Source organism: Peromyscus californicus, unplaced genomic scaffold (assembly GCF_007827085.1).
Source record: "Peromyscus californicus insignis strain IS unplaced genomic scaffold, ASM782708v3 Scaffold_7__1_contigs__length_154581171, whole genome shotgun sequence".
Classification (NCBI taxonomy): domain Eukaryota; kingdom Metazoa; phylum Chordata; class Mammalia; order Rodentia; family Cricetidae; genus Peromyscus; species Peromyscus californicus.
In genome coordinates, this window is record NW_026294595.1 from 30,603,167 (window position 1) to 30,675,255 (window position 72,089).

At 41.2% G+C, this 72,089-nt stretch overlaps 1 protein-coding gene and 1 pseudogene across 1 annotated transcript; both read right to left on the reverse strand.

Annotated features, from left to right (window-relative positions):
* Positions 1–2,502: 2,502 nt before the first annotated feature.
* Stam2 (signal transducing adaptor molecule 2) lies at positions 2,503–52,883 on the reverse strand. The gene is made up of 14 exons (XM_052723980.1): positions 52,043–52,883; positions 30,135–30,219; positions 29,237–29,312; positions 29,031–29,129; positions 27,598–27,744; positions 25,890–25,959; positions 25,020–25,206; positions 18,710–18,804; positions 17,878–17,960; positions 17,658–17,745; positions 16,324–16,378; positions 11,888–12,038; positions 8,424–8,593; positions 2,503–5,351 (listed from the first exon to the last, which is right to left on the reverse strand). Exons 1-14 carry the CDS (start codon positions 52,080–52,082, stop codon positions 5,123–5,125), a joined length of 1,575 nt encoding a protein of 524 aa, XP_052579940.1. The 5' UTR covers positions 52,083–52,883; the 3' UTR covers positions 2,503–5,122.
* LOC128101140 (60S ribosomal protein L26-like) lies at positions 49,071–50,810 on the reverse strand (annotated as a pseudogene).
* Positions 52,884–72,089: the final 19,206 nt, after the last annotated feature.

Genomic DNA, 72,089 nt, shown 5'->3' on the forward strand with positions numbered 1-72,089 from the left:
AGAGGCAGGCGGATCTTCATGAGTTCAAGGCCAACCTGGTCTACAGAGCAGACTCCAAGGATACACAGAAAAATCCTGTCTTGAGGGAAACAAACAAAAAACAAACAAACAAGAAAAGAAAGAAAAGAAAAGCAACAAACAGCAAAACCACCACACTTAGCTCAGTGGTACAGCATTTGCACGACAAGCTCAAGGCTCTAGGCGTGGTCACCAGGAACACAAACAAGAAAACATTAAGTCAAAGAGTCAAACACAAAAACACAACTGTCTAGTTTTCAAACTCATGGTGACTTGTGAATGTATACACTTAAATGCCATTATAATTATTTCTTGCTTTAGAAATATTTTTATTTTTAAAACCCTTTTTAAAATCATGAATCTCCATTGTTCAGGAGCCTTTGTCTCTACCCAGTTCTGCCCCTTGTGTGCCTTTCAATCTTTATTCATCAGTAACTTTCCACTACTCACGATGGGCAGAGGCGTGGATGGGAAATGCAGAATCAACAGTGATCTTGTTACCTGTGAACATCTCTGGTATAAAGGGAACAAATACTTAAATACAGATGTGGGGAAACAAATCATTAAAATGGGATTATGGTTAGTAGGGGTTTAGATTCATCTATCAACGTGGATTTTCATTGTGGTTTAGCAAGGATTAAAAAAAAAAAAAAAAAAAACTACCCACTGGACTACATGCATCTTGACAACTCCCGTGTCAACGTTTATTCCGTTGGAACCTCCAGCTTACCCCTGCAAGATGTGGAAAGCCCCATTCCTGTCTCTCTCCAAACCCCACCCACTCAGGGTCTCCAAACAAAGGAAAGGCACCAGAAAGTCCAGTTCTGAATTCCTGGTAGCTACTGCAGCTCTCTCCCCTAAAGTTGCCAGCTGCCCCAGCCCCTTCTCTCCACTCCCCGCAACCCCCGCCAAGTGCTCAGCTTTTGACCTTGCTAGGGTACAAACCCAGCTTGTGGTGGACACATCATCACTCCTAGCCTACAACCTATGAAGTCTCCCTGCTTTTGCTCGTGGGCGTGGCTTCTCCAGCCTCCATCTAGGGATCTAGAGAACCCTCTCGGGAGTTGCTTTGCCCAGATAACCTGTTCTTATACTTTTCAATTCGTCTTAATCTGGCTTACTACATCAGCAGAGAAATCTATTATGGGGTGGGGTGGAGGAAGGGATCAGAAAACCTAAAATCGTTAACGCAAGGTACCCAGAACTGGCTATGTGCGTCTGCGTGCTAATTTTCCAGGACTCTGTAACCAAGTGCTATAATGTTGGAGGCTTAATTACAACAGCTACATATTTTCTCCCGGTTCTGGAGGTTAGAAGTCTGCAACTGCAGTGCTCACAGAGCATGATCCCTCAGAGGCTCAGGGAGAAGTCCTGTCCCTGTTCCAGCTTCTGTGGTGCCAGGCAGTCCTTAGTTTCCTCATGGCAGGAGAGCCTCTGTCTCCTCCTGCTTGTGGCCTCATTCACTGGGTCCTGCCTTTACATCTTCTTATGAAGATGCCATCAGAGATTTAGTGCCCCTCCTGTGTTGGAATGGTTTCTGCTCAACAATCTTTAACTAACTTTACCTTCAGACTATTTACAAGTAAGGTGACAAATGACATTCTAAGTAGACATGAGTTTGAGATAAATGGGATACTTCATCTCACTGTAGCATGTAAGCCACATAATTTCTTTACTCAGTTAATAATAAAAACTGTCAAATTCAAACTTAGCTTCACAAATTTATAGTAATTTTTCCTCAGAGGTGTGGGGGGGGATGGGAGCAGAAACTTTATTTAAAAAATGAAATCAAACAACAAAATCAAACTGAGTTCTCCCCTTTTATCTATGAGCTAAAATTGAAGTAAATAAAGGAGAAAACTACCTTTTGATAGAATCATTAAGTCAGTGATATATTATTTATAATTTATTAATATTAAAAACATTGGTAGCCAGGCGTTGGTAGGACATACCTTTAATCCCAGCACTTGGGGGGCAGAGGCAGGTGGATCTCTGTGAGTTCGAGGGCAGGCTGATCTACATACAGAGTGAGCTCCAGGACAACCAGGACTACACAGAGAAACCTTGTCTCAAAACCACAAAACAATATAAAAAAACAAAACCCCAGAAAACACTGGTGTCACACTATGACAACAATTCAACAATCCCGGTCCTAGAACTCAGGACCCTGCACTTCGTTTTTTCACTAAGACAAACTTGAAAAGAGATTCCAGGCGTGGAGAGATGGCTCAGCTCTCGAGGACCAGGTTCAACTGCCAATTACATGGGCTCACAACCTTCACTAACTCTAGTCCCAGGGGATTTGATGCCCTCTTCTGGCCTCTGAGGGAACCAGGCATGCATGTGGTACACAGACAGTAATTTTTAAAAGAGAGAAGGATCCCTAAGGCCATCTTTGCCCATTTTGCAACGTTGGGGGTAAAACTTAAAGCCTTCCACATGTGAAGAACAAACTCTACCAATGAGTTACATCCCTAGACCAGATTATTTTTCAAAATGTGGATGAAACTTTATTACCATCTTCAGTGTACAGTACAATCATCAGTCAGATATCAAGTACTTGAAATAGCATGATGGAAAAACATCTTTAAATGCTAAGTAAAAAGATAATGTGTAGGTAATTTTGTAAACAAATTACCAAATAAAAAGAGCGTTGGCTGACTGTTCATTTTTCAAATATATTCCACTTTAACACTCACGGGATGTCTTATAAATTCTATTTTTAAGGATCTTTCTAATATATCAAGATTTATATGAAAAATGAAATGTAAATTTTTGTTAGAAAACATTAAATATGAACCCAATGTAGAAATGTGAAGGTAGATTATTCCTTTGGCAGAAAATAAATAACTACAAACATCTTAAAATAAGTACAGTTCATAGGATCGTGGGAAGAAAAAAATATACCTTTACATTTCATATTAATACTGAAACCAGATCAATACAGATTTAATTTCATTTTATGCTATCAATAATTCTGCTACACAAATTTATGAATGGAAAAAATAAAATTATTTTGAGGAAGAAACTTCTGCATATATTAAACTTCACAGACACCAATATATACTATTTATATACAGATCATGTTGCAAGTCTTATTATTCCAAAACATCTGAGCTCTACTGGCTGGTCCCCATTCAGTGAGTACACAGTATTTACACTGATTGAAAAGCTTCCACTGAATAAAGCTTTTATGATTTAGACAAGAACTAAACATGAAATGCACAAATATTAAGATGAGCTTATTACACAGTTCAGAAGAGAAAGGTAAGATGTGTCCATGTGTGCAAACACTTTCAAGGGCAGCTCTGGAGTCTTTTACAGTTATTTCCTTAATTTTTTTTTTTTTTTTTTTTGGTTTTTCGAGACAGGGTTTCTCTGTGTAGCTTTGCGCCTTTCCTGGAACTCACTTGGTAGTCCAGGCTGGCCTCGAACTCACAGAGATCCGCCTGGCTCTGCCTCCCGAGTGCTGGGATTAAAGGCGTGCGCCACCACCGCCCGGCTATTTCCTTAATTTTTAAAGAACAGATTTTTCCAGAAAAGTCAGGTGCCGTGTTGCAGTACATTCTTGTACGTACATAAGTAAATTCACCTGAAAGGAAATGCTACAGAGAAAAGCTGAAACTCTTTCCAGTCTCTTGTACTGAACCAGACCCTACCAGAACACAGGCTTGCAGGGACCGACTGTTCTCTTCAGTGTTGGCCATTTTATGCAGTAGCATATTCTAGAATAAAGTTTCTTTGAAAAAAGAACATAATTGTTATCAAATATTTATAAATAGATGAATGACAAAATTTCCAAATTGTCTTCCAATGGAGTTTTAATAGAAAGATTAAGTGCTTAAAAAATATATAGAAGTTCATTCATGCAAGATTTAACTTTTAAAAAAGATTAAGCTTGGAACATTTTCGAGTCTAAATATCATGTATCTGAAGTATGTGCATCTATGTTTTCTAGTTTGTTGTTATGTAAAAATTTGGTACAATAGGTAGTTTGCAAAGTTTTATCAGGTTATCACCAGCTCCCTCCCACAGTATGTGGGATCTTGCACTATTAACCAATTTCAAACCGGACTTCAGAAAGACAGCGTGGAGCTCTCCTGTTCCTTTCTACTAAACCACTGCCTGCCGTTCCTGCAAAGGCTCACAGTTACTGCTGAGGAAATGCACACTTCTTTCAAGAGCTTGGCATGATGACAGCTTACCATGGAATGTCAATCACTTCTGTAAGAAGATAACACGCCCACCTCACACTTCACAGCCATGACACTTTCTATCCCATCAGATTATGAAGAAAGTCTCCTGGCTCAAGTTCACTGATAATCCCTAAGAAGGAAGTGCAGGACTTGGCAGGAAGGAAAGCCAAAGGACAGCACCTTCAGGAGACATCCAAGTCACCTGAAAAGGTCAGCAGTGGCAACGCTAAACACCAGGGACAGAATGCCTTCCTCAGGGAAGGCTACCATTGTTTGGGGCACTCCTGGGCCCACCACCGCCACAGGACACATGGCTTTCACTGTTACTAACAGAAAACACTGTGTTCCTTCCACATGCTCTTGCTTCTGTGGACAATCATATGCTAATTACTCACCACAACACTGCGAGCAAACCGACAGGACTGCACACACAGCTGTGATTAAGGAGCCCAAAGGAAATGCATGGCAAGCTAAAGGCCTACACTAAAAGACGTTTGTCTTTTAAAATAGTAGAGTGGGGGAAAGTCGGGGGGAAAAAATGCAGACAAAAATGTTTAAAAGTCCTTAGTGCTCCTCAAATCACATCTTGGAGGAAACTGCTTTCCTTACAGAAAATGTCTCACACTCCTATCTTATACATTGTAGTGTTATAAGGCTACTCACTGAGAGCCCAGAAAGTTCAACAAAACTAACCCGAAACATCTTTAAGCTGCCTCTGATCAAAAGATGAGCTTCGAGCGAACTGGACTGAAAAAAAAAACCCTTTTATGGCCTTCAGGGTAAGGTAGGGGTTTGTGCTTTATTATTCATGGTTCTTTTTGACTGAGAGGGGAAAGTGAGCATTTCAGATCAGAATCCCCTGGGTCGAGTGACACACCTAGAAGACTTCCAACAGCCCTGGTGTGTCTCTAAAGGAGAGGCTGCTGGTGGTAACTTGTGGGCGGCAGTGCGGCTGGAGGTGCAGGAACTGCCCCTGGAAAGCCAGGCAGCTGTGGCAAACCGGAGGCTGTGCTCTGGTAAGAGGACACGTCTGCAGACATCCCCACAGGCTGTGTGTAAGCAGCTGGACCAGCAGCTGACGGAAGATGAGGGCTCTGGTTCATGTAAGAAGGGCTGGAAACAGTGTCCTGTCCAGTGCTGCAAAAGACAGTTTACAAAGAAAATCACATTTATGTTAAGTTACGGCAACATATCATGACAAACACGCTTTTCCATCTTCTTTTCAAGTTCATGTAGTTATCAGATACTGTTAACGTAAATTTGTTTGGTTGGTTGGTTCTATTTTGAGACAGGGTTTCTCTGTGTAGCAGTCCTGGCTGTCCTAGAACTTGCTCTGTAGACCAGACTGGTCTTGGACTCACAGAAATCCACCTGCCTCTGCCTCTCCAGTGCTGGGATTAAAAGGCCTATGACACCACCACCTGGCGTGATTTTTTTAATGTTTATTCAGAAGAGCAGGACTGGAGAGCTGCCTCAGGGTGTAGAGACAATGTTCCTTGTGAAAGCATGAGGATCTGAATCTGGAGCCTCAGCTAACCCTGGCACAGGGAGACTGAGACAAGCTTCCTTGCTTGATCAGGCTAGCCAAAACAGAGTGTTCCAGATTCAGTAAGACTGCATTAAGAAAAGAAAAACAAACAAACAAACAAACAAAAAAAAACACCTAGGTGGATGTGCTAGAGAGATGGCTCATCAGTTAAGAGCGCTGGTTGCTCTTCCAGAAGACCCAGTTTAATTCCCAGCACCCACATGGCAGTTTACAACCATCTGTAACTCAAGTCCCTGGATATCTGATGTCCTGCTTTGGCCTTGGAAAGCCTCAGGCACACAAATGGTGCACAGACACACATGCAGACAAAACAACCACACACACACAATCTTAAACACACAAACACAAATGGTGGAGATGACATTGAAGAAGACATCCTGACTTCTGGCCTCTACACATTGCCCACTTGGGCAGCACACCAGCAAGGTAAATGTACCCACATACACACACCTACACCACACACAAAAAGAAACAAAAGAAAGGAGAGGGAAGTGGTGGCAGGCCCTCGATCAGGTGACAAAAGTGACAAGAGAAATTCCTGAGACAGCCCAAGTAGACGGGTGAGGAGGGTTAGGCGTTCAAACAGACACAGTGGAGAAACTCAGTGAAGACAAAGGCGGCCCAGCTACGAGTGAAGTAAGGAACTGGACAAAGAGCAGCTTTCCCTCACCCGAAAAGACAGTGAGCACTGATGTATTCATTATTTGTATTTTTGAAGGGCAGGGTCTCACGATGAAGCCTTGCCTAGCCTGGACCTCACTATGTAGACCAGGCAGGCCTTGCACTCACAGAGATCTCCTTGCCTCTACATTTGAAGTACTGAGACTTAAATTTTTTATTTAAACCTCAAGGTTCCATGCAACAATTACAATGAAGTCTTGTTATCTTGGAGTCTCCTGTACATTACAGTAAAATTTAAAAAATAAAGAAAAACAGAAAAAAAAAAAAGAGTGCTCAAAAAGAAACAAAATGTAAGATTCTAAGGCTAACTTCACCCCCTTCAACCTCTCACTCAAAGTATTGAAAGTACTGAAGATGCAAGCGTGGCTAGCATCAGAGAGCAGAGGCCTGCTCAAGGCGACCCTGGGCCCCAAACCCTAAGCTTTGCTTTGACAAGAACGCAGCACTTTCAGAGAGACAACAGTATACCTTGCACAACAGTGTATCATGCACAAAAGGGCACTTGCACAACAGTGTACCATACAAAATGGTGTACCCTGCACAACCACGTACCCTGCACAACCGTGTACCCTGCATAAAGTATACCCCCCCCCCCCCCCCCCCCCGCACAATGGTGCATCATGCACAAAAGAGCACTTCCCCAACAGTATACCCTGCATAACAGTACAGCCTGCACAACAATGTATCATACACAAAAGCTCACTTGCACAACAGTGTACCTTGCACAACAGTGTACCCTGCACAACAGAGGACTTTACAGATCAATCACATAGACAGACAGACTGACTGACTCACACTGTAAGTGGGAAACAAACCATACCAAATTGCAAGACTTTGCTTTTCTCCTATTACTACTATGGCACAGATTTAAAACATATTTAATTTTAAATCACACCAAATATGTTGCTTATAGCAGAGGATTAATGTTGCTATTTTACCAGCTTTTTCTCATAATCCTACTGTCCTTCAGAAACAAAACTTCAACTGCCCCACATATACAGTTCACTTACTTTTCAGGTAGTGCTGGAACCTCCTGCTCACGGACTTGAAGTTGAAAAGGGAGCTTAGAGAGCAACTACATATAAAACTGACACATTTTCTCTTTGATAAAGTAAATTGGAAGATTTAAAACATGATTCTCAGAGAAATGTTTGTACAAAAATATTAAACAAAGTCCATCATTCAAACTTACTTCCTCTTATGGGTAAAAGCAGTAACTTTTTTTTTTAATATTTAGGAATATATACAGGTAAGTGTCTCTGACATTACTTCAATAGGCTAACTAACCACAGCACAGTGGTAATAATACCATGGCATCAATCCCTATGAAGGACCACTATAAAATAAAGACTTTGTCTAGGAGCTGGGTGGTGGCACTTAATCCCAGCACTCGGGAAGTAAAGGGGGGGAAGATCTCTGTGAGTTCTAGGCTAGCCTGGTCTACAGAGCGAGTTCCAGGACAGCCAAGGCGACACAGAGAAACCTATCTTGAAAAACCAAAGACAAACAAACAAACAAAAAAAGAGAGAGAGAGAGAGAGAGAGAGAGAGAGAGAGAGAGAGAGAGAGAGAGAGAGAGAGAGATTTTTGTCAAGGGTCTTAAACAGTAGGTTTAAATCTTAGCAACTATCAAGGTATTAGCTGAAGTAAAGGCAGCGTTATTCAACCTAGTGAGAGTAGTAACGGGCACTTCAGGAACTCCACCTTAAGAGTAAATATTGAGAGATGTACGTGGTAGCACGCACCTTGATTTCTGTACCCAGGAGGCAGACAGATGGATCTCTAAAAGTTCAAGGCCAGTTTGGTCTATACAGTGAATGAATTCCAGGACAGACAGGGCTACATAGAGAAAGCTTGTCTCAAAAACACAAACAAGCAACAATAACAAAAGTAAAATTCAGGAATATTACTTTAAGTAGGACAGTCTGTAGGTTCTCATTCTAAAACTAAGAAAAATTAACACAGCTCTCCAAAACTTACCTTAAATATGGAGTTTGGACAGTGTGTGTTGTTACTGAGGAGTTCATATTTGGAGGCAGAGATCTCAGTGAGCCCATAGGATCGGGTCCTAGGCCATAGCTCTGGGCAACAGATACTTGGTGAATGCTATGACCCAGGTAGTTTCCACCATGCGACTGAACTGGATATGTCTATTAATCAAAGAGAAAAAAAATGATACCTTGCTTTCTCAATCATTTACTAAACATATCTAAAACTTTAAGACTTAAAGGAAATAAAGTTTTTAATTATTTGTGGAACAATCTGATTCTACCAACCTTTCCACACTGCAACAAAAAGTGGAGAGCTTCCAACTCATGGTGTCTAATCAATGAACATTTACAATGTGTTTAATTGTTCTTTGATTTTGTAGGAGTTTGGAAGAAAAAAGTGGGGACTATTTTAAAGCAGAAAGTTGGAATCTATCAAGAGTGCCTAAAACAACATACATCTTGCCACAGAACCGTCCCTTGAAGGGACACCCATGATTACTCCAGGTAAGCATGAGAATGACAACTCTTCACTCTCATTCCAGGATGACTCCTCCAAGTCCTCCGTGGTGAATAGAAGGTTGAAAGAGAAAGCCAGGGGGCCAGGTCCTCTCTGCCTTGTGTACCATATCTCCTGCTATAGTGGATTAAATATAAATGTTCCCCATATGCTCACAGGGAGTGGCACTATTAGGAGGCATGGCCTTATTGGAGGAATTGTGTCACTGGGGTGGGCTCTGAGGTTTTAGATGCTCAAGCCAGGCCCAGCATCACTCTCTCTTCCTGCTGCCTGCCAATCTAGATGTAGAACTCTTAGCTCCTTCTGCAGCACCATGTCTGCCTGTGTGCTGCCATGTTTTCTACCATGATGATAATGCACTTAATCTCTGAACCTGTAAGCCAGCCCCAATGAAATATGCTTTCCTTTATAAGAGTTGCCCTGGTCATGGTGTCTCTTCACAGCAGTAAAACCCTAAGACATCTGTCTTCAGAAGATAAGAGAGAAAAGAGTTGTGAGGATAAGACAAAATGCATCCTCAGGAAACCACCAGATTCTTATGTATTCCTATGTAATTTTCACAGTAACAGCTCCATTAAGGACAGCGTTCAAAACAATCCACATGTTTAATAAATACCGTACAGTAGTAATCACTGGTCCAGCTTTGTTTAAAGCAAAGATCACATTACAATTTAGAATGGTAGGCATGCCAAATAAATTATATTAAGTGCAACGACATTATCTCTTTAGCACTGATGGCAACCCACTGCCAACAGGCTGAGACTGTAGGAGCAGACATGAGCAGCTCACGGTTTCTAAGTGTCCTTTTCAGACCAACTAATGGTGCTGACACCCATCCACTCTTACTAGATACATCTTTCAAATAGAACGGGAATTTCTGAATATTTCAAATAAACTCACATGCCAATTAATATATTAAGAGGCTGTGTGAAAAAAGTAACCCCCTTGAAAGCCTTAAGAAGGAAAACAAAGAACAGCTGTACACGGACTGCAGCACAGAAACCAGGCACAGGAATGAGCACCCCTTACAGACACACAGTCCTACTGCACAGGGGACACACATCTGCTTTGTTCCACTTTCACAGAAACAACAAACAGATTTTTGAAAACAGAAGTAATAGTGGATAAACTTTAGGAGTCTTTTTGTACCCAGAAATCCCTTCTAAGCTCATACATAATTTTCATAAAGTTCACATCATGGCATATTTGATAAATGCTTCTTGTCTTGTGTGACAGTTACCACAGTAACCATTTAAAAAAAAAACTTAGCAATTATATTGTGTTACATCATCTAATTATGCACTCACATTCTACTTTTTCTCCTTGGTGTCTCCTTGACAAATACTGGTTTTCATAAACTAACATGAATTTTGTTAAATTTAATTGGCTAAAATTTAAAAAATGTTTCAGAATTGGGGATACTGAAAAAATTAAGTATTCTAATATCAGATGGCAAGCACAAAAACATGGAAAGTACTAGAAAGGTACTGTTAATGGGTGGCTTATGGCAATTATACCTCAAAGGGCCTGTAGCAAAGCTTCATTACACACTTTTCTTTTTTTTTTTACATTTTGAAGTCACGAACCTAAGAAAATATAAAGCATGCTCTGAGACTAGAAGAAGATATTAGATGCTGAGACCCACAACCAAACATTAGGCAGAGCACAGGGAATCCTGCAGGAAAAGAGGAGGAAGGATTATAGGAGCCTTCAGAAGGGTCAAGGCCACCTGAAGAAAATGGCCCATATTAACCAGGGCTCTAGGGCTCACAGAGACTGAAGCGACATTCAGGGAGCCTGTATGGGTCTGATCTAGGTCCTGTGCACGTATGTTACGGTTGTTAGCTTGGTGTTATCTCGTCCAGCCTTACTAAGGGATGTGCCTAGTCTTATTGTAACTTGACATGCCATGTTTGGTTGATGTCCCTGGGAAGCCTGCTCTTTTCTGAAGGGAAAGAAAGAGTGGATTTGGGGGAGAGGAGAAGTTGTAAGGAGGGACTGGGACCAATGGAGGGAGAAACTGCAATTGGAGTGTAATATATGAGAGAATAAATAAAAAGAAGCTCATTAACTACTCTTTAAATAATTACCTAAGACAAATCCTGAAAGAAGTTTTTAAAGAAATATTTAGTCTCCTTGTTGAGCAGTCCCCAGAAGATTTACACAGCAGATCCTACATAAAAGGACCCACACTTTATAATATCTACAGATAGCTTATATCTACAGAATAGATACATATTATTATGTATTATTAGAAAGGCATACAAAGAAGCATAACCCACCTTTAATACACTTAGTGGTCTTTTCATTGTGTTAAAAATGAACTGGAATGTGTTTGTGGAATCACGTAGCTCATCTTTACAGTGAATAGTATCTAGACAACACTTCCTGAGACCATAAAAGTGCAGTGTCGAGGTCTGAGTATGAAGACCCCCACCCCTGAACATCAAAGGCTGTGTGTTGGGAGGACAGGCTTTCAGCTGTTCGGATCAATCCGGTAGTGAGTCCATAGTTGATCAGGCTATAAGGTGAGCACTTGCTGGACAAAACAGCTCACTAGGGCTTCTGAAGGTTTATCTCGGCCCGGATCTTCACTGCTCTGCTTCCCACCTGCCATGAGGATGAGGTGGCTGTGCTCCACACACACGCTTTCAGGCCTGAAGAAATGGAGCCAGCTGGCCATGAATAGAGACATTTGAAATCAGGAGGCCAAATAAACCTCTCCTCTTTTGAGCTGATTTTTCTCAGGTATTTTGTCACAGTGAAGGAAGCTGACACAGTTAATCTTTTTTTTTTTGGTTGTGAGTCTAGCCTGTAATGGCTGAACCATCTCTTCAACCCTAGTTTTATAATTTCATTCATGGGCAATAGATCTTTAATATGCTCTTAAACATTTAACTTAAAAAGATGAATATTTTCTCAAAAGCAATGCTCACCTGCACTGGAACCCCAGAGGATGTAGATGAGTAATGTGCTGGATGAAGCTTTGCATAGACTGAATAGACAGGTACCTCATTCACCAATTTGTTATATAGGTCCAGAGCTTCCAAGACCTTTACATTCAACTCAGACAGTTCTGAATGCCGCCTGATAGAGAAGAAAAGTATTTTCATGGCAATGTAAAGGAAGGATTGTTTAAGTTTAGTACATTTTTATTCATACCTCAAAAGGCTTTTTTCATATGCAATAATAGGATAGTCAGTCAGAAAGGGACACTGAGAGAAGAAATTGTTGCATCAGTCAATAGTTAGTCTTCCTATTAAGTCTTCCTAATAATATGGGAAATTGTTGAATTCAGGCAATAATTAGTCTTCCTAATAATATGGAAAAGTCAGATCTAAACCTCATAAATGCAAATCAATTCATAATTTGTGCTAGAATTTACTTTAGTATATTATAGATTTATGTTGAAAATTCAATTACAAAGAAAAATGGTCCCAATTTCAGTAAAAGTCTATGCCTTCATTATAAATCTCACTTACACAGTATGCAGGGTGCTACCCAGAGCTTCTGTGAAGTATATTGTGACTTAAACAAAAGCATAATGGAAAAAAAAAAATCACACATACTTTAACTTGCTTAGATCCATAAGAGAATCAACTAAAAATTATTTAACCCCTCATCTGCCATGCAGTAACATGGGTGAGGGAAAGATGCCCTCCCCCTCCACCCCTTGCTACCTGTGGCAGGAGGGAGAGAGAACTAGCCTTGCCCTACATCAGCCGCAGCACACAGGAGAGCAGGCCCTGCACCCTTCGTGGGCAGTACACTAGAGCGGACCCTGCTGTCGGGTGCAGGAGAGCCAGCCCTGAGGGCATGAGAGCAGGAGAGATGACCCTGCCCGCCTCGTATGTCCCTACAGCAATCAATCAATCGGGAGAGAGGGCCCTGCACCTTGCCTGGGCAAAACAGTAGAGCTGGTCCTGGCGATATGAGTGAGGAGGACCTGGATCTGAGGGCCCAAGAGCAGAACTGGCCCTGTTCCGTGCTGTAGGCTGCATTGAGTGAGCTAGCCAAGGCAGTGCTGGAGAGCTCATCCCAGTAGTGGCAATGAGGAAAAGCTAGCAAGTTGGCCCAACCCAACATCCACCCAATCTACGAAATGTTGGAGCATGTGAAGGGGACAAACCTATAGACCCAAAGCTGCAGGATCCCCACGACACAGGACAATAGGACAAGAGGGGCCCCAGGGAGAGTCTTTTATTGGTAGTGTAGCGGAAACCAGAGGCCTCAAGCCACACCAGTCACCTGTGGCAATGAACAATTCCAAGTAAAGATGAACGGACTAAAGGGTAAATTGTGTCTCAACAGGCCACATTACAGTGTCCACAAGATTTTTGTTTGTTTGGTTGGTTTTTCTTTTAAATTTAGTTTTCATTTGGGAGGTTGCAAGCACAGAGGGCAGATTCGAGGAGACAGAGATAAGTGGGATAGGAATGCATGATGTGAAATCCACAAAGAATCCATAAAAGTAAAAAAATTTTCTAAACATTACCAAGAAAACGTAAGTAAAATCAATATATATACATGCTAGTCTCCACTATGCTTTATTGACTTGGTGGTTTTGAGGAAGTAAATAAAACCAGGCACCTTACTGTATAACAACCAAGCCAAACAAACATTTCCACATTGCCCAGGGAACATATGGCAAAAATCCTTCTGATTTGGTATAATTCTGCCTAGTCCCCTGGAAGTAGTAAATGACAACTTATAATGGACAAATTTATACAAAAAATGGCTACTTTTTATCTGGCCTAAAGCACCTGCAAGTCTATACTGAACGTGGTTCAGTCTATAGAGAGGGGGAGGCAGAAGCAAGCAAACACACAGCCCACCATACAAATGGCCATCTCTCCTTTAGTAAAAAGGTGCTGTTTCTTCTCTAGCAATGATTGTAAGCAGGCCACGATCTTCAGAAGTATCTGCTGCAAAGCACCCAAATCTACAGAAATCAGGTGTGTGTACTAGCAAATGTGTGACTAAGAATTAACCTAAGAATCTGGTCTACATAACCCAGCACACTGATGAAACACCGGCAGAGCCATGGAAGGCCATGATCATCATGCATGAAACCACTTTTCAAGATCCAAGATAATCCAAAGCAAAAGCAAACTTTACTTAATTGTACTCAAAACTATACTGCAACAAGTGAGGACATATGAGTCTCTATTACTAGAAGACAAATTCAAAAGCGCGCGCGCGCGCGCGCGCGCGCGCACACACACACACACACACACACACACACACACACACACACACACTGCAAGTGGTGTAACATATAACCAAGTACAAGCTTCTATGACATGGGGAGAGAATACAGAATTTAGAGGAGATTAATAGGAGCTGGGGACTGCAGAGACAAGCCTAGGATTTAAGCTGGTCCTGAGGAAGAAGGCACAGGCAAGGTGGTGCCAGATGGTGCAAAGAAAAATAGGCAAAGAGACAAGCTGGGTACACAAAGGAAGAATGAAAAGGACAATGTGATGATGAATAATTATTTAGGGAAGGCCGTAGAAAATCAGGTCACAACAGTCTGTAACCTAGTCAAACAGAACAGCAGCTGTAATCCCTGAGGTTGTAAATGCTATAGGATTTCATTCTTTGTGTTGACAAGATGAAACGGACAATTTAATTTTCTAACAACAGAGTTTTATCCCCACCCCCACTCCCACCCTGTAGGAATAGCAAACTACTGACGATTCATTCATGGGAAAAATGGTTTATATCTATCTCTGAATTCTCGACTGGAGCAACCAAAGGGACTAAAAAGTACTATCCAGCACAGTAGCTGTGTCTGGACCCATTGCTGTGAAACACAAACACCAGCTAGTCGACTCATTGCTTAACAACTGTGCTCTCTTCAAAGTTAACTGACATCAGAAACAGGGACTCTATGAGTTTTAATTCCTTTAGATATTTTTCTTCAGTGATATTCTTTTTATTTAACAAAAATAAGGTTACACTGTCATGTCTTCCCCTATAGATATGGCATCATTCCATATCAACAAATATTTATCAATGGCAATAATTTCTACTATGAAATATAGAATTTTAATTTTGAAAACCAATCTCACACTGAAAGGCATTTTAGCTAGCTGCATTTTTATGGTCATAAGTAACATAAATAACATAACATAAATAACACAGTGCTGAATACCACAACATCTGATCATTGTGTGTATCTCCCTAGGTTTAGTATGGGCTTCAAATGGCTTGGTTAATTTTTCAGCCCAAGGAAATGTGTCCCTATACTCCTAGCCACACCTATGGCAAACTGGTCATTTTCTTTCGTCTTTTCCAGTCTGATTACTCACTAATCACTAGTAGCAGATGTATAAGTAGGTGTGTGATGCTTTCTCCAAAAATATGATCAATCTACCATTGATTATTTCATTTATGTAAAAACACAAGATTTGTAAAATTACATTATGGAGGAGCTGGAGAGATGGCTCACTGCCTGCTCTTCCAAAGGACCCAGCTTCGATTCTCAGCTCATACCCATCGTAACTCCAGTTCTAGAGGATCTGATGCCCTCTTCAGGCCTCTGCAGGCACCAGGCACAGACATGGTGCACAGACATACATGAAGGTAAAACACACACATAAAAAATACTCTATGGAACAAAATATTTTTTCCTTGAACAAATCATCACATTTGCTATTCCTACTTTTAAAAAAATCTATTAGAAAAGTAAACGCCCTAATCCTTTCCTTCCTGTATTATTTATAGAGCAGTTCAATGGTAGGGGCTGGAAAGGGAGAATGGAGAGTAACTCCTTCCCTGGACTTCATTCCTCAAGTTTCTCCTTCAGTACAGAGAGAACCTGATAAAGGACGGAATGGCGCGGAACGCATCGGAAGCTGACAGCTGACAGCCGACCCAGCAGCACGGCTGCCCTTCTCAAGAGCAGCAAAACCAGGGAGAAAAGGAACCGAAAGGGCGACAGGAACAGAGACACGAGAGGAAACAGGACTAGTTGCTGCATTGCATTTAGCTCCTCAAATAGAGAAATTTCACTTGTAGTGGACACAGATGTCACTCGGGTCTGTAGCAGGTCAATGCTTGCCTAAGACTCCCATTTTCATCTTGTCCTCAATTCACTTTATTCTTTATTACTCAATTCCAGCCCCAAAGTGACTGGTGGGATCAAATGCAAGAGTCCACAATTCTATGCATATCACATTACTACCACTGATGAGAAAGAATGTTCCCAAAATAACAGCACTATGAGCAACCAGCTCTAAGAGTCTGGCAACTAAACAGTAATCGCAATAGATGACACAGTTCCAGAAGCACTTTCACCAGCTGAAAGCTCACTCAAACAAGTAAAGATGTGAAAATGATACAGTTTTTACTGCATAGAAAACCTCACCTATCAATCTCTTCAAGCTTTTCATCTATCATTGGACCCATCTGTTGGCAAGTATCTGTAAATATAGAAATAATTACAAATATAGAAACTTAATAAAGCTTAAGTCAGTTTCAACAATCTTTAAACAAGAGAATATGCATCATCATACAAATTACAGAGAAATAACTTTGCGCCAGAGAAGAGATGATAAAAGCTCTATTTTAACAACATTTATAGCACCTTTGCTACTATATACTACTATCACAGACCAAGGGCAAAGTCAAAATTAGAATAAAAATCCCATCATGTTCCTAGAGCCATTAGCCAAGTTTATAGGGGGATAACTGTGACAGTTATCCCAAAGTCTGAAGAGTATCTACAGAACTACTCCTAAGTAAAGCAAACCGGGCCCATACTGCATAAAGAATGTACACATGTGCCCACACATTAAATAGAAACATTTTCATCTATTTAAGACATTTTAAAATGCAAGAATGATAAAAGATAACAGAGCTTGCTCCACAGCCTGGTGACCTGAGTTTGATCCTCAGGATCCTCATTCGGAACAGAGAGGCAACTCTGTAAAGACATCCTCTGGATTCCACAAATGCATATGGCATGCTCACCCACACCATACACCATGCACATGTATAAAAATATAAACACTAATAACATATAAATACTTATAATGGGGAAAAGCTACATATTCATAACCAAGCTTTCTTCTATAAAAAAATTAAGATTTATATATTTGCTGTATTTTTTTCCAAAGGAAATTGTTTGGTTTTGGTTTTGTTGTTTTTTGACAGGGTCTCACTCCATAGTTCAGACTGGCCTTGAACTCATGACAACCCTCCTGTCTTAGCATTTTTCATGCAAGAATTATATGTACAATCCCCTTATGCACAGATCCCCAAAGTACTGTGGATTTTTGTTTGTTTTTTTGGTTGATTGGCTTTGGTGTAGAAACCCAAGAAGGATTCTTAAAACACAAAAGATTATCTGTTTTTGCTTTAATCTCTTAGCAACTAAAGGATACACAGTGAGGAGACAGTTAAAACAAAAACAAGCACTTTTACATGTTGATTTGATTAATATGCTGTTATTTCTAATTCTGCCCTTCCTTTGGCGGATCTCACCAGTATTCACCAGAAATACGAGGACTCCCTTCGTGAAAAGGCGGTGACAATACTTTTGAAGTGACATTTCCACTACTTTATTATACAGGTCTGTTTTTCACCAGAATTTCAAAACTCAAAAAGCAAACAGGAGGCAGGAAAAAAACTTCAAGACACTATAAACAGGTAATATATATGTTAAGCAACGTTAAGGTGAATTCAATATTAACTAAATACCTTCTAGGTCCAAGAGATCTTGGGAGTCAGGTTTTGAATCCTTCGGATCTATGCTCTGAAGAACCTGCAGAGCTCTATCCATTTTATCCTAAAAAAGCAACGGGTGACACTAAGAAGTCCAGAGAGTTACCTTTGCTGGAGAGAAAAGCACTGTTCCCAGGCATTCTCAAAGATAACACATTTTTAAAGTCTTGGTGTTTATTAAACAAAAGGACGATACCTCATCTATATAAACAGGCTCAGGCTCTGATTTCTTAATTTCCTCCACATCATCATCAATTACATTCAACTTGTCCACCGTTGCTACGGAAACAAAGTAAGTTATAAGTTCTTCAACATTTACTTTGGCAATTCAGTCATTTATTTCTAAGTGGTCTATTATTATCCATGGGTGGGGAGAGCTCTTTAGTCATCACACTTCATAATCAATATATTATATACAGTCATTCATTCACACCACAATATTTATTCAGCACTGACAGTGTGCCAACCCTCCTTCCTAGTACTTATACACACACCAGTGACTAAACACAAGAACCTCGTACTCATGGAAAAGTGAGCCGCGTTTTGCAGGCACTGTCACTACAGCCACTTTCCTGAAAACTGAATGTTACCACTAGATCAAGTAGATACACAAGCGGATAGATGTCATCACTAAGCCAGTTTCACTTATAACTGTTAAGTTCCATCTATACTCTGACCTTCTATATTTATAAATAAAAATTCTAACCTGCATTTTCTATTTGAACAAAATATAGACCTGATTTAACCTAACTCTGATAGTTAAAACAGTACAAAGTTACAACAGTAAAAAGTATTTCATAAAGAGGATGTTGAAAAATAATTTATAAATATACATATCCTGGAAACTAATACAAGTTCCTTGGAGCAGTGCTAGAATGTACTCAATTTTAGTTAAATTTTGATTGAAACCAAGATACTATAAAAACCAATGCCACGCCCAGCTCTCACTACTCTTCAGTGTCACTAATAAAAGCCAGGGGAAAATAATCTCCACAGATTGAGGTTTCTGAGGACCCTTGTGAACTCACCTGCCTCCGACTCTATGTTTAAGTTGGTCGTCACGAAGTTGGAGGGGAAGAGTCCTATTCCTCGGTGACTTTCTCCTTTCCACCAGTTGGCATCACTGAAAACAGAGCATGAAAATGGTCATTCGCTCTCTATCCTGTCAAGAGGAAACTAAAAACAGTTATCATACTTTTAAATTTTAGTTTACATCTAGCTATTTGTAAGCTGTTTTTCTTAGATAAGCACAGTGGGACATACCTGTAGCCCTAGCACTGGAATGGCAGAAATAATTTTTTCTTCAAATTAATAAAAATGTATTAAAATATACAAATCAAAGAAAATCTACATCCCCTTACCTAAATTTTGAAGCACTTTTCAGTGATTAAGCCCCAAGCCCAAATCCTTCCTTCCACACTACCAGCATCCAAGCTAGACAGCGGCCTCCTTCCCTGGGTCCTCCATCCTTTCACACTTTCTACCCATAGCTAAAACGACACTTGTGTAGACATGTGCTACTCCAGCAGAGAGCCCCTTTCAGTTTGATGATTAATACTTCCGGAGCCCGCACATCTCTTTCAAAGTTCTACTGAAGTGCACATTATATTTAATTTACTCACTTCCGTGAAGATGAACTTCTAGGTCATTCCCAGTCCTTCAACACTATAAAGACTGAATAGTGCAGGGAGGTGATGGCACATGCCTTTAATCCCAGCACTCAGTAGGCACAGTTAGGCAGAACCTTGAGTTTGATCTCTGAGTCTGAGGCCAGCCTGGTCTACAGGGTGAGTTCCAGGTCAGCCAGGGCTACACAGAGAAACCCTGTCACAAAAAAGAAAAAAAAAAAAAACCAAAAAAACAAACAAACAAAAGACTGAATAGTAACCATTCTAGATTAGAAGGCCCATAAGCAACTACTACTCCAGGTTTGTTCAATACAATGACCTGCAAGCTAGGTGTGATGCATATGTCTATAGCTCTTATTACCTGGAAAGAATCCCATTAGCCCAGGAGTTCAAGACCAGTCTGGACAAAAAACCAAAACAATGAAACCCTTTCTCCCCACAAATAGGAGGATGGGGGGTGGAGTGGGGTGGGGGAGCAACCCAAACAGTTTGCTGGCTCATGGGATATAAGCATGCTCAATTTTACAGATATTGTCAAATGTTCATCAGAAACACTGTGGGAGTTCACGTTCCTTCTTCCCCAAGGAGCACATAATGAAGTCATTTTTCCCCACACTTGATAACTGTCCATGCCTACACCCAACACCAGCAAGAAGGTGGGGTCATACTTCACTGTGCTCATCTGCATCCTCAAGCTTCCACCCGTGGGACACTGCCTCTTCCATAAACTGCTTGCTCTGATCTTTGCTCCTTTAGCTCTTCCTATTGGATCATGGCATTTTTTCATGGATTGTAGTTCTTAGTGTACTCAGAATGGCAACTGCTTGTCTGAATTAAGACCACCCCTGCTCTCAGGCCGATTCAGCAACCCTTTCTTTCTCTATGTCTTACATGTTTACCTATCTTTCTCTATCCTGCATTAGGAAGTCTATTTCCCCACAGATTTGTCCAGTAGTTCAGATTTTCATTTTTGTCCTCTCCCATGTTGAGGTCACTATTTATGTGAAATCAAACTGCATGTACTGTGTGAATCAAACTTCATTTCACTATAGAATAGCTAATCAGCCTGCAGAAATTACTAAAAGTTTACCTTTAAAAAAAAAGGAGAATTTATGATATCCTAACTGTCCAACAGCAAGTTGTACGTGTTCACGAGCTATTCCAGTATCTCACTCTATCCAACAATCGGAAGAGGAACTCTTCATCTACAGTTCTGTCTTCCGTGCCTTCACTTACCTGTAGTCAACCATGGTCTAAAACTATCAAGAGAAAAGGTCTGTAGAACTAGCAATTTGTAAGTTTTCAATTTTATGTCATCTGCCTAGGAAGTGAATCATTTTCTCTGTCCAATACATCCATACACACATACACACAGGAGCCCAAGGAGGTCAGAAGAGGTGTTGCCCTCCCTGAAACTGGAGTCACAGATGGCTGTGAGCTGCCATGTTGGTCCAGTGAACCAAACCAAGGCTCTATGCAAGAGCACTAATAATTGCTGAGGGCAATTTTTGTTACTATTGTGAATGACATCTTTTCTACTACATTTTCTAAATATAGCACTGATTTTTTTGTATATGACGTTTATATCTAATAACCCTAACATAAACTTAGCTGTTTATTAATAGTCTGTCCATTGACTATCTTGGACTCTTCACATGGACAGTCATAGTTACCTAGTAACCCTTTTTGTCTACTTTATAGAAATCTCATGTGCCAACTGCCATTCTTAAGGATGGTTTTGTTTTTCTTTTTCTTTTTGGTAGGACTAGGAACCAGAGCCAAAGCTTTTTCATGCTAGGCACAAATTCTTTTCTTTTTAAAAACAATAATTTATTTAACTTCATTTTATGTGATTTGGTATGAAGGTGTCAGATCTCCTGGAACTAGAGTTACAGACAGCTGTGAGCTGCCATGCAGGTGCTAGAAACTGAACTTGGGTCCTCTGGAGGACCAGCCAGTGCTCCTAACCATTCAGCCATCTCTCCAGCCCCTAGGTACAAACTCTTAACACTGAGCTGCCCACTAAGGAGGAATCTTAGGATTAATAATCAATTAATCTCCAAGATTCTCAAACATTTCATTTACTGAGTTCCACAAAGATATAAAAGAGTTATCCATCACCAAAATTCTTTTGGTGGTGTTGTTTTTTTGGTTTTTTGATTGGACTCCGAGAGATCCACCCAGGGCCTAGTCATGTATCTCTGCATCCAGATCCCTCAGTAGTTGGATGAGGTTTCTAGCACAACAATTAGGGTGTTTGGCCATCCCATCACCAGAGTAGGTCAGTTCGGGCTGTCTCTCGACCATTGCCGGCAGTCTGTTGTGTGGGTATCTTTGTGGATTTCTGTGGGCCTCTCTAGCACTTTGCTTCTTCCTGTTCTCATGTGGTCTTCATTTACCATGGTCTCCTATTCCTTGTTCTCCCTCTCTGTTGTTGATCCAGCTGGGATCTCCCGCTCCCCCAAGCTCTCTTTCCCTTGACCCTCGCCTTTCATTACCCCCACTCATGTCCAGGCTGTTCATGTAGATCTCATTCCATTTCTCTGTCATTGGGCGATCCCTGTGTCTTTCTTGGGGTCCTGTTTTCCGGGTAGCCTCCCTGGTGATGTGAGTAGCAGACAATTCATCCTTGTTTCATGTCTAGTATCCTGCTATGAGTGAGTACATACCATGTTTGTCTTTCTGAGTCTGGGTTACCTCACTCAGGATGATTTTTTCTAGATCCATCCATTTGTCTGCAAACCTCATGATGCCATTGTTTTTCTCTGCTGAGTAGTATTCCATTGTGTATATGTACCACATTTTGTTTATCCATTCTTCAGTTGAAGGGCATCTGGGTTGTTTCCATGTTCTGGCTATTACAAACAGGGTTTTTTTTTTTTTTGTTTTGTTTTTGTTTTTTGTTTTTTTTTTTTGGTTTTTCGAGACAGGGTTTCTCTGTGTAGCTTTGCGCCTTTCCTGGGACTCACTTGGTAGCCTAGGCTGGCCTCGAACTCACAGAGATCCGCCTGGCTCTGCCTCCCGAGTGCTGGGATTAAAGGCGTGCGCCACCACCGCCCGGCACAAACAGGGTTTTTCTGTGTAGCTTTGGAGCCTTTCCTGGAACTTACTCTGTAGCCCAGGCTGGCCTTGAACTCAGAGATCCACCTGCCTCTGCCTCCCAAGTGCTGGGATTAAAGACGTGCACCACCACTGCCCATCACCTAAATTCTTAAGATCAGAAAATGATGTATCAACAGTTCTGAGATATTATTATATATGCTAATTCCTCACTCTCAGTGGAAAAAAAAAGCCTCCTCACTCTGTCAGGGATTTGGCTACAGCAAAGAGAAAAGTAACCAAGACTGAAGCTGACATTGTCAAGATGAGAAAGAAATGAAGCTGTTGAAATAACACTGACATTTTCTTGCAGCTGTTATGGAAAAACAAGAAAACAAAACAAAAAAACAAAAACCTATCTTTGCATTCTGAGATTTCAAAAAGAGATTCAGGGTCTCCCATCTAGTTTTAGGTCTTGGGCTGGCAACATAACTCAGTTACAGTACTCCCCAGCCTGAGGACCCAAGTTTGACCCCAGGACCCACATGGTGGAAGGAAAGGACCAATCTAAGTTGTCCTCAACTACTACACACGTGACATAGCACATACATGGCCCACTCCCCATAATAAATAAATAAATGTAAATATCAGAATCATGAAAAACTTCAGCCTTTGTCTTCAGCTATGAACAGGAACCAAGATGACTCTCCTGATGACCTTTGTAGTGACAATGGCAAAGGAAACAAATGTCCTCGATGGGTGAAATCGCCACTGAGAACATCAGGGTGAAACCGCCACATGAGAACACTAGGGTGAAACCACCACATGAGAACACTAGGGTGAAACCGCCACGTGAGAACACAAGGGTGAAATTGCCATGTGAGAAGACTAGGGTGAAACACCACGTGAGAAGACTGTCTGCCACAAACAAGTAAGCAGTAAACCCAGAACTACAGTGATATCATCCCAATCACTTTCATTTTTCTTCTTTCTTCCATACTTCCTCTATGAGGGGGGGAGGAGGTTGTTTTTTTGTTTGTTTGTTTTGTTTGTTTTTCGAGACAGGGTCTCTCTGTGTAGCTCTGGCTGTCCTGGAACTAGCTTTGTAGACCAGGCTGTTCTCGAACTCACAAAGATTCGCCTGCCTCTGCCTCCTGGGGGCTTGGACTAAAGGCAAATATGGCCAGTTCCCATTTTTTCTTGAAGCTTCTTTTTTACTTCATAATCAACCGTTCCATTTAATACGTTCCATTTAATACTCCTTACAGTACCTTGTCAACTTTTTCAAAGTCAACCCAAGGGGCTAGGGACATGATGCAATGGCAAAGCACTGCCCTGACTGTACCGGCCTGGGTTCAACCTTTGACAATGAAAAACGTGGAACAAAAATACGTCATCAAGACTCCTCTAAAACAGAGCAGCCCCTGGGCAAGCCTCCTGTACCACACATCTACACCAAGTGTAAACTGATTCTCCATGGCCCGAGACAGCCTCTTTCATGGCCATCACCAGGTTCTGTCTTGCACATCACTGTCTACACAGTCATTTAAACTCCCTTACTTAAGTTTCACAAAAACAGAACTGTGTCCTCATTCATTTTTTATTATAACCTGTCTATTACGTAACATTTTCTCTATAAATACTTAGAGCAGCAAAGCAAAACCATATGTATCTAGACACTTAAAAATAGGCTAGACTGGGGCCAGCAAGATGGCTCAGCAGGTTAAAGTCGAGTCTGATAGCTTGAATTGGATCCCCAGCCCACATGGTAGAAGGCTGACTCTTGCAAGCTGTCCTCTGACTTCCACGTGCACACAGTAGTGTGTGTGTGTGGGCGGGGGCGGGGGGGATGAACACATTCACACATTCATGCATGCGCACAAATAAATAAACGACCTTAAAAATGAAAACTACCTCTACTTGACTCGGATATCCTCACTGGGTTATTCAGAATGGAAGCAGGCACATGTGCTAAATCTGTTCACAGCAACAAGCTGTCTGACCTCACTGTTGCAAAGTTTCTTCAACTTAAAAAAATTACTACATTTATGTATCGATTTGCGTGTGTGTGTGTGTGTGTGTGTGTGTGTGTGTGTGTGTGTGTGTGTGCGCGCGCGCGCGAAGGTCAGAGGCCAACTTGCAAGAGGAGGCAGTGCTCTCCTTCCAGCACGTGGGCCTCAAGGACGGAACTCAGGTCATTAGGGAAAGACAAGAGCTCTGACCCACTGAGCCATTCAACTGCTTTTAAAATAAAGTCCACGCACAAGTCTTCAGTCTCTAGAACCTCAACATTTGGGAAACTGACAGGAGGCCTTAGAGGCCAGGCCAGTCTGGGCTACACAGTGAGAACCTGTCCCAAAAACAAACAAACAAACAAAAACCACACACACAAAGAAGAGAATTGGGCTCAAATCGGATCGATCTATTTTTTCTCCTTAGAATTTTAAATGATAAAGGATTGTGGGGGGAATATACAGTAGTAGCAGGAGAGGATGGGGGAAGAGCCAGGCATGGCTTTCAATCAGTTCTCATTCCTAGTCTAACCTTCAAGAAAGCAGTCAGAGAAGACTGCACTATCTGACTAAAAGGAAGAACCTGAACACTCCTGATTCTCAGCTAAGGATACTGTACTGTTTTCAGAATATTCCACACGTAAAAATGTGGAACATACCTGTCATCCAAAACAGTAATGATTTCACCGTGTTTAAAGGTGAGTTCGTTGTCCTCCACGGCTTCAAAGTCGTACAACGCTCTGACTCTCCGCGCAGGCTTGTTATTTAACTGCGTCTCTGCAGGTGGACACAGAGACTTTGTCTCTGCGCACTGCTGCTTCTGCTCTTGCAAGGACAGCTCAATAGCTAGTTAAAAGAATTAAAATGCAAATATATCTGGAATTAATTTTAACATCGAAAGAAGTTTAAAAAAATACTGGATAACAATTTTATATTTAACAATAAATCAAGTATGCATTTTCTTTTTTTCAAGAGGATCTCGTGTAGCCTTGAACTCCCTAAGTAGTTGAGGATGACCTTAACTCCTGGTCCTCATCTCCACCTCTCAAATGCTAGGACTTTAGGCCACCAAGCCTGTCCAAACAAATACTAAGTGGTTAAATTCACGAGGGGACAGGGACACATAACATTTTTAAAATAACATTTTGCTCATCCCTTATTATCACAGTCTGTAATATACAGCAGCTATTATTTTTATAGCAAACAGATTGTGACATTATAATATGGGTAGCTTTCCATATAGGACAAACCATGAACATATTTCTGTGCTTGAGTCATAACTTTGGCATTAAGAAAAGGTGAAATGTAATCTCTCTAAAGGTAGAACATTAAACACATATCACTGAAAAAGAAAATGAATTAGGTTCATCTTCCATCATGTCACTGGTTTTCTTGACTTCTAAGACCCTACAGCTTTTAGAATTGAGGTAGAACTAAAAGCCCATTAGTCTTTTTATAATTTTTCTTTCAATAAAACTTCTTGGTAAGGCTATTTTCAGCAGCAATAAATTATCATGCTCAAGCCTTACCTTTCGCTATGTCTTCATCTTCTTTGTTTCTGTTCAATGATGTACCATTTTTGGCAGCAGCCGAGACAGTCTGTAAGCGTACGAGTAAAATGAGCACAACTATCCTCTCAAAGGAAGCACAAACTCTATAATTATGTATAGATGCTAATTAAAAAATACTGACAACACTGATAACTCAGCTCCATTTAAAGTGAGGTTCTTCATGATCACTTAAGCAGTTGTTTTAAATACTAACATTAAACATCAGTTTTCAAGAAAACATTATAAACACACCAAACACATACCATGACTAATATTTTACATCAATCTAAGTATCTGACATAGAACTGCATAGAGGAAGTATGGAAGCTTTTTAGAGAATGAACAGATACCACTTCTGGCCTCAACTGTTGAAGGTCTCTTATTCAGGGAGAGGCACTCAGGTGCTATTAGCTCAGAGCTCTGACAGGAAGAGAACACTACAGTTGGAGAGGAGCAGCCTTGCAGACTCAGCAGAGGACTGGAGAAGGTCCTGCTGAGTCTGATAGCACCTAAGATAGGTGTCCAGGACTCCAAGCCATCAACAGTTCTTTAACTGTTCTTGAGAATACCATGCAGAAAGGACAGACTGGCTGCTCTTTACTACTCACTAGACAACTAAAGCTATCCTTATGTTTCCAATGAGTCTCCAGTCTTACTGCTCCACCCATCACATTAGCTTATCACCCTCAATGAGTCTCTAGTCTTACTGCTCCACCCATCACATTCGTTTATCACCCTCAACACATTCACTTTGTAACAGGCAATTCTCCATTCGACGAATCTGTTCACATCAGCCCTTTCCCACCATCTCTTCTTTTTTCCACTCTACCTAACACATCACACTCAAATCTCAAAATTCTTCCTCTCTATGTCCTCACTGTCTCAACCTGTAGTCCTTCTTTATCCTTGGTGCTAAGATAGCATCTGGCCTTCATCCATCAGTCTTTGACACTTACAATTTAAATTAGTAATCTGTTGTATGTATATGGCCATCTTTCAAATTGACCATAAGTTTCTTTTGAAACATTTAACTTATGGGTTGAGAAGGCATGTGCATGAATGAGGTCAGAAGACAACTTTGTGCGCTGGTTCTTGTCTTCCATTTTCACTGGGCTCCTGGAACCAACTCAGGTCATATCACTTTTACTCACTGAGCCATCTCACTAGCCCCTTATCATTAATTTCTTAAACATAAGGCTGACTTGAACATCCTATGCTTTTCACATGATTCCAGACTTTAGAGCAGCATTAAACACATTATTTGTATCTGATTTACTTTTTTAAATTTCCAATATATACAAGAAAAATACTGAGCAATTAAATGTCTCTACTAGATGTATACTATGTAAGTACTACATCAGGTAGACTCTTAGGGGATGCAGACAATAAGACATTCCTTGCTAAGAGCAAGATGGTTAACAGGTGCTTACCTGCCACCCACCCTGATGACCGAAGTTACATCCTCAGGACTATATATATAATAAAAAGAGGGAACCAATTCCACAAGTCATCCTTTGACCACCACTCTCTTACTCTCTCTTGCTTACACACACACACACACACACACACACACACACACACACATATATACACACACACACAAAACCCACATCCCTCGCTAGCTTTTATATGAGATCTGTATCTTCAAACAGTAGGGGGACAACCATGGTCTGGATAAATCTCTCACCTGGGAACCTGCTGAAGGAAAAGTAACTCCTTCTTCTTTCATAGATTTAATAGTTGCAGATATCAGACTACATTGGGGGTCCTTTTGGAATTCCTCTGACCATTCCACCATTAGAGATTTCAGTTTTTCACATACTTTAGGATGAGCCTTTTAAAGAAGTGGTTAAAAAAGGAAAACAAACCATGAAAACCCTCCCATGTAGTTAGAGTAAGTACTAAGTTCATCGAGAGCACTGGAAGATGGCTTGGCAGGTACAAGTGCTTGCTTGAGTTTGACCCCATGAAGCACACTGTCAAGGGAGAGAAGCGACTCCCCCCCAAGCTGTTTTCTAGCCCCCACAAAACACACCGTGGCTTGTGCATGTGAGCATGTGCACACACACATGCACACTCACAAAATAAAACAATTTCAATTTATTAACAGAAAATCACCACTCAATTTCTCCTTAAGTATATAAACATCAACGAAGTGCAGTAAGCTCTAGACTAGTTGAGTAATTGACAGATGCTTATTCACATTTTCAGACAGAGATGCTTCATGAAAAAAAAAAATCACCCTTTCAGAATACTTCTTACTCAAATGAGTAGAAATCTTTTTTTTTTTTTTTTTTTTTTTTTTTTTTTTTTTTTTTTTTTCTTTCGAGACAGGGTTTCTCTGTGTAGCTTTGCGCCTTTCCTGGATCTCGCGCTGTAGACCAGGCTGGCCTCGAACTCACAGAGATCCGCCTGCCTCTGCCTCCCGAGTGCTGGGATTAAAGGCGTGCGCCACCACCGCCCGGCTAGTAGAAATCTTTTATAAGGAAGGCTATTTGCTGTTTTCTTCATATTCTCACATGAGATTAGGATTTCTGCATCAACTGGAGTAGCAGCATGAGAATGGTGCTTCAGAGTTTGTGTTTCAAAGAAAGCTCTCATATGAAGGGCCCCTTTCTTCACCAACTCTAGTGGAAGGCGGTACAGAATGGTGCTGAAGTCTGGAATCAAGAGTCACAGACACCCAGATTTGAATCTCAACTACGCCCCTTTCTAGCTGTGTGACCTTGACAAATCTAAGCTTCAAGAGTGGTGAAAAATAAACAAAGCGGTCTACACAGAATAGTCAAAGAAGTGATCAGGCCTCAGCCAAGATGAGCCTGTACCAATAACCAATATGTGTGCGCACACATATACATATACATACATATACATGTATACACACACATATATGGATATACAAGGACATTTATACAGATTATATATGTGTGTATATATATATATATATATATATGGAAGAAAACAGCCTGGATGCTATGACTATCAAAAATTAAGGACAAGAAGTTCTAACTTATTTAAAAGTGGTCTCATCAGTAAGGCAACTTTATTATACATAATTAAAACAATGCGTAGTACATTTATTGTGCAATGACTTAAACTTCTTTTTGGCTTAAAACTTACCTTATTTTTTATCAGAGCACGTACTTCCGTTGCAAAATCACGGGAACACACTTCTAAATGAAATATCTTTCCACAGTTTGCCACGCAAGCCCCAAGAAGCTATCAATTAAAATAAAAACGAATGTATAAACCACAAAATGTTTTGACTTAAGTCACTGACGTGAATGCACTTTTAAATAGGGTCAACTGACAAGACATTTACTCACAGTTAATGCCTGAAGAGCAACATGAGGGACCTTATGGTTTACCCGTTTCATTATGGCTTTTAGGCAATCTTTTGCTCTAAAACAACAACAAAAATATGGAGAAAATTATGAATTTTTTGAGAGTTTCAATTCAAATGTTAAAATTACAAGGTATTTACTAACTAACAGCTTTAAAAATAAAATTCTACAAACATCTTTGTAAGTAAGTCTATGTGGTTTTGCCCACTGTGGTTCACAGATGTTATAAAACTTCGTATTCCAATAAGAGAAAAACCACTTCACCACAAAGCCAGTCAGCATAGAGAACTATACTATACAAATGCTTTTTCTCCAGACAGACTGAGCTTTCTTTCCATCAGCAAATTCTCATCCTGAAAAGAGTTAGCATGATACATCACCTTAAAAGGCTCACTGACACATGGGAACACGCTATGAAGACAGGATGCGAGGACGTTGCACAATCACCCTCTGCTAGAGGAAGCTAGAGCAGCTTCACAGCTGGGTCCTATACAAAAGCATTCTTTTTTATACAAGTTCAATCTTTTCATTATATTACATATTGTATTTAGAAAGGCTCTCATAAAAGTCTACCTCACAGGGAAATTCCTCCACTAGCCAATAGGTTCATGGTTAGCATTCATCCCTGCTGTGAAAGCCTTTACTTATCTATGTAAATATAGATCAGGTTTTCAGTCAAACACTGCCTTTGTTTCTCAAGATAAACCCTAGCCTACTGATCTCTTTACTTCTATCTCCCCAAACCAAACAGCTAGTTAAGTAGGTAGTTACACAGCAAATTTAAATAAATACTTCCATTAAAACTAGCATGTCAGCATCCTTTCAAATTTACGTTGTGAAGACACAAGCTAACCAAGGTCCTTACCCATGAGCATCTTACCCATTGGGAGTGCTTCCAACCCTATCACAGATGTCCATAATCAGACTCCAGTCTTCTGTAGTGTTGTACTCATTTGTGGCTTTTTCTGTAAGACATATTAACATATATAAAAATTAGAACATACCTTTAAAAAACATTAAGGTACCAATGAAGGCCAACAGCTAAGAAGCTACTTTTTTTCTAGTCAGAGACAGAAAAATAGAGATGGATTTCAGAAACGAGTACACTTCTACTAAGTTCAGTTTTATTTACATGTACTTTTAAGGTTTGGGTTTCGTTTGTTTTGTTTTTGTTTTTAAATCAAGGTCTCTCACTTAACCCAGGCTGGCCTGGAATCCGCATAAGGCCTCATCCTGCTGGTCTGGAGAGATGGGTTGGTGATTAAGGGCACTTACTGTTCTTGCATAGGAACTGGGTTCAATCTCCAGCACCCACATGATGTTCACAACCATCTATAGATGCATCCTCCAGTCCCAGGATGTACACGATACACAGACATACATACAAGCAAAACACTCATATACATAAAATAAAATCTAAGCAAAAAAAATTTTTTTTTTTTTTTTTTGGTTTTTCGAGACAGGGTTTCCCTGTGTAGCTTTGCGCCTTTCCTGGAACTCACTTGGTAGCCCAGGCTGGCCTCGAACTCACAGAGATCCGCCTGGCTCTGCCTCCCAAGTGCTGGGATTAAAGGCGTGCGCCACCACCGCCCGGCTTAAGCAAAAAAATTTTTAAGTAAAAAAAAAAAAATTTTTAAAAGCCTCACCCTGCCAAGAGTTGGGATTATAGACATGAGCTGCCAGGGCCAACTTAACTTCAGTTTTAAACTGTATCCTATAATGATATGAACCAAAACTAACTAAATGTTCTCAGGTATACCAGTAAAATGTCTTCAAAATTAATTATCCAAACAATCCTAATTTGGAACACAGTTTTTAAAATAAATCATCATACGAGTAAATATGCATCACCGTCCTTTTTATTTTACATTTATTTATCAGAGTGCATGCATATGCGTGCATGTGTGCGCTCACGCATGCATGTACAAGCACTATGCCACTGCTCATGGGTGAGGTGGGAGTCATTATCTCCCACCACGTGGGTTCCAAGGACTGAACTCAGGTTGTCAGGCTTGGATGCAAGTCTTTACTCACTGAACCATCTTGATGCATTAAACTGTTCAATTAAGTATTATTCTCAATAGCAAAGAGGGAAATTGATGAGATAAATACTAAATATAGGAAACTTACACAGTAGAGAATATGAAAACAATACATACAAAATCAAGGTACAAAAATGTCTGATTTTCTTGACATAATACTTTGTTTGGACCTAAAATGATGAGTCAAAAAGAAGCTAAGAATTAAAGGACTAATAATATTTGCATCAAGTTGTTAAAATATCTTTATGGAAATGAAATTCATATTCTAATACAGTTTATGCACTTAATATTAACACAGTGCATGAATTTAACAATCAGTATTAGTATAATTATATGCTTATATAACTTTCACCACTAATTTTTTTTTTGCGGGGGGGGGGGGGGGGGGGGGGGTGGGGGGGGGGGGGTTCAAGACAGGGTTTTTCTGTGTAGTTTTGGTGCCTGTCCTGGATCTCACTCTGTAGACCAGTCTGGCCTGGAACTCACAGAGATTCACCTGGCTCTGCCTCCCGAGTGCTGGGATTAAAGGTGTGCACAACCACCGCCCGGCTATCACCACTAATTTTAAAGCATATCATTTTCCCAAAAGAAATCTGTACTCGGGGGCTGGAGAAATGGCTCAGCAGTTAAAAGTACTGGATTCTCTTCCAGAAGATCCAGATCCAACTCCCAGCACCCACATGGCAGCTCTCCGCTGTTTGTAACTTTAGTTCCAGAGAATCCACTGCCCTTTTCTGGCCTCCATGGGCACCAGACACATAAGTAGTGTACAGACACAGCAGGTAAAATACTCATACACATAAAATAAAACAATATTAAGTGTTTGGAAACAAAATGAACAAACAAACAAAAAACAGAAGAAATCTGTATTCCACTGCTAGTCATGTCCATTCTCTTCCTATATCAAATTCTTGCCTCTACATATCTACCTCATTGGTCTTTACACACAAGTAAACTTGTAAGATATAATTTTTGGTAACTTGCTTGCTGTTTAGTATGATGCTTTCAAGTTCATCCATGTCACAGCATGTATCTGTATTTTGTTTCCTTATACAGCTGAGTAACATTCTATTGTATGAATATACCCATTTTATTCATCTTCTCATCAGTTCATTGAATTTGTTTTTTTGGTTAATAGAAATGATGAATTTCTGCTATCAACATTCATGTATGAGTTTTTATGTGGATATAGGTTTTCATTCCTCTCTGGCATACAGCCAACAAAACCCCTGGTTCATATGGCAACTCTGATTTTTAAAGTTTTTCAAAGTAGTCCAATGGGGCTCTCATTACATAGGCCAGGATGATCTCAAACTCACTATAATGTCCTACGAGGTCTCAAAATCACAACCGTCCTGCCTCAGTCTCCCAAATGCTGAATATTCTACTTTTTTTTAACCTAAATTTTTAAACAGCAAATAAATAAACAAATGGCAAGAACAAAAACTAAAACACTATTATACTCTTTAGGGATATAATACAGACAGTGAAAGTACAAAACATGTATAAGAATGACAAACACTAAACTGGAGGTCGAACAGTCCAAACAGCCGCAGTGCCTCTGTTTACTGACTGTACAACGTGTATGTACCCGGAAGTTTTATTCTCAAAGTCCTGCATGTAATCTGAATAAAGTTAAAATACCCAACTGTTTAAGGACATCTTCAGAATATAATGATTGAGTCACAGCACTTTACTACACTCATTTTTTTTCCTGAGACGACCTCACTATGAAGTCCAGTCTGACTTCAAACTAATCATCTTCCTACAAAAGCCTCCCCAGTGCTGAGATTATAACAGGAACCACCACATCCTGCCTGTATAAAATTTTAGTAGAATTTCACTATGAAGGGAAGCACACAACCTTTTCCTGCTAGCAACTAACATACAAAAAGTCACAATTTAGAACATTTTATGGGCGACAGCGCAGAACAGAGTTGTGGAGTTCTTGTCTAACATGCTTGAGGTCCTCAACTCCATCCTTAGTAGCCAAAACAAGAAAGACTGATTTTACTGGCCTTCTTTAATAAATAATTCAAAAACAGCAATACACACATTCATCCCAGGTGATACAGTAATAAGCAGAAGGACAGCAGGGACTCTACAGTACGTTTTTTACAGCAAGGAATAATTTCTAAAAGACAAAAACTCTGAGCTTAGAGGGCAGCTGTACTTTGCAAGTGGAAACAAAAATGACACTGAATCCAGTTCACCTTAGTTAACCAACCGCTGGAACTTTCTTTAAACGACCCTGTGACATGTGTGGTGATGCAGCCCTGTGACCTCAGCTCTCGGGCAGGAAGTCTGGAGTACTCAGGGGTCCCAGGCCCATGTGAGCTTCCTGTTTCAAAAAGCCACAGCAAGGGCTGCTGACACAGCTCAGCAGTGGAGCACCTGCCCACCATGTGCAAGCCCCCAGGTTTGAGCCCCAGCAGCGCCAAAAAGCATTCTGGAGGCTGAGGCAGGGGGCTCATGGTAAGTCTGAGATACATAGTGAAATCCTATCTCAAAAAGACAGGTAGGACTTCATACATAGGCCACTCTATAGCTGCTTCAGAGAATAAACCTTATTTACTGTCTGTTTCTTCTCCTTCCTCTTCCCTCTCCTCCCTCTATTAAGGCAGGATTTTTTTGTTCACTATTGTTATTTCTAGCACATCCAAGAGTACTTAAGACCTGCAGTAGATATCAATACCATTCCATGAATGAACAAATGGTATGCGGGATGTTCTTCTACATCCTATGATGCTGGTGCAATGGCTACAATGTGTTACACGGCTACAGGGCAGCCATAAAGTCAAAGAGCTTTAAAGGTACCGCCCTACAGGGCCCTAGTGAAAGCTTAGATTACTCTGAGTTTTACTGCTGAGTAAACAGCACTTAATGGAGCTTCAAGAGCAATATCTGGTAGCAACCAAAGACAACAAGCAGATTACTGGGGTATCTGGGGCTCCAGGTCTGTTTGCTTACTCAAGAATGACTAACTTTGTGAACTCATGGAGGAGAAAGTCGAGAAAGCAAGACCTCAGAGGACTTCAAAGGACTTCTCATATATGCAGTGTTATCCTCAGGGTCTGAAGACTAAATCACACATATTACGATGGCTTTGTGTTTATTCTTCCTCCGCCTGTGAGTTTTACTTGTCTAAGTCATGACAGAACCAATCACTGTTCCTTGTTATAATATGCCATACAGTTTGAAGTATTTGAAAATTAAATATTCAGCCATATTCTCTTTTGTGTGTGTATATTATTTCTTTCTTTCTTACATGTATATTTATCATATGTATATCTGAACCTTGTTTAGTATACAGTCTAAATCAGAAAGAGAAAAATATTTTCGCAAAATTTGTTAAGCAGCAAGATTTAAGAATCTGTCCTTTCTCAGGGTCAGGTATGGTGGTGCACACCTTTAATCCTAGCACTTGGGAGGCAGAAGCAGGAGGATATCTGAGTTCAAGACCAGCCTGTTCATAGCCAGGGTTACACAGAGAAACCCTGTCTCAAAAAACAAACACAACAACAAACAAATCTGTCCTTTCTCACTTACCTGAGAAATTAGCATTATCATTACCAACATTGTTGACTATCCCTATACATAAAACACACATCCACTGCTCAATCTATCAGGCCTAATCTTGGGCCATCTAACTAGTTCTGCTAGAACACAACTTTTCATTATTATTTTTTCATTTTTGGCCATGTGCTACAAACAGGTACAGAGCCTATTCTGATACCCCCCAAAAGCCTACCAGTAACACAAAAATATAGAAAAAAAATACAGTTTACTTGATTTGAATCCCATAGAAAATGGAAGTATTCTGATTTGAATATTCCATCAAGCCTAGTTTACTCTATATAAATATAGGACTCACAATTATTCTTTTAAAAATGTATAAAATGTGAAGACTTTATAATGGCCTGCCAAAATGGACTTCATTTTTCAAGTGAACTAAGTAACAGTTAAATTATGTACTTAGGGATATTTTAAACTCCTGGGAAATTTTAAATATTATAATTAAGAAGGCTTTCTTTTACAGCATGTCACTCTGCCCAGGGCTAGAGCTGCATCTTACATTATCCCATATGCATAGAGGGGAGAGAGTGCAAAGAGCTTGCCTGGGGACTAAACGCTAAACTACCAGAATCTGGTGGGTGTAAGTCATAACACTTCATCACCAAGCTTTGATTACTGTATACGGAGAACCTCAAATACACTGTGAAAGTGCAGAGAGAATCTAACAATATCCTAAGAATCACTCCTTCAATACCCACAAGGAACAAAGTCTCCTCCACACAGTCCATTATGTTCACAGCATGGCTTTGAAAAGCATCCAAGTCTCCCATAAAACTTTTAATACAACAGGCTATATCAGTAACAGAAATGAATTGTATGAAACAAGAGCTTCACTAAGCAATCTAAAGCTCCTCCTACTGTTTGCAAATAAGAACTCGTGACTGGTTTTCTGCTTCCAAGTAGGACAAAGGATCCAGTATCTATTGATACTCTACCAAAAACAGCTATAAAGTAAGATAGAATGTATGAGAAAAGCATTTCGGGAAATGAGTAATAGGCTGTGCAGTTCTGAGGACTTTCAAGGATGAGAAATGTGGAGCAAGCCTCATGATGGCCCCAACTTTCTGCATGGACATGCTAAACCAAGACAGTCCAGTGGAGAACTCAAGAAACAAGGAACTGAAAGAAAAGACTTCTGAGCACAGGTCCTCAGGAAGGTGAAGCTCCATGAAATTCAGTAGAGATCTAGTAAACCTTATACAGTGCTGGGAGTTGTCCTGCCTTTAAAGCTAAATGCTTGTCTCACCTCCATAATTTGTTATGTTGAAGCCCTAAATCCAGTAGAGCAGGATTTGGAGATGGGGCCACTAAGCAAGTTAAATGAATTCACACGGATGGAGCCCTGATGCTCCAAGGTTAGCATCCTTTTAGAAGAGTCCCTGAAGAACTAGAAAACTGATGTCTGTAACCCAAGGATAGCTCTCACCAGACACCAACTCTATTGGCCTTTGATCTTGGACTTGTAGTTCCCAGAACTGAGAAAATAATCTCTGCTGTGTAAGTCACCCAGACTATGGCATTTTGTTGTGGTAGCCTACACAGATTAACAAAAAGTGAACAGAACAGGTCATTCATTCAGCTGGAAGCTCCAAAAGGCCACATCTTAAAAGAGTCTTTTAGGCCGGGCGGTGGTGGCGCACGCCTTTAATCCCAGCATTCGGGAGGCAGAGCCAGGCGGATCTCTGTGAGTTCGAGGCCAGCCTGGGCTACAGAGTGAGTTCCAGGAAAAGGCACAAAGCTACACAGAGAAACCCTGTCTCGAAAAACCAAAAAAAAAAAAAAAAAAAGAGTCTTTTAGAATTTAAATTTCAAAATCAAAATTAGGATCAAGCTAACAAGACTTTGAAGATATAACTACCTGACAGAACTAAGAACAAACACAATGGTTAGCATCATATAAAAAGGTAGCAGATCCATTATGATTACTTCACAGATACAACGGAAGTGAATAAAAGATGCCAGCATAACCCAAAGAAGGAGTTATTATATACATTTCTAAGAACTGAGCAAAGATGGTTGTTAATAAAAGAGTAGATAGCAAGTGTTTGGCAGAAGCTAGAAACTATAAAAATGGAATTTCTTAACTAAAAAGTAAAGTATATCAGCTGAAAAGCTCAGTAAGTGCTAGGAATATAGTTCAGTAGTAGAGCACTTGCATGACACACGTGAGGCCCTGACTTCAACTGCCACGAAAACAAACAAACAAACAAAAAACCCAAACAACAACAACAAAAACCCCTGAGACTTAAAAAGCAGATTTAGGAATGCAAACACAGGGTTAAGAAATATAGATGGGAGTGTGGTGATATATGTGAACACTAATAAACTTGTATAAGGATCAGAGGACAGAGCCAGACACTAGATTACACATAGAGGTCAGGCAGTGGTGACACACACCCTTAATCCCATCACACAGGAGGCAGAGATCTGTGTGGATCTCTGTGAGTTCAAGGCCACACTGGAAACAGAGCCAGGCAGTGGTGGCACACACCTTTAATCCCACTACTGGGATACACACATGCCTTTAATCCCAGGAAGTGACATGGCTGGGCCGAGAAAGGTAGATAAGGCGTGAGGAGACAGGAACTAAGGCAGTTCAGCTGAGAGCCTTTCGGGTGAGGACTCAAGAGTCTGAGGATTCATGGAGTTGGCAAGGTGAGGTTAGCTGTGGCCTGCTCTGCTTCTCTGATCTTTCAGCTTTCACCCTGATATCTGGCTCTGGGTTTTTTATTAAAAGACCATCTAAGATTCAAACAACATGGAAGTTATAATATTTTTAAAACAAGCAGGTAATCAGAACCTCAAAGGTGTTAGCTTTTAAGCTTACCATGGGACAAACTGACATAAACATTTTAGAACACTACAGGCAGAGGCAGGTAGATGCATGAGTTCAAGGACAGCCTGGTCTACATAGTGAGTTCAGGCCAGCCAGGGCTACAAAATGAGACTGTCTTAAAAACAAAAACAAACAAAAACAAAAAAAACCCTTACATTCTATTAGCTAATAGCTCTGCAGTTTAAAATCCTGGCAAGTTCTCCTAAATTCTATGCCCAGGGTAGCACAAGGCTTAATGTTAGGGTACTGTTACTGCTGAACTAAATCATTATAATTAGATACAAATGTATTAGACCAGGTAGTAAGGACTGCCTGTATTCATATTTTAAATCTTTCATTAAGTATGAACTATTAAAATTGGAAACAATCTACAGTATATACAGTTAGTTCTCTTAATGCATTAAAATTAGAGAGAGAGAGAGAGAGAGAGAGAGAGAGAGAGAGAGAGAGAGAGAGAGTCAGAGAGTCTCAAATAGCCTAGGTTGGCCTCAAACCTGCTCTATAGCCAAGGATGACCGTCAAGTTCAATCCTCCTGCCTCCACTTCCCAGGTGGTAGGATTACAGCTGTTCACCACCACACAGTTTGTGCAGAGCTGGACACTGAACCTATAGCTTTGTGCATGCTACTCAAGTCTTTCACCAACCAAGCTGAAACCACAGCCAAAACACAAAATACTTTACAACCTCCAATCACATCGGTAAGACAAAGATATATAGATAAAAGACAGTTACAGAAAGCAATATAAATTTTATTATGATTAAAATACTACATATCAAAGCCAGGCATGGTGGTACACACCTTTAATCCCAGCACTCTTGATGAGGAGGCAAGCATTGATCAGACTGTTCTAAGTTCCAAGCCAGCCTGAGTTACATTGGATTTTGGTCACTGACAAATTCTCCTGTTTGTTGGGGCTGGAACTTGGACCCCTCTTTCAATTACATCTGCATCAGCTTTCTGCTGTTGGTGGTTTCCTTCATTGGTTAAGCTTTTCTTTACTTCCTTTTCACAAGATGGAAGCTTAGCTGGGTGGGATCATGCCCACTTACAAGGGGTTTTTGCAAAGGGGTGACGTCACCACTCCCTTCATTCCATTTAGTATCTGGCTTTCTCCTTGAGTACTGGACTTAGTTCCAATACACTTCCTGGTGCTCCTTTTCTCTATTTTGCATTTTGCATTTCTATTTATCCAGCTGGCTCTTTTTCATTATAGATCTGCATAAGAGTGATTACCAATAACCACGTGACAAAAATCAATACTAGGCTGGTTTGAAATCTTCAATTTAGCCTCAGTCAGATTTTTTGGACAGGGCAAAAAGCAGCCACATTTGTCAAAGTATCACAAGAATGGTCTGTAGGCCATCTCCTTATATTCTTCCCCTCTGAAACTGGGCTGGTCTGTGGTGATAATTATTCGCGCTCTAATAAATAAAGCTTGCCTGGGTATCAGAGGAAAAAGCCAGCCACTATATTAAACATAAGAGGCCAGGCAGTGGTAGCACACGCCTTTAATTCTAACACTGGGAGGCAGAGATCCATCCAGATCTCTGTGAGTTCAAGGCCACACTGGGAACAGAGCCAGGCATGGTGGTACACACCTTTAATCCCAGCACTAGTTAACCATAGAGGTCTGGAGGTCTGTACAGATGGACAGGAAGTGATAGAGCTGGGCAGAAAGAGGAAGTGATGGAGCTGGGCAGAAGAAGGAAGTAAGATGTCAGAAGACAGAAAGATTTATAGGCATGAGTATACAGGAAGTAGCTCTCTCTTTGGCTGAGGATTTCTGGTGGTAAGAAGATGGCTGGCCTTGTTCTGCTCTCTGATCTCAGTTTTCACCCCAATATCTGGCTCCGGGTTTTTTATTAATAAGACCATTTAGCAATTCATCTTACACAGGTCTGTCAAAATTTACATTGCTCTCAGCACCACTGTCTTCCATGCTCCTGCTAGCATGGTGTATTTGACCCACTCAGAGCATTCAACCTCTTTTCTAGTCCAAAGTCCCAAAGTCCACACTCAGCCAACAAGCAGCACGGTCAGGCCTATCACAGCAATACCCCAGTCCCTGGTACCAACTTCTTCTTGGTCATTGCTGTGAAGAGACACCATGACCAAGGCAATGCTTATAGGAGAAAGCACTCAACTGGGGGCTTCCTTACAGTTCAGAAGGTCAGTCCACCATCACCACTGCAGGAAGCAGGGTAGCATGAAGGCAGGCAGGCAGGCAGGCACTGGAACAGTAGCTGAGAGCTACACCCTGATCCATAGACAGAGGAGGGGGGTTGCTGGCATGGACTTTTGAAATACAAAGCCCATGCCCAGGGACACCCTTCTACCAACAAGCTCACACCTCCAAATCCATCTAATCCTTCTCAAATAATGCCACTTCCTGATAACTAAGCATTCAAATATGTGAGTCTATGGAGGCCATTCCTACTCAAATGCCCACACATGGTAAGACTGTCTCAAAACATCAAACTGAACAAAAAAAGAAATATTTATCAATATCTTTGGACCTGATCAAAGTAATGTTACCCATTTTTGTGTTACTATACACAATAAGTGAGATTAGATTAACTTATAAAAAATAGAAACTTATATCTGACATTCCTGGAGGCTGGGAAATCCAAGCCAAAGGTGCTAGCTTGTAGAAAACATCTTGTTGCTTCTTTGTACGGCAGAAGGTGGAAACCCAAGAAAGCAAATCTATTCCCAGACAACCTTCTAATGTCTTTGAAAATATTAATGTCTTTATCTGTGTATATGTGAGATATAGATAGGGAGGGAGGCAGTCAGGCAGAGAGGCAGACAGACAAGAGACTGGAGGTGGCATCCATGTGACAGCTTTCAGTCAATGCTGGAATCCCACTTTACTGAATAGGTCTCTCTTGTTCCTGCTGCTCTGCTGCATACCCTAGGCTGGTAGGCCCACAAGCCAGCAGCCTTTGCAGAATTTATTTTTTTATTATGTGTGTACATGATGTATACATGTAGGTGCCCAAATGACAGTGCATACATGGAGGTCAGAGGTCAACTCTGAGGAACTGCTTTTCTCCATCCACTTTTATATCAGTTCCAGGGGTCAAACTCAGGTCAATAAGCAAGCACCTTCACCTACTGAGCCATAGTGCCAGCCCACAGGCCTCTGAAATTATCCTTAAGATATATTTTTATATGTACAAGTACTTTGCCTCCATACATGTATGTGCAACCACCTGCACATCTGGTGTTCTCTTAGAGGTCAGCAGAAGGCAATGGATCCTCTGGAACTGGAACTGGAGCAGAGCAGCTGTGAGCTGCCAGCAGTAAGTTTTCTTAATAGGTGAACCATCTCTCCAACCCCAAGGCTTTTTTTTTTTTTTTTAAATAAAAACTAGCATTAATTCTTTCAGGCAGTGGAGCCTTAATGAGAGAAACACTTCCCCAAGGTCCCACCTTCCAATGTTGTTACATTGGAGATTATAAAATTAAGGGTACATTCAACTACTGCAATCTTAGAGGAAAACATAAGCTTTTTATGTGTTAATAAAATAGAATCAATAATTTTTAAGAAAAAAGAAAATGCAAATAAATGCAAATGTTTCAAAAGCAGAAACAAATCAGAAACTGAGAAGCAGATGAGAAGGCTGTGGCTGATGACTTCCACTAGAAATATGTGTCCTTTCTTTGGAAAGAGTTCACTATAATTATTTGAAATATAAGAAAAATGTATCTTTGTGATTTATGAATAAATAGTGTGTGCTTGTGTTATTATAATTATTTGGGTTATTAGTATTCAGACCATATAATCCTTTCTCTTCTTTTCTTACAAGGTAGCGGAGGATGACCTTGAACTTCTCTGCTTCTATCTCCTCACATGCTGAGTTGACAGGCAGGTGTCACTATGTTTAACCTATGCAGTATTGAGGATCAAACCCAAGGCTCTGTACATGCCGGAAAAAAAAAATCACTCCACCAATCTGAGTTCCATCTCCATCCCTAAACCACCCAATTCTTATATAGTTAAATTAGGGGCTGAGAGATAAAATACAGTGGCTAACGCACTCGCTGCTCTTCCAGAGGACCCAGGTTTGTTTCCCAGAACCCCCGTCAGTTGACTCACAACGGCACACTACAGCTCCTGGGATTCAGACGGTTCTTCTGGCCTCTGTAAGCATACACTCACCTGGAATATACATGCTGCATGCACTCACACACCCATACAATTAAAATATGTCTTTTTAAAAAACTTAAAAACAAAACTGTGCACTGTGCACACATCCAAAAATAAAAGGGTACTTATAGCCAAGTACTGAACAGCGAATGATAATAATTCAGTAATGGCTTCTTAGCATTTTGAATATGTTAAATCATTAATTCCTCAGCACAAAAGCATCTCCACTTTAGAGATGGAGAAAATGAGACGCAGAGGAACAAGTGGAATGGGTTATACAGCAGGAAAGTGTTGAAACATTTCTGTCTGGGGTGTCGCCTAGTATAAGTACTACAAGGGTAAAACTCCAGGGTTTGTTCGAGACAGGCTCTCTATGTAACCCTGGCTGTCCAGGTACTTGCTGTGTGGAAGTCCTACCTGCCTCTGCCTCCCAAATGCTAGGACTGAATGTGTGCACCACCACACCTGACTCTGAAGCACTAATACTAAACTGACTTCTGTATACATACAATTTTAGTTCAAAATTGGCAAATAAGTTCTTTCCAAGTTAATTTTCTATTTTTCTACATATAAACATCCTTAAAATGCTGTATAGGACAAAGCCTACAAACACAGACTTGAGTAAAATATCATGATTAACTCCACTAACTCCTCACATTGAAATACAGTATTCTTGACACTGGGCAGGAGATGGATCAGTGGGTAAAGTGTCACACACACACACACACACACGCACGCACGCACGCACGCACGCACGCACACACACACACACACACACGCACGGGCACGGACCTAAATTCAGATATCTAGTATCCACATAATAGGGCTGAGGCTTGCTGTCCAGGCAGCATAGACTAACCCATGAGTTCCACATTCAGTAGGAAACTCTGCCTCAAAACTCCAGGCGGAGAATGACCGAGGAGGACACCAGATTGACTTCTGGCTTCTGTTCTTGTGCTCAGGCACAGATGAGCACATGCGTAAGTGTAATGCACAATCCTCAGAGGTCTTCATTGCTCGGCTGCTTCTTCATTTTTTTTAACATGTCACCACCTTTCTTTTTTCTTTTCTTTTCTTTTCTTTTTCTTTTTAGACAAGTTCTCATTACACAACCCTGGCTGATCCGAAACTCATTATATAGATGAAGCCAGTCTTAAATTCAAGAGATCCACCTTCCTCTGTTAGCTGAGTCCTGGCTTATTAAAGGCATCCTCCACCACATCCAGTGACCACCCACATTTTTTCCCATGGGAACTAAGGAGTTTGGCAGATAGGAGAAAAAGCAAGGGAAATCAAAATCATTTTCTTGCCTTTTATTACTTTAAATCACTTACCAAAGGGACAAAAATAAAAAGGAATCCAGAGGCAGATCTCATATTCTTGAAAATACACTGACATTTGGGCGAATTCTGCCAAAGTGCCCTCTGTAATACTCTTAGGTGAGGACAGGCTCATTTATATATCCGGCACAAGAGTTTAAGGGTAACCAGGCTCTGCTGACTCCCCATGGGAGGCCTTACCTTCTTGTAGGAGGGAATGGGGGGTGGATTTTGGGGAAGGCTGGAGGGGCAGGAGGAGGGAAGAGGGGGATCTGTGATTGGTATGTAAAATGAATAAAAAAACTTCTTAATAATAATTAAAAAAAAAGAGTTTAAGGATAGCCTTAACTACACAGCAGGTTTGAGACCAGCCTGAACTACATGAGACCCTATCTCAAGAAACCAAATGAAGGAGGAAGGGGAGACAGTTCAGTTGGTAAATGAGTCCCCAGCATCCACACAAAAGCCAAGTGCATCAGTGTGCATTTGCAATCCCACTGCTGTGGTGGTAGGATGGGAGAACACCCAGGACTTGCTAGTCAGCCAGTTTAGCCTAATCTGTGTGCTCTACATACAGTGAGAGGAGATTCCATCTCAAAAAATAAGGTGTCAAGAGACAGCTGAGGTTACTTAACATTAACCTCTAGCTTCCAAACACAGGTGCAGACGTGTGTGAGCACATACATATACACAAAATAAGCAAAAATATTATTAATTACTTGGGCAGTGGTGGCACACACCTTATTCCCAGCACTTAGGACATACAGGCAGATGGATCTCTATGAGTTTAGGCCACCCTGGTTAAAGTTAAAACCCTGTCTCAAAAAAAAAAAAAAAAAAACTCCAAAAAAAAAAAAAAACCAAAAAAGAAAAAAAATTAACTTCAAGGATAAATAAAACCACAACGAGACACTACTTGAACAGCTAAAATAATAAAATCACACCAGTGGGCAATAACAAATTTCTGACATGAAACTGGTATTAATGATCTTAAATTAAGTAACTGGCCACTTTAGGAGCAAAGGACTATGCCCTGTGTTCTGTCACAATGACCTTCAATTCCTATATTAAATATGAATATTTATTCACTATTAGGCAATATATCAGAGCTAATAAAATAGTGACTTAAAAAAAAGTCAGGGCTGAAAAGAGATGAAGTCCTTGGTTCAGGTCCCCAGTGCCCACATAAAATGCAGGATGTGGCCACATGTGCACCTGTAGTGTTGGGGGTAGATGGACAGGAGGATCACTGGGACTTGCTGGCCATCAGCCAGTCCAGGGCAGACCATCTCAAGGGAATAAGCAACAGAGCAGAACACCTGACGCCTCTATCTGAACATGGTGCATACACTTGGACATACACATGCATGTATCAAATAGTCATGAGTGGGGTCGTCATCGTCATCATCATCATCGTCGTCCCCCCTTCCACTTCAAGTCCTCAAATGTTACTAGTATTTCTAATACTCTGGATTATAAGAGTTACACTTAATCACGACACATGAAGGTTTTCTTCCCCCTCCCCTTGGTTTTTTGAGACAGGGTTTCTCTGTGTAATAGCTCTGGCTGTCCTAGAACTCAGTTTATAGACCAGGCTGGCCTTGAACTCAGAGATCCATCTGCCTCTGTGTCCCAAGTGCTGGGATTAAAGGCAGGCGCCAGCACCATCCGCCTATATAAAGGTTTTCTATAAAAGAAGCTTCTCCACAATAGAATAAAATATCCCTTTTAACGAGAATCAAGTAAACTTCTGAGTCGTTACAAATTCTATGTGCAAATGAAAATTACTAAGTGAGTGCTTCATACAGCTGACTGACTAAGAGAGCACACGAGTTCTCACGATGGGGTTATGGCCAGAGGGAGAAGGTAAGGCCTGGAAGAGAAAACAAGCTTGAAGGAAATAATGGCAATGAGAAAGGTCTCACTTAAAAATTTTCACATTTATTTATACTTATTGGGGAGTTGGGGCAAATGTATGCCACAGTAGGTTTGTGGTTGTCAGAAGACAATTTGAGGGAGTTAGCTCTCTCCTTTTACCAGGTGAGTTCAGGGATGCAGCTCAGGTCGGCAGGCTTGGTGGCAAACACCTTTACCAGTGGAGCCGCCTCACTGTTGCTACAGTGTCCTTTCTCAATATGATTTCTGGAGGGGACACGTGGTGACACTTTATTTGTGCTGAAATGTGGTGATATTTTATTTGTGCTTTAATAAATAAAGCTTGCCTGGATCAGAAGGAATAGCAAGCCATTTTAAGTAAACAAAGAAGTCAGGCAGAGGTAGCATATACCCGTAATCCTATCACTTAGCAGGCAGGATATGGCTGGGCTAAGAGAGCCAATGAGAGAACAGAACAGAAAAGGCATATAAGCCTGGGTAGACAGGAAGTAACTCGCATTTGGAAGCTGCAGAGTTGGTGAGGTAAGGTTGGCTGGTGGCTTTCCCTATTTCCCTGATCTCTAAGGCTTTCACCCCTATATTTGGCTTCATGTTTTTTATTTAATAAGACCATTTAGAAATTCATCTACAGAAACATCATCTTGCTGTACTGTGGCCTGGGCTAGCTCTCAACTCCTGGGTTAAACAGTCTTCCTGCGGTAACTTCCTGAGTACTGTAACTATAGTATGTGTCACAGCATACATTCACTAACTCATTTAAACATTATACTGGAAGCTGGAGTGGCACCCATCTGAAATCCCAGAAGCCAGGAGGGTAAGCCAGGAGAATTCAGAGTCTCAAGTCAGCCTAGGTTACATTGCAGGACCCAGTCTCAAAATCAATGAAATCATATAAAATATCCCAGGCACAGTGGTACACGCCTATAATCTCAGCTACTCGGGAGGTTTAAGCAAGAAGGAAATGAGTCTGAGGTCAGTCTGAGCAATATGGTAAGCCCCTGCCTCAAAACACACCATGCTGCTGTTTCCCCCTCCCCAGAATGCTGGGCATTTTGGCACTGACCTGAAGTCCCTGCACCCAGAAAGAAAATCCAGAAAGAAAGATCACTGGGCCCTGGAATTCAAAGCTAGCCTAGGCTAAAACATAGTGAGACGACATGTCAAAAACTGACACTAAATTAAGGAGACAGTGCAGCAGAACTTCAAAATCCTTTATCAGCATTGCTTCTTCCTTCAAGCCCTTTGATGCTGTTTGACAGTGCTGTGCATCAAACACAGGACGTGACTATCTACCAGGTCATGACTCCAGGCCCACGCCTTCTTAAGTGTCACAACCAGTAAACAGCCTCTGAGCTGCAACAACTGCCAGTCCCAACTAGAACTACATTACAAGACACCCCATTTTCAACATCCTTTAACTGCAAATCAAATGAAGCCAACAGTGCTAGCTGAAAGGTCTCCACACTAAAGAACTGTTTCCATGGGATGGTATAGGGAAACAGGTGCTTGTCCTTCAAGCACTGGCAGTTACAAACCCATTAAGAAAATGTTAAGGGCAGTTTACAAGATGAGAATTATTTACAATGCCTGGAGGAGCCAAAGATGCCATTGGCCTTGTGAAACTCAATCTTAAAACAGAAAGAATGAATAGGGTGGTATCGCACACTTGTAATCCCAGCACTTGGGAAGGAGCAAGAGACAGGAAGGTTGCAAATTCAAGGCTACTCCAGTTCCAGGCTAACCTGGGATGCACAACAAAACAAGATCCTGCCGGGTTGTGGTGGCGCACGCCTTTAATCCCAGCACTCAGGAGGCAGAGCCAGGCGGATCTCTGGGAGTTCGAGGCCAGCCTGGTCTCCAAAGTGAGTTCCAGGAAAGACACAAAGCTACACAGAGAAACCCTGTCTCGAAAAAAAACAAAAAACAACAACAACAAAAAAAAGATCCTATCTCCAAACAACAAAGTACGGGGGCTGGAGAGATGGCTCAGTGTTTAAGAGCATGTGTTATTCTTGCAGAGGAACCAAGTTCAGTTCCCAGCACCCACATGGTGGTTCCCAACCATCCATAACTCCAGTTTCAGGGGATCCAATGCGCTCTTCTGATCTTCACAGGCACCAGGCAAGCAAGCAGTACATATACATACATGCAAGCAAAACACCCATACACGTAAATAAATCTAGAACAATTAAAACTAACAAAACAAATTAAAGAAAGGCTAAGGGGAAAGAATGTATAGGCAATACCAAATGTCTCTGGTTTCTAGAACAATGCTTGTTTTAGCAAAAGGGTTTGACAATGTTGGTTAATACTTGTGATAATTTTAGGAAAGGAACTGTAAGTCAAACTACATTCAAAGTCTTTGTTACTTGGGGCTGGAAAGATGCTCAGAAGTTAAGAGTGTACACTACTAGGCTGGGTAATGGTGGCGCACACCTTTACTTCCAGCACTCAGGAGGCAGAGGCAGGTGGATCTCCTTAAGTTCAAGGCCAGCCTGGTCTACATAGTGAGCTCCAGGACAGCCAGAGCTACATAGTGAGACCCTGTCTCAAAACAAACAAACAAACAACTATATAAATAAAAAATAGTTTACACAAAGAAACCCTGTCTTGAAAAGCCAAAAAGAAAAAGAAAAAGAAAACACACAAAAATGTATGAAGTGTACTTCTATAGGTAATATACACATTTACAACTAATTTAAAAAAAATAGAACTTTTGTTTTGGAGTGTTTAACTGAAGAGAGATGAGTGGAAAAGACAGCTGCTAAGAATACATTCAACGGCATCTTTAATGTCCTCTTCTTAGAAAGATCAAGCATGTCATAGTATTAGGAACTGACAGAGTTGGCTGGCTGGCAGGGATGGGCGTTCATGCTGTTTTATACATTATGCTCAAAATAGTTCACATTTTAAAGAAAACTTCAAAGATACTAATTAAACTTTCAAACAATCTGAAAGTACTAGCATTTCTGGAACCATGCAAGCAAAATAAGGTATAGGGAAAAAAATATATTAAAAAAAAGCTATGTTTGTCCATAACCAATTTTTTTAATTACAAAAATTATATTAGCCATATATGTTCAAGGACTGAAATAAGTAAACATTATAAATTTGACTGTATAAAATCCATTTGTATTACTGGAATGCTTCTAGTTTTACATTGAGGGTTCTTACAAATTTCTGCTGGAGTAAAACTGCCTAATAGAAAGCCCTAAGTCACTTTTTGTCAAGGTCTTTTAACAACAAAAACAAAATGCAGGAAATTCACACATCAACCTGCCTTCTCAGAAGACATTTTTTCTAGACTAAATTAAAACTCAGCTTTGTGGAGCACAAATATTTCTTTACGAATGGATGGAGATGGCATATGAAAAGACAAATACTTATAGTCAGGCATGAAAATATATACCTGAATACCCAGAACTCAGAAAGCTAACGTAGGATCTCAAATTCAAGGCCAGCCTAGGCTACATGAGAGTTCCAAGAGAGACCAAGACATATATTATGACCCCATCTCAAGAATAAAATAAAATAAGAGCCAGAGAGATGGCTCAGCAGATAAACAGTTGTCTCACCATCCTGCTGACTAGGGTTCAAACCCTGTACACCATGTATAAAGCCAGATGCAGTGGTACACAGCCCAGCACTCCTGTGGAATATTGTACCAGGAACTTGGAAGCTCAATGGCCAGCTAGAACACAGCAAGGCAGGAACAATGGACCCTGATTCAACAAGTATCTTCTGCCACATGTTCCCCATGGCACATGCACACCCAAACACACAATAATATGCAAATTTTTAAATAGCACAAACACTTAGCAATAAATGATAAATAGCCCAGAGCACAGACTATCAAACAAAAAGTGCTTGACTTGAGCAAAGAGGAAAAGTACACCAACAGGCACTGAGGTAGGGCATAACACAGCCAAGCAACGACTTCGCACCCAAGCTAACAGCTGGCTACTGAATACAAGCAAAGAGCACACACTCGCCCTCTTTATTTAAGCAGCCTTTAAAGTAAGCTGGGTATGAAATTCCTCTACTCCTGCATCTTCTCAGTATTTTCTTCCCTGTATTACCCTTTTCCTTTCCTACTTGGCTAAACTTGGCTTTCTGTTCCAGGATTTTCATTTTTATTTTACTTTTTTGCAGTCTTTGTCCAGCTTTAGCCTGGTGGTGACCACCTTGCTGGGGTGAATGCCCACACGGACAACTGTGCCATTAGCCTTTTCTCCCTGCACTATTCAGTGGAGACGGCATATGTCTTCCTGGACTCCTGGAGTCACTCTGCCCATCTGCTGACCTTCGTACTGTCCTCGCACAACTTGAACTTCATCATCCCTTCGACTGTGCACAGATCGACCATTATACTTCTGTCTCAGCTCTTCAGAAAGAGGAGGAACATGACCTTCCTCCGAATGTGAGAGGGTGAACCAAAATGTCTTTTACAGTTCTTCCTTGGGTCTGAGGTCACAACTTCATTTTGGCAGCTGCCTCTCCGGTAACTGCTACAAGAGGGAAGAGGTCTCCATGCCAACATCTTTTCCCTTTAACACTAGCCACTCTATCTTCCCACCAAGTCATCATCTTTACTTTCTCGTAGGAAACTCTCCAGGATGTGCCCTACTGTACATAGAGTAGGAGGTGCATGCTTCCTACTGAAGAAATGCTGTCAGGAAGATGAGGGAGGAAAGGACAATGGTGACCTTTACCCCGGAACTGCCTACCTGACACTGTTGCTTCTCTTGCCTTCACAGATGATTACTTTCAGGCAGAAGGGAGGATATGTGGCATCTTATGTATTCCTCATATTTGTCACACTGCATTAATCACATCATAGTACAACTATCTACTTGAGCATGTATCCTTCCTTCTACTCCAGTGGCTTGTGAGCAAGAACTCAGTATATTTATTAATTTTTGTCTCTGTAGAACGTAACATAATGCCTGATACACAGTAATTATCCCATGGATTTTTGGTGAATAAAGAGTGAACACAGGTAACACAGAGTGGGGGGGGGGAGAAGAGGAGGAGGAGGAGGAGAGGAAATAAAAATAATGCTGAAAAAAAGGCAGTGCTGGTACATGCCTTTAATCCCAGCACTTGAAAGACAGAGGCAGACAGATCTCTGTGAGTTCGAGGCCAGTCTGGTCTACAGAGTGAGTTCCAGGACAGCCAGGGCTACACACACAGAAAGCGTATTTGAAAAAAAAAAAAAAAAGACAAGACACTGTAGAGGAACATTGCTGTAATGCTCAAGTCATATAAAAACTTGCTTTGTAGTATTTAACATTTCTGCATTAAGAGTCCTTAAGGTCTGATATAAGTTTCAGACCAATTTGAGCTCCTCAGCATTTCATGCCATGTTTTTCTAGTTGCATTCATCTGTCTAGGTGGGCCTCCACCAAACACACTCTTTCACCCTTAACTTGACATTTTGGAAACTGAGTTCAGTCATGTGAGAACTAATGAATAAACACTTTAAGTTCTTCTTGCCATAGCCCATGAAAAATAATCTACTCAGGTTTTTTTTTTTGGTTGTTTCTGTCTGAAGATCAGAGCCTAAGAAAACTATACTAAGCTGTGATACAAGGATTTCAGAAACCACTCAGGGAAAAGTTTAGAAAAATAAACTGGGCAGAGCAACTCAGGACTACTGTTACCAGAAAAATCTTCAATTTGGAAACAACAGGCTTCCAGGAAATACTTCCTTGAAGAAAGAGTGCACAGGTTTTATATTTTAAATACTCTGTCTTGGGCTTGAGAGAGGGCTCAGTTAAAGGCACCCCCTGCTCTTCCCACCACCCACGCGGTGGCTCACAACCCTCTGCAACACCAGCTCCAGGTGATCTGACAGGGTCTTCTGGCCTTCTTAGGCACAGCACACACGTAAGGGACATAACATGCAGACAAACACCCATACACATAAATAACAAAAGAAAAAACAAAATAACCATTTCTACTTTGCATTTTCTGGTTCATTTCATTAGAGCAAAATGAAAGCTTTTACAGTAACAGTAAGAAGTACAGGTCGGTCTCAAGCAGGGTGGAGGCCCAGACTCGGATCCCAGAATTTTAGGTGCTAAGACAGAGGTTTTGGAAATTTGAAGCCAGCATGGACTATATACAGACCCCACTGTGTCAAAACTAAATTAATTCAATAAAAATTAAAAAGTGCAATGCCTCACATAGGTAATGTAACAAAAGAACAATTATTCCAAAACAGCGACTAAGCTTCAACATGCTTCCTATCTAATTAGACTCTCATATACTTGAATATGACTTAGAGAGTTATAAAGCAAAATGAGGCACTTTCTAGACTTCTCTTAACTAAGAAATCCTAACTGAACTGGTGGCTCACTGCTAAAATATGTAGCATTGTGTTTGACTCAAAATTTCTAAATCCTAAAACGTCGTCTGTTTTAACGTCTTAACCACTGTTTCAAGAATGTTGCCAGACAGTTTGCTTTTACTGTTAATATTATGCTTAAGTTGTACCCCATCCATCTTTTTCTTTCTGAAAGACCTATGTTACCAGACTAACGTTTGACTCCAACAAATACCGGTTGTTCTGGGCTATTTTAGAGATTCTGGGAGTTTTCCTTTTCATTCTCCGAGACTGGATCTCGAAGCAATTTCAAAACAGTCACTACAAGCAGCAGGGTGGCCAGCACAGCACCTTCTTCCAAGGGGAAGGGTGTTACCCAGCTCTGGAAAAAGCAGGAAGTTTGTATCAGCAACTTAAGCCTCCAGCGAACTGGCTTTTCCCCACTCCTGCTCTGGGGAACAGCCCTGCTAGGTACCCCAATCACCCACAGGTAGGAGGTGGCTTGGCCGGCGACGCGCCGAGGCTGTCCCCCGCCGTCGAGGGCGGCGCCGCCCCTTCGCTCTCCGCCTGGCTTCCCAGGCACCAGGGCCGCCGCCCACTTTCCCTTGCACGGCGGGGGCCGGGCACCGCACTCACCCACGTCTTGCTCGAACGGGTTGGCAGTGAACAGAGGCATCGCGCCGGCATCCGAGGCTGAGTGGCGACGGTCTGGCGGGGCTCCGAATGCTCCCGCTGGGCGACCGGCGGCGGCTTCCTAGACGGCTGGCCAGGCAGGCCGTGCCCTCACTTCCGCCTCCGCGCCTGCCCCGCGCGCGCCGGTGCGCCCCGCTCCTGGCCGTCCTCCGCTCCGGCCCCGCCGGCGGCGCCGCACGACGCATGGCCGAGCACTAGCACCCTGCAGTGTCCTCACCGCCGTCCCGAGGACGTGGCAGCCCCTGGCCCGACGTCTGCTCAGGCCCGGCGGCAGCCACGGTCACCTTTCCACAGCGAGGACCCGGGCGAGCCACGGGGGCGGGGGGGAGCTCCGAGGCCGGAAGTTGTCGCCGCTGGAGATGCCCGTGGCCGGCGAGCTTGCTGCGTCCCGGAGGCCAGGCCCGGTGCGCGGCCCCGGGATGTGGTTCCCTTGGCCTCAGGGTATGACAGAGGCTCCTCTCTCACCCGAGTACTTCCTGAGTACCAGGTCAGGTCTTGGCGACTGGGACCCCCCTCCCGCCCCCGCGCGCGTGCTCCGCGTCTCGGTTGCTATGGAAACGGAACCGCTGGCCTATGGGAGGCGTTAAGAATCTGTCGATTGACTCCTGGGTTGCTGATGTTTGTTGGATCCTTCAGTTAACCACGCCGAAATAGTCACTCGGGAAAGCGATCGCCGAGACTCTTTGCTTCTCATCTCTCCTGCACAAAAAAACAAAGTTCGGACCACGGAATACAAAGACGAGTGAAGGAGCTGGAGAAACGGCGCATCAATTTAAGAGCTCTTGCTGGCAAAGTTCGGTTCTAGTATCCACGGGCGGGGGTGGGGGGAATGGGTAAAGCAGCCAGTAACTCTAAGTTCCGGGGAACCTGACGCCCTCTTCTGGCCTTGATTGGCATCTACACTCACGAGCACATACCCACACTCAGGAACATAATTAAAAATTTTTTTTTTTTTTTTTTTTTTTTTTTTGGTTTTTCGAGACAGGGTTTCTCTGTGTAGCTTTGCGCCTTTCCTGGAACTCGCTTTGGAGACCAGGCTGGCCTCGAACTCACAGAGATCCGCCTGGCTCTGCCTCCCGAGTGCTGGGATTAAAGGCGTGCGCCACCACCGCCCGGCTTTAATTAAAAATTCTTATGTCGGGAGTTGTGGCGCATGCCATTAATCCCAGCACTGGGGGGGGAGGGGGTCGGGGGGCAAGAGGCAAGTGGATCTGAGTAATATTCAAAGATGAGAGGAAATACACTCTTGCTTTTGACTTGCTTTTTGACATTTATAGCGCAAAAAAACATAATGATTTGGTTGTTATTAAGAGTCATAAACTCGGATTCCCACAGGATCCAGCTAGGCATTTAAATGAATGTAATTGTGTAAACACTCTTGCTGCAACACATGCCCTGTACTTCTCCACCCTGCTTCATAGTTTGTTCATATCATTTATCATTTATCACTCTCTAAGGTATCTCTGTTTTCATTAGAATATAAATTCCACGAATTTTGTTCACTACTATGAACCCAGGATCTAAAAAACAGTATCTGGCAAGTAGGTGATCAATAAATACTTCTAGAATGTAGCCCTGGCTTTTGAATTGAAAAACACACATCTAAAGCTGGCACCTTGAGCCAATGAAATGTCTCAGCGGTAATAGCCCTCCCAGCCCAAGCCAGAAGAGTTGAGGTTCAATCCCCAGAAGCCACCCTAGAAGAACAGAACCAACTCCCAAAAAGTGTCCTCTGACTTCACCCTTACGCAGTAGCTTGAGCACACACACTGACTCACACACATCATAAACACACAAAGTCTTTTTTTTTTTTAATTTAAAAGTTTTTAGGACTGGGTGTGGTGGAACAGACAGGTGGATATTTATCAAGTTCCAGGCCAGACAGAGCTGCACAGTGAGACCCTGTCTCAAGTAAACTAATTAAAATAAATGTTTTTAAACTAAAGCTGGCAGCTTCTAGTAAATTTCAGCCATTTGTTGAAGTGTGAGCCCTTCTAGGGCTCCCAATTTTTCAATGATTTTTAAATTTTGAGAATTATTTCAACATTTAATTAATTATGTATGGATTCTTGTTTCAGTTTTGAGACAAGATCTTCTGTAGCCCAGACTGACCTGTGTAGTGGAGGATTACCTTTTGTATCTACATTTTAATCAAGCAGAAAATTATTTTCCAACCTCTAGTGTTAGATGATAGGAGAATCCTCCCACATGAAGTAATTTGGAGTGGTAAACACATTATCTGCTATAAAGTTAGGTGCACAGGCAGATCTCTGTGAGTTTGATGTCAGCCTGATCTACAGAGTGAGTTCCAGGACAGCCATACACAGAGAAACCTTGTCTCAAAGGAAAAAAAAAAAAAGGAAACATTTGCAGGTTAATGGACTAGTTTTTAAAAGGCATCTTCACGTAGGGCACTCAGGATATATTTGGACACTTTCTAGTGTTAAGGCTCAGTATTAGAAAGGAAAACAAGCCATCTAGAAATGAGGCAGAACCTGTTAATAAGTTAGATTCTAGTGTATAAGACACTTAGTATTCATTTAGGAATATTCAGGTAACGGGGTATTTTGGAATATAATCTGATGTCAGTTTGCATATGAGTAAGGAATCCCAGACAATTTAGGATGCTACCAAAGCATTCAAACACCATCTAAGGTAACTTGGAAGTGCTTGTATTAAGAGCAAAGGGCTGAGGGTTGGCCTTTAGAAATATTGCCATTTTGGAGCTCTCTGTTCCAGCTGTTTATTGGTGAGCATACTCAAGTATCTGTATTTACCTGATGGCATATGTACTTAGTTAGTGAGCTCCTCTAATAACACTTTCAGTAGTGACCAGCAGCAAACCCTATGTTAGCAACAGCAGGATACACAGGATTTTTTGTTCCGTTTGTTTGGGTTTTGGTTTTTTTGGTTTTTTTTTTTTGGTTTTTCGAGACAGAGTTTCTCTGTGTAGATTCTCCTGGATCTCTCTCTCTCTCTGTAGACCAGGCTGGCCTCGAACTCACAGAGATCTGCCTGGCTTTGCCTCCTGAGTGCTGGGATTAAAGGCGTGCACCACCACCACCACCACCACCACCACCACCACCACCACCACCGCCTGGCTTTGTTTTGTTTTTTTAACTTCATCTATAGACGGTATTACTCATTTAAGACATGCCTGAGGTAACCTACAAATTCTGGTGTGCAAAGTAATTTGACTTCTTCATTTTTCTTAATGCAATCTCTCGAGTACTTATCTCCCTGGTGACAGGAAATATGATCAATTTCAAATGAATCCAGTTTCTATGTTTTTCTTGATTACTTGGGTTTATGATCAACAAATCTATGATATCTGTACCTCAGGCCACTTACTCATACATGTACCAAGATCCATCTTCAGATATGTTCTGATTCTGCCAGCACATGCTTTTCAGGTTACCCTTATTACACACAACAGGGACAGTGTTCCCCCAGGCACGCTATGACAAAAGTTGAGTTCTTGGTGAAGAAACACTAAAAGCAGTGTGCTAGGTCATGAAAGAGGAAGAAGCATATTGGGAGACATCTTTCTCAGGTGCAATTTCTGCATGGTCTTCAGGCAAAGGAGGCCGTAGTCTTCTAGATAAAGGAAGTAGGTCACTTGTGCTCACAGCATCAAGGGAAATCAGTCTGTCAGCTCGAAGTCCTAAATAAGGATGTCCATCCCCACAGCCCCTTCTGGTTTCTACAGTCTCATTCCTTCCCCATCAGAAACTGAACTACATGGATTTCATATTACTTAAACACCCACATGTGACCAGTGGCTGGTATAGTGGATCACTGTGGGAAATGGATGCAGAAGAAATGAAAGTCTTTCCTTCTGTATAGTTTGTGTTTTATCTTATATTTCACTTTCCAAAAACCCATGTTTGCTTGCTTTCCATGTCTGTCTTTGATGTCTCCATTTTTCACATTTGGAAATGTAAGAATTCATTCACCACCTCATCTTTCCTAGAATTCCTCAACTGGTCCCAACCTATATATCATCCTTTTATCTGAACTATTTTTTTTTTTGCACTAACAGTCAATATTGAACCACCTAGTGTTAAATATTTTCTAAAAGTTGTCTTGTGTGTATGTTGTAACTTCCAGGAGCAGAACGTCAGGAACAGTGAGCTTTGTAAGTTCCATGTCCCTTCTTCCAAAAGAAATTAACCCAGTGCCTAGAATGCTGTATACACTGCATCTGTGTACCCCCAAAATTCATACACTGAAATTTAATCCCCAAGTGGGGTCTAGCCTTTGGGAGGTAGTTAGATTTCTTAGTTTCTTTTCTATTGCCATGATAAGACACCAAGAACAAAGCAACTTATAAAAGAAAGCATTTAATTTGGAGCTCACAGTCCAAAAGAGTAGTAGATTCCGTAACTATCATGGTAGGGAGCATGGCTACACACACAGCCATGGCACCAGCGCAGTAGCTAAGAGTTTACATCTGATCCTCAGGCAGGAGGCAGATGGCTGACTGGGAGTGGCATGGCCTTTTGAAATCTTAAAGCCCACGCCCAGTGACAAACCTAATCCTTCCAAACAGTTCCACCAACTGGGGACCAAACATTATAAGAAGAGGCTGGACTGAATGACTTAACTCCCTTCCTTCATCCCTTCTTCCTTCTCTTTCTTCTTTCTTTGGAGGATATATCAAAAGCTTGCCACTTTGTTCCTGGAGGATAGTCCTTATCAGAACCTGATTATGCTGCCACCCTGATCTAGGACTTCCAGCCTCCAGAACTGTTAGAAATGTCTGTTGTTGTTTTAGGTGGCCCAGCCTTTGCTACTTAGCACATCCTGGACAGACACAGAATCATTGCACAAGCCCGGTTTGATGCAGACTGCTTCCTCCTAACTTCCAGTCCCATCATTGTTCACCTGAAATGAGATGAGAGGAAGCAAACAGTATAGAGATAGATACTTAGCACCTCCTACCACCACCCCTGTATTTGCCTTATGTTATCTTTATGATTGCTGCACAGTGAATAAAAGCATCTTAAGAGCATTTATGTTGTTGACTGTTTGGTAAACACTGTGTGTCTACTGTATGCAAAATACTAATGGTGGGGACCAAGAGTTGATGGGGCATGAAAATAAATGATGGCATGACCGCTTTCGGTGAGTTCTGTTCAAGACAAGGAGAGAATGATTTATGTAACTACTAGAAGAGAATACATAAGAAAAAATGTGGGGAATGCCCATGTATAGCCTCAGTATAGACCAATGATATTTTGGTATAGACCCTTTTAAGGCTGGGCACCATGAAGAATGCCTGTAATCCCAGCACTCAGAAGGTTGAAGCAGAATAATTGCAGATTTGAAGTCCTGGGCTACATTGTGGGCCCCTGTCTAACAAGCACAAAAGTAAATAAGTGATGTATGGGTGGTGTAGGAGAAAATAGTCACTTTGGTAAAATATAGGCTAGGCAAGTAAGGTAAAGAATGAACAGAAATGATTTTTTAAAAAGTGATTGGGGTGAGGTTTTGTTGTTTTGGTTTGGGTTTGTGTGTGTGTGTGTGGTTTAGGTTTTTTTGTTGTTTTGTTTTTTGGTTTTTGGTTTTTTGGCTTTTTGGTTTTTCAAGACAGGGTTTCTCTGTGAAACAGCCCTAGCTGTCCTAGAACTCACTTTGTAGACTAGTCTGGCCTCCAAACTCACAGAGATCCACCTGCCTCTGCCTCCCAAATGCTGGGATTAAAGACGAGTACCACCACACCCTGCTAAAAAGTAGTTGCTAAAGGAGCCGGGGAAATTTAAATTCAGTAAATTGTATGTGTGCATATGTTCTTCTATGCTTTTTTTAATCTTTATGAGTCAGGGTCTCTCTGTGTAGCACTGGCCTGGAACTCTCTCTGTACACCAGGCTGACCTCAAACTCAGAGATCAGAGATCTGTGCTGGGATTAAAGGCGTACACTACCACCACCCAGCTCATCTACACTTTAAAGGGATGTGCTGTTAAAGTCCTAAAGATTTCATGTCACTGGACTCCTAGAAGAGCTGGTTGATTTACTTGAGTAATTTTTTTTCTGCCAGTCAAATTCAAGAGGGATATAATGTGTAGATGGACTAGCTTGATTTATGCTTCATAGTTTATTTAAAACTGGTGTTGTTCCTTGTCATACTACAATATGCACAGTGGGTGGCGACATTATTTCACCCCAGAATCAGCTTCCCTAGAAAACAAGCACACTTTGAAACAAATTTCAGGGTAGACCTAATTTGGCCAAAACTAAAAACATCACTTTCTCTATCTTCTTTATGAAGCCATGTGAATAATACACTATTGCAATATGCCGACCTGTAACAAATTTCGATCATTTATAGTGAGCATCAAATATAGTTTCTGATAAGTCACTTTGCTAGTGAATGTCAGTGAACTGGGCTGATCTATTAAAAGATATTCACCTAATCATCTTCACCCCAACTTTTTAGTTTTAATGTAAAAAATATTTACTTAGACTTAATTTTGTTTGTGAAAGTTAGCAATTGTGGAATAAAAACCTATTATGATAAGAACCGCATGAAAATGACGCTGGAGAGAGACCTCATTGGTTAAGAGCGTGTGCTTCCACAGCACCTGAGTTTGGTTCCCAGTACCCATGTAATTCTAGTTTCAAGAGATCTGACACCCTCTTCTGGACTCCAAGTACCAAGCACACACAGCGTATTTGGTGCTTTGTCTAGGGAAATACTGTCTCCATTTTGGAATAAGTAAACAATAATAATAATAATAATAATAACAATGAATAAAGAAGGAAGACTCAGAGAACAGTTACTTGGGTGGGACCCTAAAGATGGACAAGCACACATCCCTTGCATACATCTGAAGATTGAAAACAAATCACTTTAAGGGAATGTTTAGCCTTACTTACACAAGCTATAGAGTAATTTTCTTTTTTTTTTTTTTTTTTTTTTTTTGGTTTTTTCGAGACAGGGTTTCTCTGTGTAGCTTTGCGCCTTTCCTGGAACTCACTTGGTAGCCCAGGCCGGCCTCGAACTCACAAAGATCCACCTGGCTCTGCCTCCCGAGTGCTGGGATTAAAGGCGTGCGCCACCACCGCCCGGCTATGGAGTAATTTTCAATCATACAAGTTTTCCCCTTCTAGGTTCGAGGCATAATTTAAAATTCATAATTTAGTCAAAATCTGTGCTCATCTATGTCCTAAGAGCATATTTTTTCACTCTTTACAAAGAAGATACATGTGTTAAGAGTCTTGTGGCTAACAGGGTAGTTCAGTAGGGCCCTAGGTTTAACCCCCAGCACCAAAACCAAAAAAAAAAAAAAAAAAAATGGCTATTTATCCTTCATCTAGTCTGGATTTCCATTTTTAAATTTTTTATTGTTTTTTGAGCCTTTTGGGGAATGTTAATGTGTATTCTTACTTGACATGAAACATTCCAGGTAGAGCTGTGATGTGGTTTTAGATCAGGTAGGATTATGTTTCTTATTTTGGCTCCTAGTAATTTCTTGAGGGTACCCAGGATAAACTGTTAACTTTTAGAAACTGACTTAAAAATCCCAAGATCCAGCTGGGCAATGGTGGCACGCACCTTTAATCTCAGCATTTGGGAGGAAGAGGCAGGTGAATCCCTGAGTTCTAGGACAACCTGGTCTACAGAGTGAGTTCCAGGACAGCTGAGGCTACACACAGAGAAACCCTATTTCAAAATAAAAACAAAACTAACAAAAAACTCAAAACAACAACAGAAAAAAAACCCAAGATTTTTTCTTGGCCATAAATTATCCTTTCTAAGCCAGCATGTTATTAATACATACGTAACTTAGGGTTCCCCCCGCCCCCCGCAAGCAGATAATCTTATTCTTACTCCTGTTAATCTGTTCTTTGTAATCAAGGGAAATTGACAATTCAATAATGTCTCAGACCAGGGATGTAGGGCTGTGTAGAAATCTAGCCTAGCCTACACAAGGCGCTGGGTTCCATATTCAGCCATATATAAAAGTAACCCTGAATCTACATGTAGTGGGTGCATGTCTTCAATCACAACACTTGGGAGACTGTGGAAGGATGTCTATGAGTTCAAGGCTTGCTAGGTCTACAAAGGGAGTTCAGGCCTGCCAGGGGTACATAGTGGGACCCTATGTATGTATGAGAGCTTAAAAAGAAAAAGAAAAAACTTCAAAGTTTAGGAGCTGGGTCATGATGGTGCCATCCTGTAGTCCACCTAGATGGGAGAATCTTGTGAGTTCCAGGAATTAAATTCAGCTCATCAGGTATGGTGGCAAGTGTCTTTACTCTCTGGTCCATTTTGCCTGCCCTCAAAGATTTATATAAAGGTTAATAAATTGAGTTGATGAGATGGCTCTCCACTCACACACAGACAAAAATAAACAAAATGTAATAAAGAATAAGAAATCCACTTGTTGCAGAGTACATTTACTTTTTAATTTGAGACAGGGTTCTCACTATGTACCCCTGACTGGCCTGGAACTTATCATGCAGACCAGACTGTCCTGGAACTCAAGAGATCTGCCTCCTCTGCCTCCTGAGTCCTGGGATTGAAGGCATTCACTATTATGCTCAGCCATATACTTTTTTTTTCCCTAAAAGGTACTTTTAGATCTCAGTTTTATCTTAGAGGTAAAATATCCTAAAAGAACTTAATTTTGTTTACCCCTCAAAAATTAATACCAAACTATATCAGTGTACCAGATATAATGACTATTTTGTTTGTTACCTCCGCCTGGCTCAGTGGACGTGCAAATAGGTGTTGACTAACAAATGCATTACGAACAGTCTTGGTGCCCTGAGCAGTTCAATTCCATCCATAGACAGGCCTCAGTCACCTTATTGGAAGTCTAGAACTTCCAGAGTCAGGAACATTATGAGGAATCTGTGTGGGCATTTTCTCCCTGCCTTCCCATAAGCATCTGCTTGATCTACTTGGTAACACTAATTCCCAGTCTGCAGCTTGTTCCCAGGACCCTCCTCACTTTGGTATCTTTCTGAATGATACTTCTGGTGGCAACACATTAAACAATTGTTCGAATCCGACCAACCCTCCTGACTTTGCTATCAGGTCTGCCTTTCAGCTCTTCCTGAGCATCCACACCCCAATCCATCCACACACCTCAGCAGTGGGCAGCCGAGGCCTCACTAAGTCCTGGGGAAAAGCTTCCGAATTACAGAATGAATAAACACTTTTTTAAAAAAAGATTCAGTTTTTATCTTATGTGTATGGTGTTGCCTGCACGTATATCTGTGTACTATATGAATAGCTGGTGCCCAGGGAGTCCAGAAGAGAGTACCAGGTCCTCTGGAACTGGAATTACAGACATTTGTGAGTTGTTATGTGAGTGATGGGAACTGAACCCAGGTCCTGTGCAAGAGCAGAAAGTACTCTTAACCTCCAAGCCATCTCCCCAGGCCCTAGAGTCAATTTTTAAAATTTAGGCTGATTAGAGTTCTCCATTTCAAAGAATATTAAGGTAAGTATTCAGTTTATATATGTGTAATGAATTTTTAGTAGAAAATAGAGGATGGCATCCAACATCTCATCCCCCCACTGTCAATGTTAGAGCACATCCTTCATCACTGAAAAGGAATGTCATGAAGAGTTATCTGAAGTTAACTGTGTGGTTCTCAGTCTTAATCTACTTCTTAATTAGTATTTGGGAACTAACTTTTATTCACAATATTACATCTTTTAGTTAATTAAAATGAAAACAACCTTTGCCTTTCACACAGATTAGAACACTAACAGAACCCAACCATCCCTTATTAGAAAATGGGCAAATAAAACCATACATCCAAGTCAGCAGGATGGCTCAGAGGATAAAGGTACAAACCTGACAACCTGAATTACATCATCAGATCCTGGGATGCAAGAAATGAACCAAATCTCAAAATATTTCTTCTGACCTCTGCACATGCAGTGGGACTCATGCTTAGCTCCCCACATCTCTCTCTCTCTCTCTCTCTCTCTCTCTCTCTCTCTCTCTCTCTCTCTCCTCTCTCTCTCTCTCACACACACACAGATAATAATAATAAACTATAAATGTCAGATAAATGATTAAGTACATAAACACTGAACACCTGTTTTAGGTTTTACCTCCCGTTAAAAAAGAAATGTTTATATTTTTGCATTCATAAATGGATATGGGATTTGAACAAATGAAAAAAAATCTCCTTTTCTTTAGATAGTCCTCACATACCCTTTTTTAAAAAGACCTATAAACTATCTCTAACTATAGTACAAACCAAGTTGTAATACTGAGCCAGTTAAAGAAAGGATAATTTCTAAAACTTCCATGAAAGTTTTTTGGGTTGGTATATTTTTCAGTTATGACATTTGTGAGATTTCAACATTAGGTTCATGTTACTCCCTCAACTGGGACTCATTGAACCAAATTAAACAAAGCTGGGACAACTTTCAAGCCTTCTTTTTTTTTGGGGGGGGGAGGTGTTGTGGAATAGAATGTTTGTTTAACTATGTAAAGATATGTTGCGTTTGTTTTTACCTTGCCTGCCTAAGGCACCTGATCAGTCCAATAAAAAGTTGAACAGTCAATAGCTAGGCAGGAGAGAGATAGGTGGGGTTGGTGGGCAGAGAGAATAAGTAGGAGGAATCTAGGCTCAAGAGAGAGAACAAAAGAGAGAGAGAGCTGCCGTGTGGGGGGTGGGATGGGGAGGGCAGCCAGCTAGGCAGCCGCCAGCCATCCAGACCCAGAGGAAGCAGGAAAATAGGACATACAGAATGAAAGAAAGGTAAAAAGCCCTAAAGCAAAATGTAGATGAAGAGAATCGGGTTAAATTAAGTTAATAAGAGCTAGTGGGAAAAGCGTAAGATAAGGCCAAGCATTCATAATGAATATTAAGTCTGATTTGGGGGTGTCATGATTCGGGGGCTGGCAGTCCAAGAAAGCCTGCTACAGGGGTGAGAAATGGGACTCTGGGGAATAAATTCAGGGGCTCACAGGAGCTTATGAATGCTAGGTGAATACTGTATGACTAAGCTATAACCTTAGTCCTCAAGTTTCTTTTAGGCAAAGACTTATATGACTTGACAGACAATGAAAGCAAAGTGTTTAGATATTTAATGAATTATCTGAAAGTTGCTACAACAGAAGGAGAGGTTAAAACTCTGAAAAAAACTCAAGTATTAATTATTGGGCTATACAGAGATGGCTCAGGGGTTAAGAGGATGAACTGCTCTTGCATTGTATCCGAGTTTGATTCCCAGTACCCACAGTCAGGCAGCTCACACCTGCCCATAACTCCAGCTCTAGAGGATCCAGCTCCCTCTTTTGGCCTCTTCAGTCATTACACTCACATGTACATACCCAGACACAGACACACTTATACACATAATTAAAAAATGATAAAGAAAAATCTTTAAAGTGTTGATAATTTCAATGACACTACCATATATGAAAATAATATATAAATAAAATATATTTAAAAAAATATTTTTTTTTAAATCACAAAAAAACTGGGATTAAAAAGACTCTGAAGTCATAATTTCACACAAATTTGTACAAGGTCTACAATAAACAGACTCTGTGTCTTTTTAACTCTTCTTACAACTCAAAGGAAAATTGAGGAATGAGCTCAGAATATGTGTGGAGCCAGTGTGATCAGAAGCTAATAAAAGTGTAGACTCTAGCTAAGAAGTAGAGGGAAGGGTATCCCAAAGGAGCAATGATAAATACCCATCTAATCCAAAGGGAACGACCACAGAGACAACCAAGTAAGCAAAGAGCCAGAGAGATGGGAGCAGGCCAGCAAGACAGAGCAAGAAAGCTAGAGGTGTACTCCTATATGATGGCTGCAGGTCTTGACCCAATAAAGACAGACACTCTGGAGGATTTGAACAGTACACCACAAAGTTGCTGATGTCCAGAAACTGTCTAGTTGGAGAGACATAGCTTATACCATGAAAAAGTAAATAAATAACCCTATGAGACAAATAATTTAAGCAGTGTTGCAAAGCAATGCATGGTTAGCAACTCATTAGGAAAGTCTTCAAAGTAGAGAGGAGCTTGGAGCTCAGTTTTTGATGGACGATAAGAGTTCAAAGGGGTAAAACAAATATAAGGCTTGACAATGAATAGAAACAGAAATATATTTGGTATATTATAAGAAAGCAATGAAACCAACCTGAGGGGTCTATTAATCATGGTTTTCATTTTCTGTATTACATGATGCTTTTATAAGTTGCAGCCTTGCCAGACCAAGGCAGGCCTGCCCTTTGTAGAACTGTCCAGTGTAGGTGGAAGTTTCTGTCCCGCCTGCAGCTTCCAAATAAACACACAGAGGCTTAATATTAATTGCTCAGCCAATAGCTCAGGCTTATTACTAGCTAACTCTTATATTTTAAATTAACCCACATTTCTTATCTCCGCTTTGCCACATGGCTTGGTACCTTTTCTCAGTACAGCATGTCCATCTTGCTTCTCTCTGCATCTGCTGGCAACTCCAGACTCTGCCCTTCTTTGTCCCAGCATCCTCCTAGTCTGGATCTCCTGTCCAATCTCTTCCTGCCCAGCTATTGGCCAGTCAGCTTCTTGATTAAACCAATCAGAGTCACATATATTCTTCACACTCTGTAAAGGAATATTCCACAGTCTGGTTCCTACAGATAGCAAACAACATGCCTATGAGCAGGCCTTTGATGCAACACAACTAGTCTTAAATCCAGTCAAGCCCAGCTGCCTCCTTCCCTTGACCTAAATTGCCCTCGTACTCCCCATCTAGCTTTACATTGAACTAAGTTGCCTCTCTTATTTCAAGCTGTAAAAACAAAGTTTTCCTTCCCTTCTTCATCTTCCTCTTCCTACCCTAATCTCTACTTTTTAAAAACCAAGTTGGCTTCAGTTTCTGGGCTGTAGCAATTCTGCCTCAACTTCCAGAGTAGCTGGAATTTACAGGTGCATACCTACTTTTCAGGGCTGATTATCTCATGATCAGTTGCACTCAAAACAGTATAAACAGAATAAAATTCCACGTGCATTTCAAAACAGGAAATATAGAAGGTTTGCACAGAGCAATGCTCCTTCGTGGTGATATATTGTGTACCCTAATAAAATTTGCCTGAAGATCAGAGAACAGAACAAGCCACTAGATTAAACATAGAGGCCAGGCAGTGGTGGCACACACCTTTAATCCTAGCACTTGCAAGGCAGAGATCCATCTGGATCTCTGTGAGTTCAAAACCACCCTGGACTACATGAGATTGACTCAAGTCTAGGAGAGAAACAGAGCCAGGCAGTGGTGGCACACACCTTTAATCCCAATACTTGGGAGTCACACGCTTTTTATCCCAGCACTTGAGATCTCATGTCTTTGCTTGGGAAGCACACATGTCTTTAATCCCAGGAAGTGATGGCTGGGCAGAAAAAGGTATATAAGGCATGAGGAGACAGGAACTAAAGCTTGTTCAGGCTGAGGAATCCTAGAGGTAAGACATGGCTTGTTTCTTTGTCTCTCTGATCTTTCAGCATTTACCCCAATATCTAGGTCTGGGTTTTTTAAATTATACCATTTAACATTCATGTTACACTTCTTAGAGCACAGTCTTGGGAACCCTTAAATCAAAATCAGATCCTCGCAGATAGAAAGAAAATCGAATGAGTTTTCCTGACACAGTATGAAAAGACCATTGATCAGGGTCTGAAACACACTTTATTTTCTATTTTTAATTATTTTTAATTATCTGTGCGTGAGGAGGTGTGATCTGTACACATGAATACAGTGCTCGTGGAGGCCAGAAGAGGGCAGCTGATCCCCTGGAACTCGAGCTACAGTCAGCCACGTGGGTGCTGGAACTAAGCTCACATCCATCCTCTGCTCTTTTCATGGTTGTTTTGTCTTTTGAGACAGGGTCATACTATGTATCCTTGGCTGTGGAGCTCTGTATGAAGACCGGGCCGGCCTCAGATTTACAGAGATCCACCTGACTGGGCCTCCCTGCTGGGATTAAAGGCATGAGGTGCTCTGAATGGCTCAACCATCTCTCCGGTCCCTGATAAGGTTATAGATTCCACATTGCTGTTCACCGTTGAAAACTGCCAGTTGCATCCCCAGTTTTCTATAAAGGTTTTCAAAATTTTCTTTATTTCCAACTACATATTTGTCAAAGGCGAGATTTTCCTCATTTGCTTGAACCAAAATAACACATATTGTATGCTAAGGAAGATATGAGAGTACAGCTGTCTTCTATTAAGCCAGATGTGAAATTTCTCCAAAGAAAAAATGTTAAAGATGACTTTTTTCCACTAAATTTGTTTAATTTTATAATTTTTTCATAAAAACTTATTGTGGTGACATACAATGTGCTAATTGCTTTTTAATGAATTAGTACATAATACTTACAACATTTCTCCATTTTAGTTTCAAATATAAAGCCTCAGCAATTCTTGGGAACAAAAAGAGTTATTGAGATCACTTTTTTTAAATTCAATGGAAATTCATTAAAAGCATTTTTTTCCTGAAATTTTAAGAGCAGTGTACTGGAACTCATTATTGCTGTTTTACCAAATGGTCATGCAGTTAAACTGCCTTCTATGTGTGTGTATAGCCATAGATCCATGCTGCACTCAGTTAAACTGCCTTCTACATATGTTTATGTCCACAGATTCACGTAGGCTTCTGCCTTAGTCAGAAAAGCTTCTTATTGCAGTGGGCTGCAGTTAATGCAGAGACTCATAACTGGTTAAAAAAAAAAAAGTAATGAGAATGAATTCTTGTTGAGTGCTCAGCCCTAAATGAGACATCTATGTTAAGCCCCCACTAGCTAAGACTCAGGGCATGTCACAGGAAAAGAGAAAGACCCTAAGAGCCAGAGGATGGGAAGGAGTGCTGTGAAATGCAACCTTCTGGACATGACCATTATACTCACAAACTCCTCACAGCTGTGCTTGGTTACCTGCACAAAATCAAGCCAATCAGCATTCCAGCATGAATAAGAGAAACCCAGGAGACTACACTCCTGCTGAGTAGTTGTTAGCAGGTGATGGCTGGGGAGAAAGGGGAGTCCTTCTTCTTTTAGGGTACCGCCACTGATAGATTACCCATGCTCCAGTAGGTGGATCATGCCCATATGCATATGAATATGCAAATAGAGATGCTTGGACTTCTTCCTTCCCTTTTTGTAGCCCTTTTACTTGCTTCTTCTGCATGATTGTTCTGGCTAAAACTTCCAGTACTGTATTGGATAAGAGTTCAGAAGATGAACAATCTTATCTTGATCGTGGTTAGTGGAAATGCTTTGAGTGTTCCCTCATGTCATGTAAGGTTGGCTATAGGTTTGCCATATACAACTTTTATTATATTGAGATGTGTTCCTTCTATTCTGACTCTCTTAAGGATTTTTTTTTTTTTTGAGACAGGGACTCTGACTGTCCTGAATCTGTAGATCAAGCTGGCCTCCACCTCACGGAAATACACCAGCCTCTGCTTCTTCTGGGATTAAAGGCGTGCTTCACCACACTCCAAGCTTCAGGACTTTTAACGTGAAGCAACACCAGATTTTATCAAAAGCCTTTTCTGTATCTATTGAGATGACAATGTGATTTCTGTCCTTGAGTCTATTAGTGAAATTTGCAACATTTGTAGGTATACATATCTAGAGCTATATATCCATCTCTGGGATAAAAACCAACTTGATCATGGTAAGTAATCTTTTTGATGTTGTCTTAGTGTTCTATTGCTGAGAAGAGGCACCATGACAACAGGAACTCTTATAAAGGAAAGCATTTAATGGGGGCTTATTTTACATTTTCAGAGGTTTAGTCCTTCATCAGCATAGTGGGAACCCCAGTGGCACATAGGTAGATGTGGTGCTGGAGAAGCAGCTCAGAGTTCTACAGATCCACAGGCAGCAGGAAGAGAGAAAAAGGCCCCTGGGTCTGGCTTAGGCTTCTAAAACCTGAGAGTCCACCCCTGGTGACACACTTCCTCTGACAAGGCAAAAGGTAGATGGGATGATTTAAGAAAAGCTGGCAGGAAACAAGCCAAGCTAAGGCCGAGCATTCATAAGTAATAATGAGCCTCTGTGTGATTTATCTGGGAGCTGGGTGGCAGACTCTCCAATGAGTAAAGAAAGAGTAAGAGTAAAAGAGCAAAGAGCAAAAACCAACCAACTACAATGAAGGTTTTGAATTAAGAATTGCTCAATGTTAGGGAATAAATAATCAGATCAGCATTCTGCCTTAAAAATAACCAATGACAGAGCTCAATGGAAGCTAAAAGATTGGAGTCTCTTGGTCTTTTTTTTAAAGATGTATTTATTTTTATTTTGTGTGTATGTGTGTTCTGCCTGTATGTATGTCTGTGCAGCCCATGCATACAGTGCCCACAGAGGTCAAAAGAAGGCATCAGATGCTCTGGAATTGGAGTTACAAATAATTGTGAAACACCAGGTAAGTTCTAGGAACCAAACTCAGGTCTTCTCAAGAGCAGCAGGCTCCTAACTGCTGAGCCATTTCTTAGCCCCTTGATCTATCTCTATGCATAGCTATATGTATGTATGTGTTGTCTCCATGTATACTCACATTTATAAATTATTTTCATAGTATCAAATTGACTTATAAGTTACTCTTTCACAGAAATTAAAACAGTTATATTAGCTCAAATTCCTTTTTGTTTATAGTACAATGAAGTTTTAGAACAAAAATTCTGGCTCTGACCTCAGTAGGATAGGCTTGGCCACCTGTCCCAGAACGCCAACTACAGAGACAAGTAAAGACAAAGAACAAAGAGAGGGGATTCAATCAACGCAGCCCTCTTGGCAGAGGGGATTGAGAGGCCTTGAAGTAGGAGAGTCAGATGTAGAAACAGAGGCATGATGAAAGAAGTTGGCAGAAAACTTGGAAACTCCTCCCGCCGGAGCTACATGAAGGACTAGAACATGCATAAGAGAAGCCTGTGATCTCCAAATGTAGGAGAATGTGGGTGCTATGTAAACAAGACACATGGGCTTACTGCTTTCATGGCTGAGCACTATGAGAGCTTCTAACCTTTCCCAGCTCTCTGGCCCACTTCCTCACTTGGGAGCTCTTTATTTCTTAATAAACTTTCTCTATGCCTACCATAATCAATGTGTCTCTGGTCTCTTTCTTTGTTCTGAGACACTAGGACCTGGAAATCTCAGCAGATGTCCTCTGGCTTCTGACCTGCACCTATGACAGGGTGAGCCACCAGTCAGTAGGTAAGATTTCTGTCTCTAATGTCTTATGCCTCCAATGCTTGCTTTCCTTCCTTCCCTTCTTCTTTCCTTCCTTCCTTGATTTGCTTCCTCCTTTCATTTTCCTTTTGAGTACTTGGAAAGAGTAGGAAAGCTCCCCAGTAAACCTTGACATACCCATGGAAGTTTACAGGCCCAGGCTCCTGGACTCCAGGAGAGCAGAGAGCTACCCACCAATAAAATGGGTAGACTTTAACAAAATGTGCCCCTCCTCTCCACTTTCCCCCACATCCTCTAATTATGAACAAGGTTCCTTCCTCCCTTTCTCACAATGCAAGGTACCCTCTCCTCTCTCTTGCCATCTGGAAATCAGATACAGTCTGACTACAAGCAATCTATAGACTATTCATCAACCATGCGGCATGAAACCACCCCTTTCCTCCAAGACCTGTAAGAAGGAACCCACCATCTCTACCTCATGGGCCTGAACTTTCTCCAGAGCTCTTGCCACGACATCTGTCTGTCTATGGCATTGGATCATGAACTCTCCTCAGAGCCTCCACCGTGTTATCATTCCATAGCATTAATAACACTTCTAACGGCACCAAAGAAACAATCTTTCTCAGCATCTGCCTTCAATCCCAAACCCAAGACCTTTCAATCATCCTTTGCTTCCTGACTGTGGATCTCGTGTGAGCAACTGCCTCAAGATCCTGTCACCACGACTTCCCCACATGAAAGACTGTACTCTTCTATGAGCCAAAATTAAACCCTTCTTTCCTTAAGTGGTTTTTGTCGCTTCAATAAAATAAGTAACTAACACAGAGGCAAACATATATGAAGGCGGAGATGAAAGACTCCTATCCCGCCATTAGTTGAACAGAAAGAGAAGGTGATAGAGATGTCCTATTTAGGGCCAAGCATTCAGCCATCACTTTTTCTCAGTTCTATAACTAGCCACGAGTCTCTGAAATAACCATTGCTCACTTCAAAAAGAAGTTCACTGACCAAAGATGAGAACAGCACTAATCTATGGACATAAACATAAATATTTAGAAATCATTTGATGGGCACAGCATGTCCATTTAGTAAAACAGTAGTAACTTCTCCACTAGGCCCTGCTGGTCTTGGTGTTTATCTTAGGATCAGCTATAACAATCTGCTGTATGATTTATTGTTTGATGTCCCAAGTAATAGCATCCTCTCTTCCAGGTTCCCATCACCCTTTGATTTCCAAACTTAGACCTCCCTCTCTCTTCTCTCATGCTCCCCACAATGCTCTTTCCCTCCCTCTCTCTGTCTCATGTCTCATGTAGTCAAGGCTGTCCTTGGACTTGTACAGATTTCCCTGTCTCTGCCTCCTGAGTACTGGGATTACAGGCATGTGGCACCACACTTGGCAGTTCATGACTTTTTGTTTTAGTTTTTGTTTTTTAAGACAGGGTTTCTCTTTGTAGTCTTGGCTGTCCTGGAACTAGCTCTGTAGACCAGGCTGGCCTTGAACTCACAGAGATTTGCCTGCCTCTGCCTCTCAAGTGCTGGAATTAAAGGTGTGCACCACCACCACCTAAGCTCATGACTTTTGATCCCTGGATAAGTAGGTTGAAGTCTGCAATCAGCAGTAAAGAAATTATATAAAATAGATCTTTTACCATCATCAACCATTAAGAACAGGGGATCAACATCTCCAAAGGGGAAACTGAAGAAAGGTAGAAAGAAAAAAATTAAGGGGACATGGGAAGATAAAGGAACTCCTCGCTTGAGTCTGATTGACAGTTCTCATCACTAGATAGTCAAGAATTCCAACACAATTTGCAGATGTTGCCATGAAGTTTGCCTACATAAAGACAATATTGCTTTTATATAGAAATATCTCAGATGAGAATTTTAAAATCAGGTCTAGGGAGATGGCTCAAAGGTTAACAGCACTTGCTGTTCTTGCAGTGGAGCGGGGTGTGGGTTCCAGGACCTGTAGTCGTTTGTAACTCAAGTTCTAGGGAGTCTGATGCCCTTGTCTGGTCTTCATGGACTTTTTTTTTTTTCATTTTATGTCCATTGGTTCTTTGCCTGCATGTATGTCTGTGTGAGGGTGTCAGATCTTGGAGTTACAGACAGTTGTGAGCTGCCATGTGGGCACTGGGAATTGAACCTGGGTCCCCTGGAAGAACAGCAGAACAGCCAGGCCTCTTAACCGCTGAGCCATCTCTCCAGCCCCTCCATGAACTTCTATCTGAATAGGTCCTCACACCCACATAAACAAAAAATAAACTTTAAAAAACAAAACAAACCTCCAGAACCTGGAAACAAGCTAGATGTCCCTCAACTGAAGAATGGAAAAAGAAAATGTGGTGCATTTACACAATGGAGTATTGCTCAGCTGTTAAAAAAATGACATTATAAAATTTTCAGGCAAGTGGGTGGAACTAGAAAAAAATTATCCTGAGTGAGGTGAACCAGACCCAGAAAGACAAATATGGGGAGTACTCTCTTATAAGGCGATATTAACTGTAAAGTAAAGGATAACCATGCTACAATCCACAGATCAGAGAGGCTAAGTAACAAGAAGGGCTCAAGGAGCAATACATGGAACTCCCTGGGAAGGGGAAATAGAAAAGATTTTGTGGGTGGATCAGGAGGGATCAGGGGTGGCAGGGTAGGGATGGAGGGAGAGAGTACAGGGAGAGACTACTAGAATTGGGGGCACTTGTTGGGGGTGATGTGGAAACCTAGTGCAGTTGAAATTCCAGTGGCAGAGACCCACAGCCAAACATCAAGCAGAGCTCATGGAATACTGTGGAAAAGGGGGGAAAAGGTTTGTATTAGCCAGAGAGGTCG

What these genes read in the sequence shown, in the direction of transcription:
- Stam2 (XM_052723980.1), bottom strand. Translation starts at nt 52,082, where the DNA reads ATGCCTCTGTTCACTGCCAACCCGTTCGAGCAAGACGTGG. An exon ending in TTCCTTCAGCAGGTTCCCAG is followed by an intron (nt 25,960 to 27,597) that starts GTGAGAGATTTA and finishes GTACGCTTACAG; the next exon opens with ACTGTCTCGGCTGCTGCCAA. An exon ending in AGATCTCTTGGACCTAGAAG is followed by an intron (nt 16,379 to 17,657) that starts GTATTTAGTTAA and finishes CTATATTTACAG; the next exon opens with ATACTTGCCAACAGATGGGT.